Here is a 72089-nt window from a genome sequence, read left to right as displayed (position 1 = left end):
CATCTATGATTGTGGGGAAAAAAACTAAACAACAACAACAAAAAGACAGAAAAAAAAATGCTATTAGAACATAAGTTATTTTTTTCTCTTCAAAATTTAGGGACAGCATTTTATAGACCCCCCCCCAACCTGTTTGGTTCAGTCTATAAAACCAAAGACTTGTGTAAGATTTCTTAAGTATGCCAGCAATTTCGTCTTTCTTCAAAAAGCTTATTTAGAGTTTAATACTGGGCAGCCTTTTTTCAGAATAATCAAATTCAGCAATTCAGCATCATACAAGTTTTTCCTGCTTGATTGGACACGGAGATCACCTCAACTGGACTTGTATCTCATGCACCTCGAGGTCACTCTCCTATGAAATGCTCCTTTTCACCTTATACTAAAAATGCATATATATATATATATATATTTAACCCATTTAATCAGTAATAATTTTTGGCTACAGGCAATTGACCCAAGATCAGTCGTCACACAGTACTTCTTTTACTTTTTAAATCAAATACGAACTTCTATATATGTCTGTCCTTGAAGACGGATACCTCCTCTGTTCAGCTCTTCCTTAGGCATCTGTTCATTTTTGCAGTTTTTTTTTTTTTTTTTTTCCCCCCCACTCTCTGGTTTCTGGGCATGGTGGATTGAAATGCTGTACCAATTTCGCAATTCCCTTGAGGCAATTTTGTTATATAAATTGGCAGGAATAAATTGATGCTGCTTTTATGCAGTGTGTCATTAACATTTTCCTATTGTACTTTTTCTATATTTTTCAAATTTTTGTTTCAAAAGTTCAATAAATAATGAAATAAAATGAGAAGTTGACTGAGTTTCAACAGAATATTTGCTCTATTGACCCAGTGGGTGAACTGTAAATATAATTATTTCATTAATCTCAAAAAGACAGTATGTGGGGTCAATCAAAAGCCATTTTAAGCTCCTTGCAAAATTGAAAAATGGCCATAAATCATCTCAGCTGAATGTAATTTTTTGCCTCCAATGGAGTGGGTCGATGCTTGTAGAAGGCCAAACACCAAAGGATGTGCTTCCCAATGTCTTTTGCCATCTGCTAAATATGGAGGAGCTGAACGGACACAGATTGCTGTGTTCTTGCAGCCATTCGGGCCAGTGATTGCTCTGCCGGGTCACTTAGCAGCGAATCAGAGTGAGGCCATTTTATTGAACCAGATGCACACTATGGTGCCAACACTGTTATTCCATGATGTTTCCGCCAATGGTCCAAGATAATAATATCTTCATACATGTAGCCTTTCAACAATTGTCATAAAATCACCGTGATGATGTCAAAACTCTCATATGTACGAAAATTGATCATATCAGTTCATTTGTGAGAGTTTAGTGAGATTTGGAATATGTAGATTGCAATCTTCTCAACAATCCCCCAATACACAACAGTATCCTTTCTTTTAGAAATGTCCAAATTTTTCCTCAAGGTGATCCCCAAGGACACACAGTTTAGGCCCTGACACATTAAGTGTGTTGTAATTCGAGTACTGAGTAGCATCACTTTCCTTCATTTTTTTTTTTTTTTTTTTGTTTGTTTGTTTGTTTGTTTGTTTTTTTTTCCCTGCAGCTTTTTTTTTTTTCCCTCCAGTTCAGCTGGAAGCAAGATTGAAAAATCCATGTTGGGATAGAACGAAGAATTCATCTTTAGTAAGACATGTTGTGTGGACATGGCACCCTGACCTCCCAAGAACAAAACTGCTGCCAGAAGTCCTGAAATCAGTCATTTTTGGTGGGGGGGCAGTACATGTCTCAATCGATGGAAAATATCATCAGGGACAAACCTATTTCCTCAGCTATATTGCTGAAATATTGTTCAATCCTGTGCTGTCAATCCCCCTCTGTTTTTAAATGGAGACCCCACCACCACACCACCCCCCCCCCCCCCCCAGATCCACATGTGGATACACACAGACAAATAACACCATAGATTTAATCAGGAATGAAACACAAAAATCCAAGGTAGGTGTAGTTGCTGCCGGTGTCAGATATGGATTTGTCAAGTGCTGATGAATTGCATGTTTTGAAACGATAACCTCTATCAATCTTCTCTGCTCTGCTTTTGGCAGAAGTAACAGACTTGACGCATGCTGAAACACACAATCGATAACAAAAGAAAGCTCCTTGCATGCACATATAAGAAAGAGGGTGACAAAAATAATTTATATAAATATATATGGAGATATGTTTTATAATTCCAACCAACCCCCTTTTCACAATCTGTGTTATGACTATGATCAGCAATTGTGCTTTGCGCCCCCTCCCATGCTGTAAAAGACCAGCAGTTTATTAGCAGATAATTTTCAGGGATCTGCAACATACAAACAACTTGACATTTTGCACTGAATGAAAATTGAGACTCAGAATATGGCATATCAGTGACTTATTGAAGTGAGGCATGATCAGTGTTCACCGGTAAACAGAGTGTGGACAGGTAATGAGGGCTGGTAAAGGGAAACAGTGAGAGCACTTTCTGAGAAAACAAAACCATAGTTTTCAGTCATGAATTTCAATGAAGTGAGTTTTTAGTTTCCATCGTCACTTTTCCCGGAGATGAAACAAGTCTGTGTATCTCGACGTGTGCATTTATTTATTTATTTTTAATGCGGGCTGCAGATCCACACGGAGGCGGCCTACTGTGTTCCAATCATGTATGTCGCACAGGTCTTAAGGTTGGGCCAGGACCATTTTGTGTGTGTGCATGTGCGTGTGCCCACACATGTTTCAAGACAAAAGAGGGATATCAGTTGAGTTCAACATGGATTTGTGGGTATATAGCTTGCATGTTCATTGATGTTGTATTCATTTTGTGTGTAAGTTGGGCAGGTGGCCATCACTGGCAGAGTCTCTTTCAGAGGATGTGTCTGAATACAGAGGGCCGCTGTTTTTGGAGGGTCTGGCTCTCTGTTCTCCACATCTGAGGGTCCACACAGACCCTCACAGGCACCCACTCCACAGTGTGTGTTGGCAAGACATACAGTCTCATCATGCTGGGATACTCTTCCTGTCGAACACCAGGGTGTCAGGGCTTTTCACACCACAGAGTCCAAGCCAAGAGGAAGAATAGGAGCGGGTCAGAGGGATGTCCAGACAGAGGAAATGGTATCAGGATAATGGGGGCATGGCTGAACAAAGGATGAGGCTTTCCAGGCAGGAATAAAATAGTGTGTGTGTGTGTGGGTGTGGGTGGGGGTGGTAAATGCCTCAAATTATACCGTAGTGGGCAGATAACGCATAGGTTAAGAAGAGCATTTAGATTTTGAAGAATGATTTGTAGAGTCATGTTCATGTTACCTTTATAAATAAGTCTGATGGCCTGTTTCTCTCTAAACATGCCCGCAAACTCAACGGGTTGGCTAAGATTTGTGCACTCATCTAAACATCTAAAGGTGATTCTTTTATTCAGAAATTTTTTCATTGGAAGTCCTGTTGTCCTAGCTGCTTGATGGCATACAAATAAATACTTCTTGAGCTTTTTTGAGAGAAAAGGCTTTCGTTAGTTTTGTTAAAGAATGCAAAATAGGTCCATTTTTTTTTCCCCATCTCTTTTAAAACATTTTCCTTCATTTCCCCTCCAGGCTTTTGTATGAGATGCCTGTAATAACCACCACATATATATTTTCCTCAACTCAAAGTTCAATAAAAGCAATATCTTTCTCTTTGAGGCACAAAAATCACAAATTCTCCCACAAGCACAGAAAAAGACATTTAAAAAGATGAAAAGAAAGGGGGAAAATATGTGGAAATATTGTTCAAGTGGGGAGGTGAACTGTGGTGAATCAGCACTGATTATCCCTTACAGCTTGTTACCCCCCACTGCTCGGTACTCTGTCTCAGGCCGACTCAATTGTGCGGATTGAGCGGACCTCTCTGAATCACAAAGTTTTACTGGGAAATAAACAGTGAGTCACAGCTCAGCGTGTGATAAAACCTCCAATACATGTTTTCATTTATTCCATGAGACATTTTAAATAAGCTTCTGGCGGTAGACGGTTTTGTGATGCCACTGAAATGTGGTAACTCCTGGTGTCTTTCTGTGTACTCATCTTGTGAGCGTCCATTTAGAGCTCCTCTACTTATCTTTAATTGCTGAAAGCTATGCTTCAATAAACTGACAGGATACCATTTCGGAGTATCTTAGAATTTGTGACATGATATTATTAAACTAGCATCCAAAAACCAAGCAGCTCTTTTAAGAGGTATTAGTTTGATATTCAACGTAGCAAATAATGGTGTCTTGTGGCTACTCTGGCCAGTGAGCATCTACAGAAAAATATTCAAATATTAACAATGGCCACATGGTACCTTTAATTTGTAAGCAATTTAGCTGCAGACCAAGTTGTAGAAAATACTCTAAGGCCAGTTTTTTAATTGGGAAGATAGCCAGAGGGGTTATTGTTTTCACTGTGCGGCTGAAAATAACCTGAAACTTTTCCATGTGTCTTTCATTATAGCAAGCCTTCTGAACCTGTTTGTAAATTGCTCTAAAACATTTTCTCCACCAATTTTTGCTGTAATTTGGAGCATCAGACTGAATTAAACAATCTGCCCATATGATTCGGTGCAGGGCATTTGAGTTGTTCCGTGGGATGATGAAAGCACAGTGTGATCCAGGAAGCTGACATGGGCTCTGAACATGGCTTATTATTAATGAAGATTAGCATTTCTTGAAGTAATGGTGTGCTCCTGGAGTTAGAACTAAGATAATGAAATATAAGCAGATACGGTTATGTTCCAATTATGTAGCTCTATACAGTAAAATGAATAATTTATACTGCAGATACAGTGCATCATTAGTTTTTGTGTACTCTTTTAGAGATGTGAGTTTTTGGCTTTAGCTGGCTAACTTGCTGTTAAGTTGACAAGTGTAGTGTCTCCGTGGTGTCCACAGCAGAAACTGTTGACAGTCTAAGAGGTCGATGTTGTAAGCTGTTGTGTAGTCCCATCTGTGATTTAAAAACTAGTTTTGTTACTCCATGACTCTCCACCATAATTGGATTCTTTATAGAGTGACAGCCACTGCTGACTAGAGCATCTCCTCAGGACAAACACTGTGTGCTACACACAAAATGTGTTTCATAGCCACAAATGATTCAGCAGGTGTTAATAAAGTAACACTTAGTCTGAATTATTGAAAACATGATGGATCCATTAAAATGTTGATTGGTTAAAAATGGATAAGAGACTGGTAACTCCATGTTTGGAGAAACACTGGAGGTGGACATCTGGTATCACTGGTTATAGGATTAAGAAGACGTGAAGATATTTGGTGTACAGGGCACTATGATGTGCACAAGTACAGTAGACTTTTGAAAAATGAAAACATTTCTCATGATTATTTTGTCATTTATGGACAAATACTTTGAACTTGGGCCAACATTCCAAAAACGTTCCTGTTTCCTGACAGCTGTGGAAGAAAATTTAATTTCACCAGGTACACTGTTTCCTTCTATTATAATTTAATCCTCATGCGTAAAGAGAGCTGAAAATTCCCTCCTTAAATTTTCCCACCTCTTTCTGTTGATGCTTTTCTCACTTGGTGTGTGTAATTTTGTGACCCCACCTCACATGTAGCTTTCTCTGACCATTTCTCCTCATTAAATGTTACTCCCATTTCACTGACAGTTTTTTGTGCACTTGCCTGACTAATCAGAATCTCCTGCTGTTTGAGGGAGGTTTAACTGTGTTATGCAACATTGTTTCATAACACTAATCATTAAGCTCAATTGATTGGCGCATTAATCAGAGGAGTTAATTGAACAAGCACATGAATGCTAATAAGTGTCTGATTTGACAGAAGTAGAAATCTGTTATTGGATCATACATCTTCATTACCCACAAATTACTATACCCTCACTGTGAAAGTGTGAATACATGATGTCATGTATTTCTCAGATAGATGAAGTTCCTTCTAATTAAGCATTAATTGGACTTGTATCACTGAGAATTAGGGGTTGAAGTAAGTGGGGCAAAGTTAATCTCAGAGAATATGAAATTGGATGGAGCTGAAGGGTAGAGGAATGTTTTTGTTTTTTTTTTTTTTTTTGGTTGGCATGTGTCAGCACTTTTTACTCACTGGCTTTGTTTAGGCACTTAGCAGCATCATTAGCAAGCGTCTTGGACAGTGTCTGACCTTTACCTCTCGGCAATCACACCCTGCATCATTTCCTGCAGTCCACCAAGTTTGATTTAGTCCCTGTGGTATTCTGTGAGTTCATTCGTAAAGAGACGTGACAGCATGGCAAATTACTTTTCCTAAGACGCTTTAAAAAGTGTCGAGAGAATCCAGTACAAAGTAAGTCTGTATATGCTGATAACTCTTCAGCAAATAAATTATCTAAGAAACAGTGACTGTGATGAACTTTGCATAAAGTCTAAATTATTTTTATCCTGAATTGAATGTTATGTATTATACTAGATAACTCGAGGGAGGGTGGGTTGATTCACCGCTTGAGTTAATTAAGATGTTGATCCTAATAGGGCAGCACAGCGCTTTGTAACGTAGCCTTACAGCAGGTTTCAAACTTGGGGCCTGGGGTCTTTCTGTGTGGAGTTTGCATATTTTCAGTTTCTGTGTGGGCTCCCTGTGGATACTCTGACTTCCTTCCACAGTACAAAGATATGCACTTTCGGGGTTCGTGATTCTAAAATGCCCATAGCTTTGCATGTCAGGCTGTTGTCTCCAATAGCCTTTAATAGGCTGACGATCAGCCTAGACCAGTGTCAGCTGGGATAAGCTCAACTGACCCTATGAGGATAACAGATGGAAGGATAGATCATGGTAACCTGCTTAGCATCAGCATCGTGTCGTCAATGTGGAAGCATTGCTGAATTATTTAACCTAAAGCTTTGTACCTAATTGATCCTGTTAGACTGTTACACTTATGGTTGGCCTTTGTTTCACCGGTTTTCCTGCACATTCAGAATATTCAATGCATCTGTGACATTGGTGGCTCCCTTTATATGCCCTGGGTTGCCATATTAAGTGACGGACTCGTGGTTATTTGGTTGGACTGATTGGCTCTCTTCTCCGAAGGACTGGCGCTCTGCCCAGCGGTAAACTCCATGCCCTGCAGAAATGGCTGAATCAATTGATGGATTGTCAGCATATGCGGCTGCAGCGATCTGAGCTATGCTCTGCAAAATCTAAACATGTGCCACCCTGTTGAATAAGTTTAAGTGATCTATTGGTGTTTGGCTCTTTGTGTGACTGCTCTTGAAAGGCCATGTGCACAAATAATGGAACAAGGGCCCACACAGAATACACAATATAAAGGCTGTGCATTAATTCATAAGAGAGATACTCATTTAAAAAAGGGAAAACTACAAATCAAATGCTGTTAGTTTATAATTTAGAAAAAAATAAAAGAAAAGAAACATTTGAAAAAGAAATGATCAACTTCACAGCAACAGGTCTAATTACAACTGAATTTCTGCAGGGGAAGGTTTTCGGGTAAAAGCACTTGCACTGCATGTCTTACTGAAGAAGAGATGAGTGTGCTGGTAACAACACTGTGGGCCTTGTACAGCACCATTTTATTCATTTTGCTAGATTTATGCAAAGTACCACAACAAGTGCCCATTTCAATTATGACCAACTGTAGTGAGAACACAGCAGCTAAATCTGAAATGATCATTATATAAGCTTCACCTACCAAGTTACATCTGATTTCACGTTATCATACATATTGTCCTAAAAAGCAATGGATTAAAGTAAAGAAAAATGTATATGATTAAATGTATCTCCAGCCTCCGTGGACATTGTATGTGCGAGTGTAAATGTTAGAACAGCTTGTCAGTCTGCGCAGGAGGATCTGAAAAAATGTAGGTCCTTTTTTTTTTTTTTTTTTCTCTCTCCTCTCATTTGGCTTCTCCATCATAATGTTCCCTGGTGATGCATCCACGTCTGTGTGAGGGTATCTGTGTCAGCTGGTTGACTCTCATTGGCGTGTGGCTGACATGATTTGGTTTATTTATGGCAACAACACATCGCACTCATGCCAATGGAAAAGGGCAGATAGTCTGAAAGGTGTAGGAGCTGCATTCTGGGCATCACACCACCAATACCTAGGAGTGTTATCAACGAGACGCCCAGGCAGTCAGGTAGACAGAAAGTAAAAGGTATTTAGGTTAAGGACAGACCTGCTGTTAGCAGACTTGTTGGTTCATTCAGCTGGTGCAGAGATATTAAGAACAGTATGGTCAGAAATGGGGTGCGAGCATAACTGCAGGTGCTTTAATTAGAAACTAAATAATGTAACAGAATGGACGAGTGAGCCTAAAGCAGGAGAAACGGACTGGTGGCCAGAATGAGGGGGGAAGAAATGTTTCTTAATCATAGCTTTGTGCCTTGGAGCATGGTAAGTTTTAATAAATGACTGAAAACCAATCATCAATGCCTTTTTGTGCCTGTATATTAATATTGCAGGATGCCAGGTGACCTTTTCTTTTTGAACTGAGTGAAAAATGGCATTCCAGTAGAAAATTGTGCAGTTTTTTTTTTCCCTTTATACTTGATGTGTGTTTTCCTCTGCTATACAGCTGCCCAATCCCTTAGGAGATTTCAATTAAATTGTCCTACTGAGTTCTTCACTTACTTTCCTTAATCTCTCTTTTGGCTTGTGGCAAAGTGTGATTTTTGTTTTTTGTTTTTTTTCCCCCTCAATGCCATTTCCGATTTAATAGAAGTGCATTTATGTTCACCTGTGTTATGAATTAAAATTGAGGGTTTTATGAGCATAGGTGCGTGTGGCCATGGTTGAGCACCCCTTCATTCAAACTCCCTGTTCCTTGAAGGTGAATAGTGCAGTGCCTATGTGAACTCCATAAATTGAGTTGTAAGAGTTCTCCTTTTGGTGTTGTTGAAGGTAAGACTCCAGTCTTGCCCTTGAGAAGATGCGAGCTCCTGTTGAATTATAGATGTAGTCAGTCAGGATAAGTCAGTTGACCCAGAGGGTTATATTTTCTCAGGAGACATTATTCTGTGATGAGTTTCACCATTAAGAGAGACGGTGTCATGCCCATTTTTATGATTCATAATTAAAAAATCCTAATTCAGTCTCAAACCATTTTATGCAACTGCTTTAGTAATGTTATAAACAAAATAACACAATCTTCCCTCATATTTAATGACTAAAGCATGAGTCATGGCACCTGACAGTTCAGAAATCTTTTTTCTTTTTTTTCTTTTTTCCCCCCAGCAAGGCCTTGTGTTTGTGAGATTCTAATTCAAAGGCATTAAAGACTATAATGAGGACAGCCCAGAGATATGTGGACTGTGCAGCCCATCCGCTTATTCCTGCCCAACATGAGAAGACGAGCAGCGATCCGCCCACAACACATCCCCACATAAACGATGAAGCCTGTAACATGCCTGCAACATTTTTTTTTTTTTTTTTTGGGAACAGCCCAACACTGGGAGACAAGGCAATCCTTCACATCGAACTAAAACACATTTAGTTCATGCTGCCCCCAAAATGATTCCCTGCTGACACACAGCTTGCTAGCCCCTCTACCCCCCAGAAGCCGTCCTGTCCCGTTCCTGGGATATTTGGCACGAGGACATTTACAGGCGGTTACATAAAAGCTGATAGTGTAAGTGTCTAGGACTGGACTGACAGAGCCCATGGGTGATCTCAGCTGACTGTCTTTGTCCGTGCAGATGTGTAAATGTGCATGTGCATCATTATTGTCCCAAATTAGTTAATGCATCTGTCAGTCTTGAGGCCTGTGCTGATGGCTTGCCATTCATGGTTGGTTAAACTAACTTGGTCAGTCAGGCCGTGCCCTCTAGTTGCATTCAACCTTGCTTGTCAATCACACCAGCTGATGGCTAACTAGTTGTCACCTACTGCAGTTTACAGGCAGTGCCATGTTACTGCATCAGTCATACCGTACCATCAGCCATGATGTTACAGTTTGCTGACATGCTAATTAAGCCTTTGCTAAACTCTGCCTCTCTTGTTAATTTGCTTCGCAAGCATTTTGTGCTTTTTGGCAGTCCCCCCTGAAGTTGCATTGATTTGTCACAAGACATATTAGCCTTTTGGGACCCAAGTATATATTATATGGAAAGATTAACATTACTGCCTAACACCAAGTGCACCTGCAATTTAGCAAAGGAAGCATCAAGAAAATCTGCAAAAGTCTTGAGTTGAATATATATATATATATATATATATATATATATATATATATTCATCCATGGATACTTTTACTGACTTTTTCAAGCATCCTCATATTTAATTTCCCCTCTATATGTTTTCTCTCTTCCACTGCTATGACTACTACCTCTAAAGATTGGGTACTTGTGGAATAAATTACAATTTTTATCTGGCATTTTAGAGGAAAGAGGGAGCCAGTGCTGATCTTGCACATCCATAAAATAAGGAAAAAGTATATCCAGCTTGCCTCAATAGTTGAGATCTGACAAATATACATGACAAACAACAAACCATGGATGATTTTAAGATGTACAAATGGGCCTCATGGAATGAGTGACTTTTTTTTTTTTGTTTTTTTTGTAATGTCCTGCAATACAGACATATCTGAGGTAAAGGGAGAAAGAAACAAGTGATGCATGAAGAAATAAGCAGGAAATGGGATGTGGAGCAAAGGTGGGGTGCCAAGGATCATGATGTTGCACCAAACTGCAGGAGTTCAGTGTAGAGACAGCAGGAGTCCAGCTGAGAGAGAATCATGTCAGGGGGTATCAGGCTGTCACAAATCGCATCGCCAACTCCCTACTGTGATTGATCCGCCAACCTTCTGTTACCCAGCCTTTACTCGCCTTTAGTTTTTCACTTCGTTGTGATGCAGCTAAGACATTTCTCTGCAAGGAAGCGCTGTGTTGTCATGAGCAGGTGACTGTGGTACCGCTGTGGGATCATGAGGTCATGGCTGTGACTGGAGGTAGTAGAAGAGGATTAGTGGCCCAGCAGAGGGAGAAGGGGGCCTCCTCCCTGCAGCGGAGAACCAGCTGGTCAGCAGGCCGGCCAACTCGGCTCCATCTGTCAGTCACCTGCTCAACCCTCAGGGAAGTCTGGTAAAACTCTCCTGCTCCTGTAGCTTCCACAGATTATGTCATTCTGTTTTGTTTGCGCCATACTTCATCCATGATCGAGGTCTCACAGACAATATCATTATAATAGTTGCACTCTGAAATATGCGTTTACCTCACAAGACAACTTTATCCTGTTTAAAAGCCTTAGCACATGTGCAATATGTTTGTGTTTGCAAAAGTGTCCTTTCCTGTGCAGTTCTGTAAAGGGTGAGGGGGCGAAGATTTGAATTAAGAAGAGAACAATCAGCAGTGAATATAATTAGAACTGTTGCAGAGAATGATTTGTTTCTCCGTCTGGTTCTGTTACATTTTTGAGTAATGGCCAGAAATGCCTTGTCAGAACATAGTCACATCAACCTTTAACCATAGTGTCTTCACTTCATTATTTTATCCTTCCTTCATCATTTTATTCCATTTGCTGTATTATGTGTGCCTGCTTCTCCGTGAACGTGCTACAACCAAAATCAAAGTTGCTGTTGTAAATTTGCATTAAAAATGATAGACTTTGTTCAAATCTTTTTATGCATTTTCCCCTCATCTCCTGTTCAAACCAGCTGTTTGTGGAATCTTTCAGGACTTCTCAGGAAATGTTATTTTCCCAAGCCTTCAATCACCCCAGTTCTGTCACAGCTCCTGTTTCGTATCTCATCTATACCCCAGTCAGGTACCAAAAACAAAAGATGTTCTTTTTCTCTCCCTCCCTATTCAAAACGGTGCTGCATTTTGTTTTTGCTGCTGAATCCCTCTGACAGCTGTTGTGGGTTCCTGTCAAAAAGTGTTGTTCTTTTCTTTCTTTCTTTTTTCTTCATATCCCATCCTCAGTCACACTAACAATGGGCAAATAAAGAGAAGGTAGAGTAGAAAGAGCAATGACACCAGACATGCTTCCACCCAAGAGAGTCGACAGCATTCAGAAGTTTGGAAAGGTTAAACTTCATGACACAATCTTTCCTTCATCTGATATAAATGCAGAATTATCAACAGAAAATTATACAGCATGCTGATAGTTATGGTAGCAGTTCTCAACAATGGCTCAGTTTTCTTCGTTTTGCCACTTTTGTGCTCAACATTGAAAGCTGCCGTCACTAACAATAACAGATGTCAAAGTCATGTTCCCCTAAAAGTTTGTAACTGCTCTGTGCTTATTCTTGCCATCTTAGTAGAAAGCCAATTGTATTTGATTGGCTGTGACTGTGATTGGCAGAAACTTGGCTGCAATATTTGGCCACTCATGTTATCATATTTGAGAAGCCCAGCTAGCCTACGGCAGTAAAAGCAAGAGGGGGATATTGGCTCCTCAGTAGCTGGCAACCAGCCTCTTTCAGGCAAGCAATTCCAGGGGAGCAATTGTCTGGTTTAATTGCTCCAAAAAAGAAAAATGGAGAGGCGGTGAAACTAACAAACTGTCAACAGAATCAGTAATTTATAGGCTGTGTTTCTATTTTTCTATTTCTTTTTTTCTTGGTGCTCTGGGCAGTTGCGATTAGCACAGTAGGACGGACACGATCTATTTTTACTAACGGCAAGACTGATTTTTATGGGCTGACACCGTCTATCACCTCATCACCTGGTCCACTCCTAAACTAGACAGCACTCAGAAGGAGCGTACACAGTCTTCTAAATTTGGTATTTTAAGAAAGATTTGAATGTATACCTGAATAGACATAAGGAGAGACAATTGCTAAACAAGTTCCCGATGTTATTTCTGCAGATATTCAAAAGGGATTAGTGAAAATGTCCAAAAATGATGTTAAGAAAAAACATTACAAGATGGAGCTGCACAAAAAACTAATTTGCTGCTTGGCTCATTTCCTTGTTTCCATTCCAATTCATTAAAATCTGTAAACTACTTTTAGAGATATTTAACTAAATAACAAACAGACTGGGCCAAAAACACAACTTCCCATGAGAAACACCGGGTTTGTTTCTTCACTCATTTCATCATCTTCTTCAGCTTCATATGTGAAGCCCTTTTTATTTCTGTCTCAGTGGGTTGTGTTTTTTTTTTTTTTTTTTACCCCCCTCATATATCCAACATTTTACTCCTGCAGTCAACCAAAGACAGACACTGCCAACTGTGACTGTCTGGCATTTCAGGGTAATTTTCTCATAAGAGTTAACTGCATTTCAGCAGCACATAACCTAAGCTAGTGTTTGATCCTTCCACATATATTCCCTTCTCATCTGTTGTTGTGACACAATAGCTTCACTTTTACAGAAAATGTATTATTTTTTGCAGGATTAATGATCTATGAAATCAGTTTTTAAATCTTAGTGGTGAACACAAACAAATATCAAAAAGAAAACAAAAAGGGGGGATTCCACAGAGCAATCATACAAATAAAGCTAAGGAAAGAGAAATGGACAGAAAGACGTGCAGTACATTCACAAAAGCAAAGTACAGTGTGTGTTTCTCGTTTGTCCATGCTTGTGTGAGGTTGTCGTCCATGGCCTATTCCTCTCCCCATTGCAGCAGCCTCCATCCATATTCATAACCTCCTAGAGCGATAGTGGTGGGAAGCAGGGAGGGGAAGGAAGGAGTGGGAGAAATGGGGATTTCAGTGTGTGGAGGTTAAATTGAAACGAATAAGAAACACTAGGTGTGTGTATGTGTGTGTGCGTATTTGTCATAAAGATATCTTTTCCTGTGATCCCGAAAAGCTTTGTGAACATGAATCGAAATGTTAATTAGAAGCTATAAACAAAACACCTAATGACTACGCTGTTGTTATCAATCATTCAAACACACCATTTGTGGCTCACATGAGTTCGACTTTGTGGACTCAGCAACAATATGCAGGGTAATTTAACAGGGATACAGGGGCACCATTTCTGGATCATAACCATTAGTGGTGCAATTACACCCAAATAGATGGAAAAGCTCAAACAAATATGCAGTGAATGTATGAAGAAAGGGTCCAATAAATCATCAGTGGGGGAGCCTTGATATTCTGGACCCGCAGTTCTCTTGCGGAGATCACTGATCAATAAAGTTGATGAGTTGTGTTTCTTTTTTTCACTTTCTTTTTTTTTTCTTTCTTGCAATATCATGCAATTTTTTTTAAAGTAAGATTGCTGAAGTTAATCAGAATTACAATTTTTGTCGGCAGTGCTTTTGTCTGTCTGCCTCCAGTTATTGTCAAGATTATAGTTAATTTTAGGGTAAGGAACTAGTTTGTACAATGTGATGGCTGAACACATCTGAAATCAAAAGTGTTTATAGCTGTTCAAAATGGGAAGACTTGTGCGTGGCTGCTAAGGATTGTCTAAATATGGTGGAAAAACTGTATGTTCATTAAGTCTGTTGTGGAATGCGTTCATAACTTTGTGCCTGATTGTTCACAGAAATATTGGAGAATCACAGCAGCCACAATGCCTGTCAACCTGCTGACATTGCAACCTGTGAACATATTGTATTAATTATTATTATTATTGTTGTTGTTGTTGTTGTTGTTATGAGTAAACCAGCATAGTCAAACCTTGCATATAATATCTCTATGGAGGATGAACCTAGGCCGTAGCCGCCAACAAATGGCCGACGCTTCTATGAGCATTTATGATTACCTGCTGGTGTCTCTGTGTGGTTCCTCCATATTTGGCAGGAGGTTCCTATCCCACTGTTGTATACTTCAGACAATGGCAGCTGAAAGCACCTTGTTGCAGTTGGAGTTAATTAATGTTGAATCATTATTGAAGTTACAGCATTACTGCTGTGTATGAACATTAAGCTGGCAGAAGTAGGGCGTGTTTGTCTGTCCCAGGAGAGACATGGGTAAGGCATGCAGCTACTGAGTTTTTGTGCTCTGTATCACTGCAACCTGCATTTACGAGGTATACACCTGTAGGGTATGCAGCTGTAGTGTACTGATACTGTGCCTGTGATGTCAATTCAGTCCTAAAGTGTAAACCAGACGCAGGGTATCAGTTTGCCCCCTCCCCCGTTAGACTTGGCATAAAAAGTATCAGTGTTGGTGTGGTGTGTGAAACTGGAAAGCGAAAAATTTCTCACCTGCTTGCCCCCCATTTATCAAAAGCTTTTCACACGTACCTCACATATCTGCCATACACGCACACACAGCTATCTGTCATTCTATCAAAATCTCTCTCTCGTCATTTCATACTCTTTCCTCCATCTACTTTATCTCATTCATATCTAATCTCGCTCATCTCCTCTTACCATTATTTAACTTTGTATTTCTTCAAAAGAACCAAGCCTGTGAAACTGTTGGTTTGATATGTTGAAATCCCGACCTTTCAGTGGAAATGGTGAAACGAGCTTGAAGTTGGTTTGGCACTGATTGGTTTAATACTATCACTATGTGGTAATGGACCTTGTCATTTTATGCAGATTTTAACATCTCTTTCAAGTTTGATCTGAATAGTTGAAGGAATGATAGAATTCATAGCTGTATAGCTGGCAATTAGCACGCACAGTCTGAAACACACTCTCACTGTGCAATCCCAGAGGAGCACTTGATGGGATGTATTATGTGTTTTCATGTTCAAAGCGTTCTACAGTAGGCTTTCTTAAGAGTTTTAAAGTCGTCCCGACTGTTTGATCATCCGGTTGACATTGTGGAGCTTTAATTCTGAGAGCCCACACATCCACTAGCCACACTGTACCGTAACCTCGCAGTCAGGACATTTGGGGATGGAGGTTAATACACATGTTTTTCACATAAAATGACAAAGAAACAAATAAAATATTACTTCAGAGAAAAAAAAAAAACAGTCTAGGGTGGTGAAGAGCTTTAAACTGTATTTACGCCAACTTGATGACTTAAACTTAATGACTGTTCTAGCACTGCTTACAATTACCTTTTAAAAAGCATTCAATAGAAATCCAAACAATTTATAACATGGTAACCTGCAAACACTTTATTTTAAGCACGCCATTTAACATTTATAAGCAGTATATAAACAAATGATGAAAAGCTTTATGAGCCGCTGCAAAACATTATAATATATTTGTAAGCGGATATAATGGCATTTTAAGTATTAACAGGTTGAACATTTATGGTCAGTTTCTTACACCTGTGCATGATTTATAGTCGTCTGTAAACATTTATTAAAGTTATAAAATAGAAGTCAATATGTCAGTTCGTCCCCTCCACTCCCCTTCCTTAAAATATGGGGTCTTGACTGTTTTTTAAATGTTTTTTTTTTTTTTTGCACAATCTATCAGAGCTATCAATCTTAGTCATTAACTGCACTAGCATTGCTGTGTTATGCTTCAGTATGAGCCAGCTAGTGAAGGCAATATTTATCTTAACACATTCATAATTTAGGTTGCAGCAAGTGAGCTAGCATTATACTACTTTATTTTTCTATTCCGTTATTAAATCAAAATCAGTGGTCAATAAAAAATGTCAAACATTGGTGGGATTCAGCTTCTCAAATGTAAGGCGTTGCTCCTTTTCTTTTCCTTATTCATATCAGTTTTAATAAGGTAGTTTAGAATTTTGGACGGAGCAAGCTGAAGATAATATCTCAGGTTCTGAGACACTGCTATATATAAATAAAAAAAACTGTTGGCTGCAGCACTAATTGCTTTCTTATCATAGATTTCTTAGTTATATTTATGCCTCTTCAGTTACAGCCGTGCATGAGTGACCAGGACCACATCATTATTACTTAACTGTCTAACGAACATGAGGGACAAAGTAAAGCTGACACGGTTGCTGTCTAATTAGCGTGCTTATGTAGCTTACACTTCAAGTCAAATGTCTTCAATCACTTTTGGATGGAGAATCCAATTCATGTACAGTATGTTCTCTGCCCACACCAGCTATTAGCTACTTCCGCTTGCCTAATTACTGTCATTCATCCCTTATCAATGGGAAGTGGTGGGAAGCAGCTGCTACTGGGTGGCTGCCTTCTTATGTGCATGCAAATGTACATGTGCACACACGAAGACACACAAGCTCATGTGCACACAGAGACAGAAAAACATACACTTCAAGAACACTTCATACAAAATGTCTCTTCTTTAGAAAAACATGACGGAGATTTATTTATTTTATTTGATGTAATGGATTTATATATACATTTTTCATAGTAAAATCATGAGACATCAATTTAAATTTGCAATGTTTATCACTTAGTGCAGAGCATTTCAAGGCATCACAGGTCAGGGTGGCTTTCTTTGGTGCGTGCTTTCTTGTGATCAAATGTGTGAACTTAAATGTTCATGCGAACAGAATCTGATATTTGTCTTGTCTCAGTTTGTACATAGGATGTGTTGGTTGAATTTATATGTATTCTCTTTGAGATAAGCAGCTTGTGGAAACAGTTTCCAGGTCTGTTCCCTTGATTTCATAAGGCTGCTGAAATGTGTAATAATTTACAACATACTGTCATGTATGTTCATATATTTGGCCAAAAGAAAGCACCAATATATTTTGTTATAGATTTAAGGAAAATTTATGTTAAAAGTATGCACATTTTTATCAGAGGGATGAAATATCAGAATGTTTGTCCATCACTTGAACCCCTACCACCCATCTGTCCATGCATATGGGAAAAATATTTAGATATTTTATCTTTCCAAGTGATCTTCAGCTGATACCATTTGTCTGTGATATTGCCAGACATTCTCCTACATTACATGGTGAAGTGCATGTCTGTGTGTCTTGTGTGGGAAGGGGTTATGTGCAGGAATCTATTTGAGGCTGTCGCTTTGACACCGAGGTGATGACACATTTTACTAGCTCCTGCTCAGGGACCGGTGAGAATCTCACCCAAGAGCTCAACTGTGACATTGTGGATCCTGAACTTCTTTGTTCCTTCTCATTCATTCTCAAACGTCTCTCTATCCCGTTTCAGCTCTTTCAAATCAAGCTTCCATCTCCTACCCAACGCTTCCACCACCTTTCACCTTAATCCCTCTGTCAGTCTTGCTTCCCTTCTCTGCTCCCTCAATCATCCAATCCCTCTAGCTTGGCCTCGTTGTTCCATCTTCAACAACAGGTGCCTGTTATCTATAAAATAATCCGGCCGTGCTGTGCCTTCTCCTACTTACCAGCCTTCTCTCATGACAACTGGCTAATTAGGTGTCAGTACAGAAAATGAAAAGGTAAACGGAGAGTAGATAAAACCATAGAGCTGTCAACTGTCTCACTTTTGGCAAGCGAGAAGGGGGGAAAAGAAGAAAGGAGATGAGATAGATTAGCTATAGAGGTCAGTAAGAGTGAAGAGTGCTAGAAGGATGATGAGACGATGGAGGAAAGCTGGATAAATGTGCAAGGAAAAGAGGATGAGAGAGGAATAGATATACGCTATGAGACGAGGGATGAAAACAGGTGAGAAAGTGATACGAAAAGCAAAGGCCACAGCTGCCATTCCCTGTGGTTGCTATTAAATTGCTCCAGTCAGACCACTTGTATGTACACACTTGTATGAGAAAACACACACACACACGCGCACAAAGGCCAGTTATACTTCCTGATCGATTGAGCCATGCCCTGCTCTGACGTCTCAAGATGAATGAGCAGACCTACGACAGAAAAAAGGGGAAAACAAACCTTTGGCTTTTAAATCCCAAAGGTTTGCGTCACCTTGGTTACAGGATGGGATGGTACAGTGACAGTTTTTCAGCACTTACTGGCTGATTTTTCTCATGTATGCATCAGAGGACGTTGATGGCTGAACATACTTTCTCCATTGTTACTCACACACTTTACTGGCACAATTATCCGTGTCCTCTCGCTTGCTATGCCATTACAATGCCATGGTTCTCTTGCTTCTTCTAGCTAGAGAAGCCATTAAACCAAGGGCATTATATTTACGTTTTTGACTATTGTACCCTATCCTAAAAATTGTGAGGCAAAGCCTTTTTATAGTTACAAAATTTCTCAGGGTATCTTTAAAAAAAAAAAAAAACACACACACACACAAAAAGAAAAAAAGAAAACAAAACAGACGTAACAGAAGTATTTCTTTGAGCAATTTAGGTCAGATTCAGACAATAATCTGGATCTCACAGATGTGTATGATTGCTTGGCCTTGGCTGAGGTATTGGCTCTATTGAGCACTGCTGAAGCTCACATTTTCTAACTTTTGGTAAACAAGATGAATTGAGTATGCTTCTTTTTTTTCCCCTCTCTGACTTTTCTTGTCAATGCAGACATATTTCTTCAACAAAACTAATTTTGGACGAATGTTTTCGATATCTTTGGATCTAAGAGTGCAACACCACTTCCACCCTTTTGACTTGACAGTTTCTGTTTATAGGGAAGAATGTCCAGTTTTACTTGGTTTACAAAACCGAGTGAAACCATGTGGAAACACCTCAGATAAGAAAATCAGTAAGAGATGGGATTGTGATGCTGTTTACAGAATTAACGATCTGAATTAACAATTTCTGGGTGCTACTTAATGAATTTGCTTTGTATGATGGATGCTTGCACGTGTTCTGTTTGTGCGTGTCAGCAGCTGCATATATCTGTGTCTCAAACTGATGCCATAGCCAGAGACAGATTTGCGCTGCTTCTGTTCAAACCAGTGCTTGGGAACCATCCATCACTTCTCACCTGATGGCCCACAAATGGCTGGCCCCTCACTGCCACTCAGACAAGGCAACACTCACACAGCAGCCAAGAGAATGACTTGTGTTCACTGAAAAGGGCACATCGACTAATAATTGGAACTGTTCTCATGCTGAGCTTGGGGCTAATTAGCTGTGTACCACCAAATGTGTGAGCTCCATATTAATGCAGGATATTTTGTTTGCAGCAGTTCAGTCTACAGCGGGTAGCTGACAACAGACAACTCCCCTTCCATTCACATTTCCTTAAGAACATCATAAATGTTAACATAATCAGGCATTCTTTGAAATATTCATTGTTATTAATTCTTCATTAAGGCAATAAGGAGGAATCGAATCCAATCAATCAATCCCATTACTTTCTTTGTCAAGTATTCAGTTTTCCGTTGCTGCAAGGCATATAGTATTTATTGCTATGATGCCCATTTACCAGCAGTGCTTATTTAAGTTATTGTAGCGCTATGGAAATGCCTGCTCACGGATGACTTCCTATTAGATTTTATATAGAACATATAAATGAGAATATTAGTTGGGAGTTGTTTCATGAGAATAACTGTAATTTTCTATGCATAGTAATAATGCAATTCCTTGCTTAAGAGAACAGCAGGTATTGTGGCTGACAGTAATTCTCTTGCTGTAACTATCTCAATCCATCTCATATACACACACATGCACACAAGCCCTTAAACCATCTTTGAAGCAGACCTGGGTCCAGAAAATAATTGAGTTGTTTCTGACATTAGGGGGTTCACTTGGTCATAACTGCAGCACAGACTGCACAGAAAGGGAAATGGCTGTGACGATGGCATACAGCATACAAATGATCTAAGCTTTATGGTAAATCACAATTCATGTAAGACGCTACTAAGCATTTTAATATTCCATTTCAGACTTGAAGGCAAATAAAAAAAGCTGCAGTAATTTGGCTGGCATGATTCTTCTGGAAACTAAAATTCAAAGTAGCTTTTATACATAAAAAAAATAAAAATAAAAATGTAACTGGCAGACGGGCTTCTACATTTTTGTCTTAAATGGCTAGAAAAATAATATAATTGCCAAAGTATGATAAAAAGCTTTGGAACCATTATTTTCTGTTATTGAATCACAAGCTACTTAAGGTCAGGTTGCTACCTGCAGTGGATGAGCAGTCTGGGTTGTAATAGCACGCTTACATGGGTTCTTTGGGTTCAAACGTAAGTGAAAAGTGGGAGGGTGGTTCAGCTGGTACTAGACAGTCCTGTTTTAGACAGATGCTCTCCACCACCATCTGAATTATCGACATTATCCAACATTATGGAGGACAAGGCGGTGTCTTTTAGCTACATCGTTTACCTTCTGGTAATTTTTCAATGACCACAATTTGCTTTCTAAACCTGTTCTACACATCCTGTGATAGTTCTGACTAACAATTGCCAAAATGGACTGCAAACGGCCCAATACCTGTAAAAATGTGAGCCAGTTAGCACAGATGGGGTTGAGACTTTTGAAACACGTTAATCTGAGGGCGCCTCCAACTTTATCTGTTTAGTGATAAGTATCCTTGAAGGGCTCCAGCAGAAGTGATCCTCCATTGACGCTGCCATATTCTGACGCACATGGATGCCAAAAAGACTAAATGTATCTGCACATGACTTGTAAACTTGCATCCTCCCTCGATATAGAGAGTTTCATGTAAAGTTAGCTCAAGGGGAAATCACTCAAACCCCTGAAGAGCAACAGGAGGTGATTACCCTGGTCTAGCTGTACTCTCCTCGTACTCCAGTAATGGAGCAGGCCACAGTGATGCCTGTTGAGCTGACGTTTTAAGAGCTTTAATGGACTGGTAAACCACAGATGACAGCTGCGTGTCGGCTGCTCTAGATGCACTCATACACACATACTCTGTGATATGATGTGAGCAAACGAAGTAAATCTCTGAAAAGATAAGTACTGTAGTAACACATAGAAATGGGAGGTTTAGCCCTGTAAAGGAGGGTTTCAGCAGAGATATACAGGGATGGCTAGTAAAGCTTAAAGACTAGCCTCATGCCAGTCGACAAACATGCATTGACAGTGTTTAAAAGGCACCATTATTATGCTGTCCAAAAGCTACAAACACAAAATTGCCGGAGTTGGAGACAATTTAAATGTGCTTTTACAATGTTCTAAAAGAGAGATGTTTGGTGATTTAGTCTGTCTTAAGTCTATCACTATAGATAATTCTGTGTAGCTCTCCCAAGGGGCCACATTAGAGGCTCAGATTCCTTTAACTTTAGAATCCACCTCCTCAATATATTTAACTTCTGAAAAGTCTATTCTTTCTTTTCTCCCTCTTGTCTTTCTTCCTTTCTCCTTCCCCATTTGCTTCAGTGCCAGAGTTATGTGTGGTCTAATGTAGCAGATTCAGTATCGATGAGGCAGGTCGATTGGGAGAGCACCACCCTCCCTGTTTTCTTACTGTAGGTCTTGAATAATCTATTTCTCATCCGATATTCTGATATAAGCGATAACTTGCTGCAGTCCTTCCACTTTAATGCTGTTGTATCCAGAGCCCAAAAAAAAAAAAAAAAAGAAAGGGGGAAAAAAAAAAGGCAGACTTTGAATTTATTTATTTAATTACTATTCATTAGCATTACAGGACATGCAGTAGATGGCGGGTAACAATATACCTCAATTACAGAATTAGACGCATGGAAATGTTTCATCTCTGACTAACAGAATAGATGTCACTATTGTAGGTAAATATCAATATGTGTATATACTGCTTGAGGGAAATGTTTTGAGTGAGGTATGATGTCAAGCGTGGGTGTTGGGGGTGTGAAGGGGAGGGGGTGGAAAGTGAATCACAGCAGCCTTTACTGTTGTTTTGACTCCTATGACACTATGACATTCGCCTTTTGTTTCTCGTGTCCATTGGTATCATTTTGTGACAACCCTATACTGTTATGAGTTTAATCCCATCTTGTGGCCTTTAGAGACTTCAATACAGAAGTGATCCTTGACTGCAGCAATTCGAGTATCGGTCATCGTCACAAAGGATTTTGTGACTTTTAATCTAATGCAGCGCAATATCCATATATTGCTCTACATCTGCTTTGCTAGGAATTTAACTAGAGCAAAAGTACACTGAAGATTGTCTTTTCCCTCAGGGACTCCAAATTGAGTTGCATTTTAATATTCCATTGAATCTAAGGATTGTGATTTATAGTTGCTAAATGAAATTAAGTAGTCTGCCCTAGCAAAACTGATACAGTGAAACAAATCTGGCAGGGGAGTAATTGTAGGAAATTAATGTTGTGCCTTGTGTACTGCATTGTTCATGTTATTCCGATTCTTTTGTACAAACTGTCCGTCACCTGTAGGGTAGTGTCAGTTTGTCCAACGCTAATCAAACCAGGTGTGACAACTACCCACGGTTCTCTCATAACTGCTCCAGGAAGTATTTTATCTGAATTCACCTGGTGCATTGTTTTGTTTTTTTTTGGGGGGTTTTTTTTTACACAGACGAGCAATTATCAAATTGATCGTAATGCCATAATGGTAGCCTGGTTGTTTTTTTCATACTTAATCTAGCCACTAACAGTTTGTTTGTCCTCCACTAATCCTGTTACAACAACTCAGTGATGATGATAATCAGTCTAAATTGTGTATTTGAGGTGATATTATTTTATCTATTTATTTAATTTTTTGAGCTTTTTCGGAATAAGCTCAGAAGAACCCAAAGCTATGGCCATATCCATTACTCCATTACTAAGACGACAAGGACATGAGCTCAAATAAATGCCTCCTTCTTCTCTCTATAAAACTGCAGCGAGCCATGGAAAACATGCAGAGGACAGAAGTGCAAAAAGACCACATACTCCTTGCCAAATGAACACACATGCATATACACATGCACACACTTGGACTTTTTGCTGCAGCCTGGATAGAGGTCTCGGAGACAGGAGGAGTGTGATGATGGATGTGTTATATCTGCTTCCTCCAGACAGCTGGTCTGCAGGGTGGACAGAGGGACAAGGAAGGCCATCGGTCAACACACACTTTAGCCCCTATTTCAGCGTGTGTGTGTGTATGTGTGTCCGTCCGTCCTGGCTGCTGTCCTGTCCCTGTCTCTTAGCATGGTTCCTCTGGTGGAGGACTCTGGGCATCATTCTCCCTTCCCATCTGCCCCAGCATTGCCTTTCTGTCCCCCGACTTACAGTACTGACAGGCGGAGTTGCCACAGTGATGGATGACTGTGCGCTCGGTTTCAGTGTCAGAGTCCTGCACCTCTGCTACCTGCCGTGTGGGTCCCTGTCAAAGACTTCCTGTCAAGACAGGTGTACCCCCTCCCCTCACCCCTTTTTATCCCGCTCTTCATCTTCATCCTGCAGCTCCCCCACTCCACCTTTATTTAGCTCACTACTGGGACCTATTTTCAAAAGTTGGAATTGAGGAGAAAATTTCCCAGAAATAGGCTGTCAACCTGATAACTTCTGAAGAGCATAAGAACGCAGAGCCTGATTATACACCATGTATGCACTCTCATATTACACAGGGCAACGCTCTCGTTTAAAACAAATTTCCTACAATTACTTAGATTGCGTGAGTCTATCAAGGCTGTGTTTACATACAAATCATGCTAGTAAAGAATTTTCCTTAATCAGCTCCATGCTGTGAAGTCTCTTCTTCCTTTCTTGCCAGTGAGTTGTGCACAACGATGTGCGTATTGTGCACTTTCCTTAAACAGCAAGTTTCCTACCAAGTGACCCCAGTTTTACGCCATGCATTTTAAACACTAGCCTTTTTGAATTGAGGTCCATAAGCAAAGCACTCATGAGCTTTGTCTGCGAATGTAATAAGCCAATTGGTCTGTTCTTTATTAGAGATCAGCAGCAGCCATGCGTCTCTGCTACCAGGGACTAGTTAGCGTATTCTAATGAGCCTTTAGCTTCCAACCAGAAACCCTGTCAAGCATTATTAATAAAAAGGCTATTTGTGCTGGCCTTCCAGTTTAAACACTGTTAATACTGGAAAGCCTTGCTCGTTAAGATTTATCAGCAAGATTCATGAAAAGGGCTGTTCTGTAAAACCAGATTTAAAAGTGCTCCATACATGAATTTCAAAACATTTATGTATTCATCACTGTTTTTATTGCCACTATGTGAATGCATTTTAGCATAACTTAAAAAAAATTAGACCCTCTCAAACTCAGTTATCTTATCTCGGCTCATCATTAACTGCCAGTGATATGATATGTAAATCTCATGTAGAAAAACATTAGTTACCCAATAGCCTCACCTAACCAAACCTCTCTTCATACTTCGCTTAACAACTTTACAGCACGGGAAAGTCGAAAATACTGTAGTAGTATAGTACAGTCAGTGGGCCATCAATAAGTGCAGTGTCTTTACCATCCCTGTAATCCCTTTACCAGGTTTCTCTGTGTGTGTGCCACATGCATGTCCCAGTAGTATCACCAGTGGATTACCTCCGTGCACCCATTGTTATATAGAGTGGATGGTAGGTAAGCTGCCCAACATTTGCCCAGAAGCTTTCTCTCATAATTTAAGATCACAACTTAGAAAGCTCCAATCACTCACCTATTTAAAATATAAATGTGGGTCATGTTAACCCTCAGGCAGACATCTTAAACTCTGACCAATGAGCATTGGGGATATGATGGCTTTGACAGACGACCTAATAAAAGCAGACCATTACGATGATCAAATTTGTCCAGTTTGAAAAGTGATGGAAACAGCTGATACATTTTAAAGTTACATTTTATATCTTGTATACAAAAATGAATAATACATACACTTTGTATACTTAATGACCATTGGTTTTCTTAATGTCAGCTAGAGCTCAAAAAGAATGAATTTCTTTCATTTCCAGGCCAACTATATAAAAAAAATAATAAGCAAAAACATGTTTTCCTGTGACAGTGGATACAAATGTCTGTAGGCTAGAGAAATACTTACATATCATACCTTATTTCCCCAAATCACTGTATTAAATTATTAAACTGTCATTTGGAACAAGGAAGAGCAAATAAAGGTTGAATTACATATTCTATATGTTGGAGGAAAAAAAGCACCTTATTCATTCATCTATCTTCCACCACTTAACCGTTTCTCGTGTTGTGGGGGATGCTGGAGCCATTCTCCGGTTCACGCTGGGTGAGGGCACCTTGGACAGGTTGTCAGTCCATCACAGGGCCAACACAGAGACAGAGACCAACAACCACTCACACTCGGACCTACAGACTATTTAGAGTCACCAGTTAACCCAAACGTCTTTTGACGGTGGGAGGAATCCCACGCAGACATGGGGAGAACATACCAACTCTGGTAACCGAACCCATGACCTTGGGGCCGCCCTGCTGCCCCATTTGTCAATTACAAAAACCAAAAATAGCTTTTATCTATATGTTTCTGCATAAATGTGTCTGACAGTTCACACAGTTAAACTAACAAATCAAGGACTTCTTCCAACATCATTCAGCTCTCAACAGAAGCGGTGTTTGAGTGACAGACAGGGCTTCATGCAGCCCGCGTTGTTTGTCATTCTCGCTGTTTCTTTACCAGATCAGGTTTTTTTTTCCCGGTCAGCTCGCTCTTCTCACCTTGGTGTCATACAAATTAAGATGTAAACAAATATATATTGAGGCTTACAATAAATGTAACAACTTCTGCTCAACCCTCATCAATTTCAGGCTTAAAAATACAACTTTTGTATAAACCACGCCCACTTTCAGTTTAACTCCTGACCATTCTGCGTACAAATATGGATATAGATAATATAGATGATTGAACAGACAGAACGCTCATCCCTACGTGATATACTAATAATTTGTGACAGGTTGGTTTCAGAGTCTGAGTAATCGGTGTAGGATTTTTTGCGATTGGGAGTAAGATTTTTGAATTGATCACTGGTGCTACCACATCTTTAAATTGTATACGATTCTAATATTTGTGTTTCCAGCTACTATACTCTACAAGATAAACAATGGATTAGTACACCAGCTGGAATACACCATGCATAACGACTGGTTATAGTTAAGTACCAATAATGATGTCACTTGGTGTCATTTAAAATTTATGCAGATGCTAAAATGAAAGGTTTCACTGAACATAGAATTTTGTTTAAAAAAGGTTAATTTTTTATTTTAAACTATCTAAAACAATTTCCTCATAACAATTTGATTTACAAATTCCAAAAGTAACAGCTGCGTCTAAGGGGTACATACAGAAAGACTGAATGCTAATATAGACTGTGGCCTATGTTTCCCCATCAGTATCAGTGCTGAGTGGAGATTTCATGTGCTATCAAATAAGTCTTTTGCTAATTTACGCATACCTGAGGTACGCTCTCTGTTGTTTCCGTTAAGCTGTTTACCTGTTAGTCCAATAAGTCCCGACTTAATGCCTGAAATTGGTGTTTCACTTGGATACCCATCCATTGGTCACTCTGCATCAGCCAAATGGCCAAATCTTTACTCATAAAAAGAGAAGAAAAAAACAAATATTCATTATATATCATCCTACATTTTTTGTATTTCTGCTCAAGGTTGGGGGACATTAGAGTACATTTACTGTGATGAGGAATAGATCAGAGGTTTTACAATGACATCGATATTGTGTTTCCCGCTGTATCTCTCTAACATAAGTGGCTGCATTGCATCGTTGAGGGCAGTGGTGCAAGTCAATGATCAGTACTGCTTTATGGCAATGCTGGATATTTACAAATCCTGGATCAATATTAAAAAAGGTTTTCGATTTTTCCAGGTTTTTCATTTGCTGTGTCTTATCTAAATACATTTTTCAAAAGACATTTCCAATATTATGACCTTGTAGTGATATTATAAAATAACATGAATTGACAGGCCATTTTTTCCCCCATTTCACCTGAACCTCTACCTGCTTTATTTTTTTTAAACTTCCCAATTAAATATTCCAAAAAAGGGGTAAGTGAGGTGGTCATATGATGAGGCTTCAATATGGTCAATCCTTGGACACTACTTCTACTGGATGAAAACCCCTATCACAGTACAAGTATTCCAACTGTATGGAAAGCCTGCATAACAGCAGTCAAGACCCCAGCTTATCTCTGACGCACAATTGTGTAAACCACCTGGGACTCTTTACAGTTGGATATGTGACTGCTGCCTCTCATTTTCTCCCCCCCCCCCCCCCCCCCACAGCCTCTCTCCACAACACAGGGATGAGTGATGTTGTCTGTGCCTTGTCTTTGACTGGCAGCATAAACGCCAGTTACCACAACAGCAATGCTGGGAGACAAACTACAAGCAACAACAGAGGTAGAAAGACACACCACAACTGTGACAGTATACAGCAGGAGAGATAAAGCTGTGACACTGTTTGCAGAGATAGGTGTGTGAGCCCAGTGATGATAACAGAGTTAGGAGGCAGATACACAAGCACGATACCGTGAGAGAACATTCACATTAATATGAAAGTAGAGGAGCAGGTCTTTGCGGGGAAGGTTCGAAAGAGCTGTGAAAGGTTGACTTGAAATATAATCCTAACTAGAGTTTGTGTTTTAGCATACTACTGTTCTCAGCCTATTGTTTGTGGGAAAGGATGGAACAAAGAAAGAGATCGATGGAGGTGAATGCAAACAACATTCAGATTGTGTTTAGAGTGCACACAGATATACTGTTAGTGGGCCCCACCACTCAGGAAAACAAAACTGGCATTAAAGAAGTCTTAAGTCCCACCTTGTACTTCCCTGTCTGTAATTAACACAAGAAAGTGAGATTGATACAAAAAGGTAGAGGCGGAAACTGAAGTGTGAGGGGGCGGGGGGGGGGGGGGGGGGGGTGGACAGGACTGAAAAGCAAACAGGAGGGAAAGATGCAGATGAAACACTGGAGTCAAAGCAAGGCGCGAGCAGAAGGAAATTTGCACATGAACAGTAAAGCGTGCCAGGCAACAGAGCAAAGATGGAAGGACTAAAAGAAACAGACTAAAAAATGTCAGGGTAGAAAGGGAAGCAGTGAGAAGCAGCATAAACAGAGAGATAAAGATTGACAGGCCAAAAGGGAGACTGCAGAAATGTATATAGCATCAGGCTGATATTGTCATTCTGTGCAGCAGCCCAGCACCAATGTGCTGATTATGAGAGCATCATTTGAGACTGACAACCTTGTTGCGATAGTACAGCATGCCAAACACATTCCCAGCCCCCATCTTTCTCTCTCCGCGTTCTCCTCCTGAGCTCACACAATAGCCGTCTGATGAAGACTGAATGATTGGAGAAGGAAGGAAGTGAAACGTGAAAGAATAACAGAAAAACACACACACACACACACTAGAAGAGGCTGGATATTGGGACGGGGCAAAAAAAAAAAAAAAGAAAAGAACAACAGACAGAGAAAAGAGTGGAGAGTAGGTGTGGAGAACATGGGCTCAATGCAGCTGCAATTAAGGGAGCAATTTTGTGCCAGGGAATATGCTAATTCCTCCTTTGTGTGAGCAGTTGATTGGCCATTGCAGTGCGCACCAGGCGGTGAGGGAAGGGGAAGCAGTGGGCTTGGACGCCTCTGCCTGGCACAGCGTCTATCACAGCCCTCATTTAGCTACGGCATAACAGTTGGCAGCATCGAAGTAAAAAAAAAAAAAAAAAAAAGAGACACTTGTGTCGGATGTCTCTCCCTGCATACGTACAACCAAGGGATGTAGAGAAAGAAGCGCTAGCTCAATTAGCAAGCTCCAGAGATGGAGACCAGAACAAAAGTACTCATTAATAGTCACGTATGACCTTTAGATACGAGCTGGGCCTCAATCCACAGAAGACCGGTTGTAATTTTGGACCTGGGGGATGCTGGGAGTATTGAAGGAGTTCAGGCTAGGAGTTCACAGGAGGAAACTGAAGCTACTGTATCATTTCCACTGTGTGTAATATTGGTAAGAACAAGTCTAAAATTTTACAACCAGAATACTTCAGAAGAAACTAAACTAATAGTGAATGAATTTTGGTTATTCCTGAAACAATACATTTTAGAAAAAACCTTTTCTGCTCTAATAGAGCAGCCGATAGGCTCATTTCATTTTACAAAAGCCAAAGGTATTCATGGTTGATCCCAAAATATGTGTCAGTAGAATTATTTTGCTGAGATATGTATTCCCACTGACTACCAGAAATGTTTTTTTTTTTTTTTTTCCTGGTAAAACCAGAGGCACAGTGTCACAAGGCAGTGACTGCCTGCCAGCTGAGTGTGATTAGCAGTCATATCCCCATAATATTGCACAGCGTGCACTTGTACATAGAAAACAAATGTGGGTTTCCGTCAATTTATACCAATCAACTGCAGGAAACCCTCTTTCTCGGTCCACATTATTTCTGCAGATTTGTCTGTTGCACATTCATGTCACCAATCTCCCAGATAGATGGCTTGATGGGATAATGAAGATAATGAACAATTTGAAAAATGAAAGTTTAACATGAATGCAGTAAAGAACAATGTAGACGGTATATACAGGTTATATGGAGGTAGACGGTCAGCAGCAATACTTTGGCTGTAGTGTTCAAGAGCCAATAGTTACCAGACCATGATACCCCCACCAGACTGGACTGTTCATATAAGACAGGTGGGGGCCACAAATTCATGCTGCTGATGCCAAACTCTGACCGTCACCACAGAACAGAAGCCGATCACAGTTAAAGTGAGTGCATACTTACATCTGTTTCACCTCAGCTGCAGTTACTATGAGGTATTGTAATTATTCACTTGCTTTGTCTGATCCTTCAGTTAAAAAGTATATGAATTGATTACCTTTATGAAATACCTTTTAGATTCTTTCTCTCATGAATGGAAAAGTTAAAAAATTGAAGCTTAGTTAAGGAGCTACAGTAGTGTCTGTCAATCAACTCAAGTCTTGAAGAATGTGTTGGTTGGTCAGAATCCATTTAAATCACACTATTAGCTCATACAGTTGAAATTCTCTCTTTCTGCCGGGTGGAGCTACTGGCTCCATCACCATCTGGTCCCCAGAAGAAGAAGGCGCAGCAGTGCTCTCACAATGTACACCCACTCACCAGCCCACAACGCACACACATCTTTACTCCAAGGCAAAAGCCAAGATCCTGCAGTAGCACCTACGTAAACACATACACACGCCAACACACATGCTGGTACCAAAAGCAGCATTCACAAGCACACACATCGGGACATGCTGACTTTACCACCCACGCTTTCTACAAGGTGCGGCCCATCTGTTCACTTCTCTCTCCGTGGGTTTGAATCCTAGAGTCCAATATGTGATACAATTTGCCAGCTTGCTTTATATTGCAGTACCACAGTAGGTACAGGTGTCTGAGGTGCCCAGAAAACCTATTAGATCCTGGCCGAACCCATAGCCAGTGCAATGTTATTGTTTACGTTAAAAAATGTATGTTGGTCAACATCTTGTGGAAGTTTTTGTTTTTAAACTTTATTTTATATTGATGATATAGCACACCAGACCACACACCAGTGATTTTGTAAATCATCACAAAAGGACACACATTCTAATATGCACACTAGAAAGGGTAAATACAGGTATTCACTGGATAGAGGCAGGCAGTTCATGAAAACTCCCTTAGGCACGTTAGAAAACACACACTAAACAACATACAAACATCCATGAATAAAATATACCACTCCACTTAGACCAAGACCCGGGGCAAAGGTGGTAACATTGACAATAGTGTAAAACATTACTGAGACATGTATACCACTACAGAAAAGTTGGATGAAGGATTGAACACACAATGGCATGTGTGTGCAAGCAAGAAAGATGATTTCCCAGAGCAATTTAATTGCAACACTCAAACCAAAGTGAAGCTGAATGCCAACTGAAAGCAGACCACAGCGGAGACCAGCATGCGGTTCAGAGTCCTGAGCGCTCAGGTTGCTTGCTGCAGCTTAAAACATCACTGATGGCTGTTTCACCCTCTGACTCACTAAATTAACTCCAAATCCATTTACCAGCATTGCAGCTTAAGCCCTCCAGTTTGGTCTTGGTCTTCAGCGGTTTCTTCTAATTGAGTTTCTAGTAATTACCACAAGGCTAATGCATTGTAAGTGCCTTCTAAATCAGGGGTAAAGATTTTGTTTCAAACTACAAGTGCACATAGTGATTGTATGCATCAGGATGTAAGGAAACCTTTTGGAATGTATGTGGAAAAAACAACACAGATCAATCAGAGTCTCTTTTGACAAGCAGTTCAAACCCCAAAAGAGAAAGAATGCTAGTTTGTCACATGTCCTTGAACCCCCTAGCACCTCCCTTTACCCTCAATCCATGACTTTGATTCGGCGTGCCAAGCAGAGGTAACCAGGCTGACATGCTGCACAGGGCTCTTTGATCTATGCTGGCAAATGTGACAACAATGAGCAAGCTGATGCTGGTTGGTTAAATACACTTGAAACAGAACAAATTATCCATCTGCCCTGTGTTGCCCATTTCTTCATGTCACAAAAACTAAATGTGAAGCCTTCTCTGGGGTTAAAAAAAAAAAAAAAAGAAGTAATGATCACGTTGCATACTTTAAACTTTGTTGTGTTGAGATGCATGCAGAAGACCCTTTCCCATCATGAAGTTTCCTGGGACCTTCCCTCCCGCTGAAGATTCTTTTAATCAGGCTTTAATTGCCTAATTAGCGCTGGCTATCAATGAGGGCGTAAGGCAGAGAGACAAAATAGTCAGGCAAAGACCTCAAGAGGAGAAAGCTTAACAAGACAAAAAAAGTACCCTGTATCCTTTACAGCAATGTATCCACCCACACATACACGAATGTAAAACACACATGCATCGAAAAAGGGCACACACTCACATATATGTTCAGGAAGCAGGCAGATGCAGGGGAAAGTGAGGCCATCTCCAGAGGAAAAAGCTGTCAGGTGATATAAAACACAAATGATAAGACAGTGTGCAGATACATGACTTCTCCTTCAAGGACGAGATCTGTGGTGCGCCCAGGCAATTGACCCATGACCCTGACCCCAGTGCTGCAGAGAGATGGACGAGGCAGGGAGAGGAGGGGGAACAAGCAATGATGAATGAGAGGGATATGTAAGAGAAGGAGGTGACCAGGTGGGACAGTGAGACGCAGAAGCAGGGCAAAGAATCAGAAAGCCGCAGTAAATGTTCTCCAGGGGGCACGAAATTCACAACGCTGGGTCTCTCAAGTGTCCTTCAATACTGGAGCTGAAGTCACTCAAATAAAATCAAATTAAAGTGGTATATGATATACATAATTACTGACATTATACGGCTACATTTATAGCTTGTTCATTAACGATACTTGATGTGACTGCGAGGAAACAATTTGGTAAAAAAGTATAGAAGCATGTTCAGAAGGCGCAATTTGTGTTACTTCAGTCTTACATACATGCAGCTCATACCTGCCTTTTAAAATTCATAGCCTGGACCTAGGTTACTAGCTAATGTCGTTTTCAATTTGTGTTTTGTTGACAGTGATCTTGCAAACATCATAGCTGCCATTTGTTATTTTCATTAGCCTGTGGCGAGTAATATTGTTTTCTACTTTCATTCCTCTGAGACGGAGAGCGAAAACATTTTAAAGATGTGAAACTTGGTGGAGTCGAAGCTGTGCATGCTACACAACAGAAATAAAACTAACATCTGTTACACAGGCCCACCAAGAATAATGACCGACTTTTTTTTTTTTTATCAATGCTGTAGGCTCTGCCAATCCATCTGTTGCTATATCAAACTCTACCTAGTGAAGTAATACCATAAAAGGATGGCAGTGGGAGTGAAGCTTTCACAAAGGAGCATCTGCAGAGGCAATACAGAAAGTTACCTTTCCACTGTAATATCTCCTCTTCATCTGCCACCCACTGCACACACTCACAGATGCACACAGGACACACTTAATGGCTGCAGCGTGCGTAAGAGAGCTGTTGTTTGCAATAGTTTTGATTTGAGCGTGTCTTCACTAAGGAGTCTCCCATGTGCATGGAAATGTAATTGCACACCTTTGCACTTTTAAGTGTGCATCAGTGAGTGTGCTTGTACCTGCTTGTATTGGTGTACGTGACTGTGAGTGTGCGGGTGAATCAATCCATCAGGGAAACGGAGGAGTGTTTCTTCCTCTCCTGCACGTTGTTCCCCAGCCTCATTAGAACCCATTCAGTCAATCAAGCATGAATCCCTAACACAATAACATGCAAAGTGCTTTGTCTGGGTGTAATTGGCCTTGCCAGAGCTGTTTTTCCTCATACGGTTAGCTTCACTTGCCTCTCTCAGGCCGCGGCCAGGAGCCCCATCCAAGAGTTACAGATGGCTAACGTAGGATGGAAAGACAAAATGGGGGGGAAAAAGATAAGGAAAGAAAGATGAAATAGATCGTTAGACGTTGAGAATGGACTATTGGCCTTCCACGTGGGTTCATTTCTTTGAAATATAAAATATTTATTAAGTAATTTAAGCCATTCATACAATTAGTTTCTTGTTCATATATTCGCTCTCAGTGGAGTTTGTATACGTTAGCTGTTTGTGTGGGAGAGTACACTTGTGTGTGCCTGCACCAGTACTGTGTGTGGTCATCGGGAACTCCTGTCTGTCACAATCACACATGTTCCTCATTACCAAGACAAACCAGTTGACATCCCATTACAACCCCTGCCCCAAGGAGCTGCACACAGACAAAATGGAATGATGGGAGATGGATAACGCAGAGGCGCGGAAACATGGCCCTGAGTGTATTCCCGTAGGAGGGACTGTTTGTTCGCCGTGATGGGTGACATGGCTGGCTGCCACTTTTCTCCATACCAACCCAGCAGCCAATCTGCTGAAATTGAGCAGTGACATTGTTGATTAAGCAGACATTCAGTGCGTGGCATGTGTATTGTTACAGTGTAATGAATTCTCTGTTTCAGGGACACACGGTCCGTATTGAGTGTGTCTGGACATATACGTGCTCGTGATTTATACGTGTTACGTGTCGATTTCAAGGACACGCAATCGAAAGCAACACATTTGACTTTAAACCAGAGCTTTGCATGACTTATGCTCGACCACAGCGTCTCACGCCCCCAAGATAATCATCAGTCAAATGCTGCCATCTAGTGACACATAAAAAGACCTTCCAAGAAGGAATCCGCTCAAAAGTCATCAGCTGGAGTTAAATTTCCTGGGGAGCTGAACTTTAGATTTGAATTCAGTTAAAAGCTGAACTTATATTAAACTTGCTGAGGCGGTTTTAAATTGATACAGCAGGATCACTTGTTCATTTTGACAAAATCCACAACCATGAATTTATTCTCCTTCCATGTTTTCTGTGTCTCCTTGCTCCTCCTTGAATCCCTCAGCCTCCCTCAGATCAATAGCTTTGTTTGTTACAGCAACACCTCCCAGTGTTTTCACTTGTCCCTCTCTGCAGGAAGTGAATTGGACGATCTATTCTGTGCTGTGGTTATGCTGTGAATCAAAAAAGCCAAATTAAATTGGCTAATTGGTTTCCTTGGGAAGGGCAAAACAGATTTAAATTGATTACCGGTAATGGCCTTTTGTGGAACCACATTGGTTTGTACTGTTTGAGGAGGATTTAGCAAAACCAATTAATTTGCCTCACCTCCATTGCACCCACCTTCTGTCTCCCTTTGTTTCTGTCTTGGAGCTTTTTTTATCACTTTTTTTTTTTTTTTTTTTTACTTTCTGAAGACCTCCATCATGCTCTTGAAAATAAAAAGGGTAATGATTTAAGCCTCAGTGGATAACAATCATTCAGAACTAATTGGCTCAGCACTGTCACACCGTGTTCCTGATAAAAATGTGGTCATTCCTGTTTGCATCCACACAGCAGCTCTGTCAACTGCTGCTGCTGCTGCTGCTGCCAAGGGCGGAAAAAAGTGAGATGTCAAGGTCACATTTTGTCACACAAGTTGATTAAATCCTTAATATCCACCCACCCCCGGCTTAGTGTTTCTCCACCTCCCATCAAATATTATCACAACCAGACCTAATGTGACATTTAGAATGGGCAAATTACAAGCTCTTAATGTGATTTCATTAATTACATTGGGGATAACTATTGTGTATGATTAAAACAGATGCCATCCACCTCATGGGGCAAAGAGAACAATTATTTTTCACCAATGACTTTTATTAACGAAGCCAAAGTTGTGTTTTTTTTTTTTCCAGCACATTATAAAATGGTTAAAGCCAGATCATGGATGCAGCATCATCTGTTACCGTGTGCTGCGACTAAATTAGATTGGTCCATTGTGTTGAACTTTTTTGCCTCCTCCCTGCGTGGAGTAAAAGGCAGTGCAGCTGAATAGCCCATAACAAATGAACAGAGTCATTTTTAGCATTGTAAATGTATTTGTAGCAGATGTCATGGAGTACAGATGAGTGAAGCAACCTTCCTTTCGTCTCAAGGTTCAATAGAGATGTAAGAGTAATGACTTAAATACTGCTGTTTAGCTGGATTACACGCAAAAACCCTTAAGCATTACAAATTACAGTTGAAAGAGGGCTGGATTCCATTATGGGATTACTTTACACACATTTGGTGTGGGTATTGCAAATCAGTATTAACCACAGTTGATACATTTTGCTCTGGAAACAATACAGGCTCCTCAAAAAGAGTTACGAAAATATTATACACCTAAACAGGTATACTGTACCTGGAGAGTGTGAGTTAAGGGCAGCACAGTGGAGAAAAACAAAAGCAGTTGAGCTTAGGTGTCAGAGAAACAATACAAAAGCATTTTTCACAAAATACACGTCAGTGCTACGAAGGGAGACAATGATGCAGATTTAAAAGGTGTATTTTTATTTTTATTTTCAATTGTCTTAAAAGAAAAAGCGAGAAATGCCAAATCAAGACTCTAAACTAAAGTGGAGGTCAACAAACCAGAACTGACTGCAAAATGCAGCAAACTGGGCTGCAACATAACTAAACTGACCTTGAAGACACAAAAAGGGTGAACGAAACACATTAACTAAAATAAATACAAACTGGAGAAAAGTGATAGAAAAGGTCAAATTAAAGGGAAATGAAAAGGATGTGACTGTCGTTGGAGGCCTCTTAACACAACACAGTTTCATTAAGTGCGCATTTTGTGCTCTGGTCATTGCTAGTCACTTCTGACACTCTAGCATCATAATTTCTGCATTGTCATAAATAACGTTTACATAGAACTGGGCCAGATCATGTGTCAGGATGGATGGGATGAGAGGATGGTTTTGAAAACAAAAGACAACAGTAACTATTTTTATTTTATTTTATTTTTTTACACATCAGACCAGAGTTTCAACCACAAATTTAAGATGCTTTCCAGCTCTGTCATACATTCATGTTTTCCATTAGTTTGTGTCTACATGTGGAGAATGAGACAAAGATAACCTTTTACAAACCACAGAATGCTAATGAAAGTAAAACTGTATTTTACCAAAAGGATTCCTCTACATCTTGCGCTTCCTGTAAGAGCTCATTTTAGGGTAACTTTTGTTTGTTTTCAAGTGTCATCATGGGCATTGCATCAAGTTAATCCTAATTACAAATTTAATTAAAGTTGAAAAGAAACAAAACAAACAGTTTTCATGATTATATAATTCAAACACGGTAGGCATAAAAAGCCTCAGCTATACATAGAAAACTCTATAACTGTATATAAATACTGTAAATATAAACAGGTCTCATTCTATTTTTTATTGGACATGAACTTGAAGAAATGAAACTTCATTTTTGGTGAACAAAGGTAGACTCACATTTTTTTGGCCCCACTGTGAAAAGAGTCGTTTTGATTGTTCTAGAGGATCATTTTTAAGTTCTCACCTTGGTCTCCAAAGCAGCACAGCAAGTCTTTTTAAAATGCACAATACTAGATTACAATGTAATCCTCAAACCACATGGTACAGAAAAACAACAGACCAGTTATTAATATAACAATAGAAGCTTTCAACTTGAAACTTGAAAAATGGAATTTCCCGAGACTCATGTAGACTGCCATTACACCAGAAATGCTGTTATGAATGAGAAAAGCAGAGGCAGTCAGCAGGTTGTTTGCACATTACATGTTCTCTGACAGTTTTAGATGATCAAATGAAATCAATCAAATAAACTATATTGTCCCCTGAGGAAAATTAAGCACCACAACAGGTGCATACAATTCACACATTCACACAGTTCCACGTGCACGATAGGGGAGTGACAATCATTAACCATAATAATAAAAAGTTAAAAGAAATAAATAAAATAGGATAAAACAACGTGTCTACACGGTTGTCCCAGCAGCAGATGGTAGAGAACTGCACAGTCCCACAAGACAGACAAGCATTCAAGAACATGTTGTAAACGTATCTAACCAGCCTCATACAAATACTATAAGATAACACCTCTGACTCATACAAATAGATAAGAACCGCTCAGGTCAGATTAAAAGCAGAAAAGATTATCTATGTGATGGTGAGTAAACAAACTGATTTGTTTTCTCTCTCTCTCAGTGCCAGGAGCCTGGCTTTGTGATGACATCAACGGCTGCTGGCCCGACCCTGGGAATCGAACCCGGAGCCTGTGATACGCGAAGTGGCCGACTTGGAGTCAGCGACTCTTGGTCAGTTCGGTTTGGCTTTGTTCCTACAAGGGCCATTATACACTCTCACTCATGCTCATGCTCTCACTCAGACTGTGGACATCACCGTCATCACTGAGCCACCTGGATTCAATACCTCAGCAAAGAAAAAGGTAAAGCCCCCCCACACAGGGACATTTCTGATGGATAACACAGAGGATTGAAAACTCAGAAGCACTGGAATAATCTGTGTGGCGACAAAAGACTGCTTTTCAAAAAATCTTGGCAAACTCTTTATAGGTAATAGTGGCAAATGTATTACTCTGAACTCAGTGATGAGACCTCTGTGTCACCTCTGTCAAAAAGCAGTGCTATGTATGAGCCATAGAATATCAGCGCAGCCACAGTAATATAGAAGTGAGCAATTAAAACAGCAACAATTTCAAAAACAGATGAATGTTTGTTTTTTTTTTATTATTATTTCAAGGTGAAACAATAGATTTTTTTTTTTACATTTATTTACAATCTTCATAAAAAATTATTGTATGAAAGTGCACTAGTGGATCAGATGATCACTTCCACATAACAACATTCCAGCATTTTTCTTCAAGTACTCCATTTCTAAATTAAATTCAAGTGAATTATGAGTCACTGGTCTTTCCTCAGTGTGAAGAGCCCTTGACCTGGAAGTAAAAAGAACAACAACTAGTTAATGGACAGTAAATAGACAAACACATACGCTCTAGGAGTTTACTCTCACCTGCTCACACAAGAGGGTAGCTGGCTGCTGTGGCAATACCGCACTGGTTGTGTTTGTTCCTGGTCATCAGGATGTATCCTTTATCTCCCCACTCTAGACCCCAGCTAAAGAAACAAATATATTACCAACTATATTCCGCTGCTGCTATTAAACAAAGCTCCCCTCTCCACAGAAGCTTTGGCACCATTTCTATAAAAATATATTTTCTGTATTTTAACAGAAGCGATGTAAGCTAATAAAGACATGAAATTTAAGGAGATGACATCCTGGCTGTGTTTAAGTTATTTTTGGCTGCTATAAATGAGAGGCCTTATCATAGCGCACTGTCTCTCCTCACTTACTGACTGATGACAGGATGGATTTTTTTTTTACTGATTTAGCTATTTACCTGTTCTTGACCAGCCAGTAGTCATGGTTATTCTTGTTTCCATATCCTACAGCCAGCACACCGTGGTCCAATTCTGTGCTGCTGCAGTTTGGCTCATCGTACACTCCTGCAAACAAACACATGCACAGATGACACAGACGCATGGATAAATTTAGTTTTTGTTTTTCTAACTTCTTTTCAAGATGACAGAAACAGCGCAGTGTGTGAGGCTGTTTACCTGAGGAATAGAGCTGGAAAGAAATTTGAGAAGCATCAATGGCTACAGACACAGGTCCGATGGTGGCCACAGCCTCCTTCAGGGCATCTTCATCACCTGATTTTACATCAACATATCCTGTGCATTGGGCACCGATAGTAGCAGGATTGTAACGGCACTGTCCATCCTAATTCAAAAGAATATATTCAGTGTTATATTACTATGCTGACACGTCACAAAAGTAAATAAGTAAATCAGAATGTGGGCTATATTTTCGAAAAGATTTAACTTGCATGTGTATTGAAGGAAAATGGCAGCATTTAGTTGTAGGATAAAAATGTGTCCACAAGATGGCAGTATTTACACACCGCACTTTCCCTGCTCCAACTTTTTAGCATTAAATAACAAATAAGGAGCCACATTTAAAGAGTATGGCTTTCTAGCAGTCAGATTTTCATGTAATTTTTTTTCTGTTTACCTCAGCCTCATAAGGGTAGGACTCCTCTGTATCAATGCCTCCATTGGCTTGGATGTACTTGAAGGCATTGTCCATCAAGCCTCCCCCACAGCCCATGTTACCATAATCACCAGAACAGTCAACCAGCTGCTGCTCACTCAGGGACACCAGCTTTCCTGTCTTCCTGAAGTTTTGACCCTCCAGTGAGCCAGTCTGGACGAGAGGTAAGTGATTTATTTATTTATTTTTTTTTACAACGCATCAGAAAATGTGTTTAGTTACCAACATTAAAGAAGAGGTCAGGTTTTACATACTGTACTGAAGGCCCAGCAGGAACCGCACTCCTTCTGATCCTTGACACCAGTGACAAAGCCCTTGTCCCTCCAGTCAATGGTGTTTGGCAGTTCAGAGCCTTCAGGCAGCCGCAGGAAGGCAGAGCCCTTGTGAGGCAGAGATGTGTTGAAGGCACCCAGGCAGCCTTGAGAGATCAAGCGTTTATACTCCTCGTTTTCCTAGTGAGGACAGTCAAAATTCAGCATGTCATTTAAGTGTGGCACAAACTCAAACTGACATTAACCAAATATCATGGCATTCAATCCATATTTTCAGCAAGTGGTGAAACTTCAAAACAAAATGATACCAGGTCAGCAAAATACGTCATGCCAAGACGGTAGGACTTGATGTCCTGATCTGCCATGATATTGTGCACAAGAACTAATCTGCGGTTGCTGAGCCAGATATCCTTGCGATGGGCCTCTTCTGATGGAGAGTGGTAGGATTTTCCTGTCAATCAGAGAAGGAGGTCATCAAGAGAACTGACAATATTGACAATATTGTACAATATAAAGATAAGAAAATGCCACAATAAAGAAAAGAGTCAGATCAGAATGTCTATTGGCTCACCAAACTTGAGTTTCCAGGCGTGGAACTCCAGATCTTCCAGGGAGATACTGGCACAATTGGCCACAGCCAGAAAAGCAGCAACAACCAACAGCAGCTTCATCCTTACTGACACACAAACAGAAAAAGCAAAGAGATCCCTTGTGAGTTGCAGGAAACCATACAGGTTGTGATGATTCACTTTCATTTCATCTTTGTTTCCATAACGTTTGCTGTCCTGACGTTACTTGTGACATGCAAACTACAGCAGCATCAGCTTCGTTTCCATGGTTCTTTGAATCTCTGCTTCATCCTTCCCTGCAAATCTTTCTCCCCTTTTCTTCTTTTCATAAGTACACCTGCGCAAGTGGAAGTGTGTGCACTCTGTTTTTTTTTGTGTGGGTATGTGCATCTATCCGTGCTGCGGCTGCTCACCTACCTCTATGTTGACGTGTGAAGTCTGAGGTACAGGACAACTACCTGTCGGTGAAGTAGGGCTGTGTCAGAGAGCCATTCTTATACAGCCTTCTGCAGTTACAACCAGCTGTATGTCCAGTCAGGTGGTTGTCAGCAGCTCATAAAGCCACAAAGAAAGAGTATGACAGTCAATCATTGCAATAGGAATTGGTTTATACATTATGAGAAGATCTCATGATGCCATTTTTTCGGGAAACATGTTTCCAGTCTCAGTAAAAAAAAAAAAAAGGGAACCTTTGAATCATTAACTGTCCGTAATTTCTTTCAGGTTATGACCAGTTACTCAGCAGTTTGTTGCTGTGACAGTCACAGCACAGAGAAAAGCACACATCATGACTTTTTGTTAGCAAGATTCCTTCATGTGAAAAACCCCTGTTGGGATTTTGTGTTCCTTCCAGTGTGATTCCTGTCACACAGTGATGGTAATTACAACAACAAGCATGAACTAGTTTGTGCTTTCGCCAACACTATTTAAAATGTGGCACAGTGGAAAATATGTAAGAAGAGTTTTTGAGAAATATCAGTGGCACTCTTGTTAACACCCACTCATTGAACGTTTAAGTGACTCACCTGAAAGATCAAGTCTCATTTCAAACTTTCCGCGATGGAGTGAAACAATATTCCCCTCTATTGTGTTGATGTTTGACAAATGTTTTCTTCAATCCTAAAGATATATGCAGAAGAGTATTTTAGATGATGGAGCAAAGAGGAAAGTGAGTTATTATTACTGCAACCATGTTGTCATTTCTGATAAATCAAATCTTTCCCCACATTTCATATAATTTCTTTCATGATTCATGACTATCACTACTGCCACTTGAGACTTCCTTTTGGTTTCTGTGCACACTTCCTGTTTCCAACTTGCCTGTAAAAGTTTGATCTGTTCTGCAAATGTAACCTGTCCATGATTGCAAGGCGAATGTTATTTAACAAGTGAGAGAAGTGACAATGAACTACAAAAGCAAAACCCGATCTCATTCATTTCATTCATAGATGAGTGAAAAATTTACGAAGGTTTCTATTTAGTTTCAAAAATAGTTTAATTAGTTTCACATTATAAAAATCATCATTCAAGCTCTTTTTTACAAAAGCAATGTGTAAGCACAATATTTCACAAATTCTTCTGATGTGATTCACAACATTTATGCCGTAACTGCTGCCTGAGTGTCTGTCCCACATTTTCGCCAGCCTGTTTGATAGTCACAAGGCTTTAGTTTCATGATACAACTTCAGATCATAAAGACAGTGGGCTGTGTGTAAAATCTGAGTGCTAAGGCAAAGGTTTGTGGATGTTGACTCCTTTCTAGGTCGTCACATGTATGTCCCTGTTTGTCTCCTGTACTTATACAGTTGGTCATCTGTACATATATATTCAGGTTCCTCTCCATTAGAAAAGTGTCAATAGTTCGCTTGATGTTGAAAGTAATAGAAAGAGAACTGAGAAGTTGACAAGTGACGAACAAAGTACGGTCATTCTTTAAGCAGAAATAGAAGATATTTATCTAAAACAAGAAAAAGCTTTGCACTCAAAATCATTCCAAGAATCAGAAATAAAAAAACATTACATATGAAATTGTTAATACTGAGATAGATGTGGTGTATGTGGGATTTTACTGTTGCTAGACAAGTGGAGTCATTTTATTTACATCATACACAGACATTAGTTCCAAAAGAGTCAGCCCCACTTCAAAAGGTCACCACATAAATCTGCGGGGTAATGAGATGATTAACGATGAAAATGTTTCTTTGTACTCTTCCATATAAATTTGTGTCAGGTTTCATTTGCATTTCTTTGCTAATCTTTGCTCTTGTTTTATGAGAGTTTGGATTCTTCAGCCTCTTTGTGATTAATCAGTTCAACGAAGCCCCTCTTAACCATTATTACAACGTAAGATCATTTGTATGTATGCTGGTTAGCTTCTTTTAAATTCATACGGAAATAAGGCAATTCTGTCTTTGTAAGCCACATGAGCACAGTGCATTAACTCTGTAACTGAACATAGTTGTCTGAGCTGTAACTAGAATTTGTGAAGGCAGATAGTGATGGAAAAAAAAGGCCGGCATAGAGAATGACAAGGCCAGCTTATTTTCTATTCCACTTCCCCATGAAAAGTCAAGTGCAGCTTTGTGCGCACATAAACTTTGTGAGGGATCTTTTTCAATAAACCATTTACAACAACAGTCAAATGACAAGATCAAGGCATGAGTCAGTAAAATGCAACTACAATATGAAAACTTGCAGAGTTCATAGATCAAGGTTTGCATGTACTGCTGCTTGCACCAAACGGCCTTGAGAAAGAATGCGAAACAAACCACGGGAACATGTTTTTATGTCTGGAGCACAAGTGAATTTGTGTAGGTGTTGGCAAGTTATTCGATTAAGCAAAAACAAAAGAGAAGCTTGTATATTTGTGTCTTTAAATTTCCTAGTGGAAGTTAACTTACAGCTTTAGAGATGACTAATTATTTGAAAGGGTGGAAAACACAGTTATGCAATGCAGCTCCACTTGAAAACTATTAACTGTTTCTGTTTTATATGGACAGATTTTTTTGTCAGGTTGTAAAAACACAAAATATGTTTTTTAATGTCTCATAAACAGCAGTATTCCAAAAACCCCAGGAGAGGGCAGCATTTCCTTGGTTGTGTAGTGCACTTTAATTTCACAGCAAAACACACCTCCCATGAATTTAATTAGATTTCAATAAGTAAACAATCATTTGCTAGATTTGTTCAAATGCTTCATCTGCTAATCATTTCAGAAAACAGACTCACTTTTGTCACACCATTGTCCACAATTTCAACATTTGTGGAAGAGTAGGCTTTTTCCACAAAAACTGTTGCAGTTTTCTGGTTGACATGATATGAATTTCAATGTATGGTTTCTTGACAACAACCACAATATGACAATAGCTCTGGGTGCATCCTAACTATGGCGTATATATACTGAAGGGTGTAGTGTGGAAAGGAAACCCTTAGGCTCAGTGACAATACTAGTGTGAAAATGCAGTAAGATGCTTGGCATGAGAAACTGAGAGGAACGCTATCCCTGGTAAACTCTTCTAATTTCATTACTCTACATGTTTCGTCAGCTTAGAGCCAATAACATAGTTGGCTGCTCCCTAGTGGGGGGTCACACATAACAGCCATTGAATTGTAACAGTGGCCCAGACTTGCATACCTTAGCACATAATCTGATTATCAGATCAATAACGCAACAACATTTGGTGCATAGCTTGGATGGCTCGCTTCTCCTTCTCTGATTACACATTGCTGGCATTCACCACTCGTTCCCACTTTATAGGTGACAAGGTGTGAATGCAAGCAGGAATTCAAATGGAAAGCATTTTAAATAAGAGCAGTCACACAGCATATTCTGGATCGCACCTGGCTGTGCTACTGTGTCTTAATTCACATAGCTGCTAAAATATCAGCACACCTTTTGTATCAGTGTGTAAAATCAGAAACTGATCTATCAGGCATGCCCTATTAGGCCCAGGTCTTAATGTTAATGTCAGTATTTATCCCCTCTCTGTCCGGCTATGCCTTCAGTGTTCTTTATATTAGCAGTAGCTCAGGTTCCATTACTCATAATGCCACGGGGAGGTAAACATTTAGGAGATGTGACAATGTATCATAAAAATATTTATTGACATCACAATCTTCACAGACACAAAAATGAAAAATTACACACACAAAAAAAAAAAACCATCCCCAAAATATTTAGAAATTCCACATTCAAAACATCTAAGAATGGCAGAGAAATGAAGTAAAATGGAACAACATCATCAAATTGAATGAGCACAATCTGTGAGTCTGTTCAGTGCAAACAACTTCTCGTTTAACTGAACCAATTTATGATATGTTTTTGAGAAATGAGCTTTATTCTCTGCAAAAGATTCTTTCACAGATGGATGAGAAACTCCATCAGCAACATGTGGCGTGGTCATCTCCACCACCTCTGTCTTTATAAAACGCAAACTGAACCACAATAATATCAGAACACTGGCCTAATCAAACATTTTAGAAATGCACATAAACACCAATAAATAGAAACACTTCGTTTAAGAGAGCAAAATGATACAATAACAACCCAAAAAGGCATTGTGATGACAGTTACAAAGTATACACTGCCGTAAATGCTGCTCTTGTTTATCATTGTATGTTGCATTTGTGAAATGCAGATTAGTGGATGATGACAACCACTGTACTAACAAAGACCATGAGACAGAGATAACCAGGGACTTTGGAGGGAAATCTCTGCTTTCTGCCATTTATCCCTTTGTCCCTCCATTTATCCCTCTTTCCTCTCTGTCCTCTGCAAAAGTCTGCTGTGAGCCTGTCTGTCTCAGTCCAAACAGGTCACACTGTGGCTCACACCTTGCCAAGGTCTCTGCAGCAGCAAAAGAGGGAATGGAGGGGAGATGTGAAAGAGAGAATAACAGCATTGATCATGAGCGGTGACACTCGCTCTGTCTTGCTCCCTCTTTCTCTCTCTCCCTCTCTGTGCTTTATCTCCATGGTGCACACATGCCGACCTGGAGCAAGACTGTATACTGGCAGGAGAGGCCAGGAGCAGAGAGAAGGGGGTGGATAGAGTGTGTGTGTGTGTGTGTGTGTGTTGGGTAGGGGTTGGGGGGTGGGATAAAGCGACATGCTGCTTCAATAACAGAGCAGGTCCAGGGACTAATTGGATCTGGTAATGGCTGGTCAATGTGACTGAAGGGCTCATTAGAACCAGTACAGCTCTTTGCCTTTCTTGTGCTGCTGGATCCCTGGAAAAAAAGGACAAAGAAACAATAAGGAGGACTGAGGTGAACAACAGAACACAGGTTGTCATGGAGCCTACTTTCGCCAAACATCCTGTTTAAGAGTGTCTGTGTGTGAAAGGTTGTTTAAGTTATGTTAGCTTCTATATCTAATTAATTCATTTTAATACTCACAATTCAGATTGCCACAGTTAGTTAAGACAAAAAGCTTAATCCATGAACTGCAGGATTTCAAGCCTGCTCGTTACATTCAACAAGTACAGTGTATGAAAAAAAAAAAAATTGTGCTTTCGTAGCCATAAATAATGACATTTGCATTTGTCTTTGCATTTTCTGATTTGATTACACAATGCTTAAAGTATTTTTTGAGTACTTGTACCACGGAGACAATATTTGAAAAAGCTTGCAGTGGTTTAGTTTGTACCTGCATCCATGTTGAGTGCCAGTGTCTGGCTCACGTCTCCTGGAGGAAGCAGGCTGGGCCAGGAGGCAGTGGGTTCCAGCTTGCTCACTTCATAGTGGCTTGGCAATGCAGGGAGATGAGGTGGTCTGACTGTGGGCATCAGCAGGGGTCCATAGTGAGGCTCCAAAGCTGACGGTGAATACAGTTCGTGTAGAGGCCTAGGGGGTCCGTAGGCCTGGGCCTGGGGGTAACCCCAGCTCTCCGGAGGGTGAGCATGGGAGTGAGGATGAGCGTGTGGATGAGGATGAGCGTGTGGATGAGGCAGGCCTGGGTGTAGCCCCGATGCATATGGGTCCATGGAATAGGAAGGAGCTCCTGTCTCACAGTGGGAGCGTGTTTGAGGCGAGGAGTAGTTACTGTCCCAGAAGGATGGGGGGAAACTCCGCCGGCTGCTGGGTGATGGGCTTTCTAATAGGGACAGGAGGGTAAGCAATCAATTTTAGGTTAAGTCATGAACTGTTGCACAACTGTGGAGTGAATCATTTGATTTATATAGACAAAGTGAAAGGCTGGAGCCCTGCAAGACATGCAACCTGTGCTAAAATGTAGATGTCACTCACATGACTGCTACACCCTCTGGTCCAGATATCTTCCCCATTGGGTCATGCTGTCACACAGCCCCAGCCCCAACAAGACACAGAAATAAACACAACAACGTTCTAGCAGCGGGAGAGGGAGTGTGACCGACAGAAAGGTAGAAAGAGGCGTCCCCATATACCTAGAATTCTATATAAGGTAGACGCTCTGACCTGGACACAATCCAAGGCTCACAGAGACTTAAATCACTTACTGTGATGACATCTCTCACTCACATGTCAGCCCAGTACTGCTGAAAGTCTCACAACATTGTCATGCACACACACTGAGACATACAACTCTGGTCGTATGATGGCCTCGTTCCCTCTCTTCTGTCTCCTGCACCCCCACCTGTTGTTTTCACTGCCCCCTCCCCCTTCCTCGCCCTTGACAGAATGTCAGGGAGCTATTATATGATTTTGGAAGCATACTTTTATATTTAGCTATTCCTCTGAAAAGAGACACCATGCGACACCCTCAGAGCTAGTGTTTCCCCATACCCCTATCACACAGACTGCAGCATATATAAATCTGACCAACAGGCAGGCAACTGACTGAGCAACCATTGTGGGGCAAGCGCGAGTGTCAGAATGGCAGCCGCAGAGACGTTTGAAGGGGATACGCCGGCAAGGCTGTGCGATTACGACCATGTATAAACATAGCATCTGTTGTGAGGCAGAAAGTGCGTGTTAGTGCTGAAATGAAGACGTCTGACTGAACTAGGAGAGACACTAACAGCGACAGCTCAGACAGCGAGAGAGCAGAAGTTGTAGGCCCTACATGGATATCCAAAGGACATCCACAGGCTGCTGGTAGAAGGGAACTTCTGAGTATTTGCACATGACCAGATTTTTTATTTGGATTTTGTTGCAATGAAAATGAGCATTAGAAGAGAACTAAGGAGCTATTCAAGTTTTGCCTTTGCCTTTTGATTGCCTGTAGCTCCTGACCTTCATGATCTCTGACCCCTTTGGCCTGACCTTTCCAGGGACAACAGCTACAACAAGCAGACCTTCTGTCATGTGACCTGATCACATCACCTGTCTGACACTCTGCTGTGCTCTGCAGAAGTGTCAGCTCATCCCATGTGGTCTCAAACGCAAGCGCAAGATGCCACAGAGACAACTGGGGTGTCTTCCCATAAATAAGTTGCAGTTGAAACTGCAGTGATGTAAAGGAGGAGAAAACCAATTTCAACTCAATTTCCTTAACCTTTTCAGTCTCTGGGACTAGATTTGATGTAAACATTGAAGTAAATAAACTTGACTGGCATCAGTAATTAGTTCAAATTCATAATTCAGATGCAAAATATAAAAACAGTTGTGCAACATTGATCAAACAATATTTTTCACATTTGTTTATCATTACATCATTCCACAGAGTGTAGCTCAGCCAGCCCTGTTGTTAAATGGACACTGCGTTGTCTTGAAATTATGGGCATAAACAGCTTTCAATGTGCAGAATCACCTTGGCTGAATCACTCACACATGGACAGGCTTTACTAATGGATAGAGTTGGATACCTGTGCCCTGCTGGTCGGGTGGCCTCCGTTTGCCCTCTCCATCCATGTAGGAGCTGAGGGCCCGGGAGAAGTGTTCATCCACCACACTGCTGATGTCTCCCTGGTAGTAGGTGAAGAGGACACAGCGAGATGTCAGGTATTCTGCCTCAGGGGCCTCCTGCTTGTCCTTGGGGCCCTCTTCTGGCCTCGAAGCTGCCGTAGTGTAGGAGGAAGATGAGGAGCTAGATGAAGATGAGGAGGCAGTTGATCCTCCATTGCCTGGGGCCCCAGACATCCCCTCGGGACCCCTGGGAGTGTCCATAAAATCTCGGCAGTGAGGTGAAGTGCTGCTCAGACCTATAGGAGTCTGTCATGGGTTTTGTGGGGGGGGGGGGGCAGGAGGAGAGAAGAGCAGGGAGAGGGTTAGGACAGGTGCTGCAGAGGACACTTCTGGGGCTGTCTGCGAGACGTTCTGACATAATGTTTTTCTTTGTATGCGGCATCACTGGCATGTGCGCGTGTGCGTGTGCGTGCGTGCGTGCGCCTGCGCCTCCATGCGTTAAGATGGGAGTTTTGAACTACTTTTGTGTTCAGAAAGCCACTCAAACAGCATCACTGCATCTAAACACATCGGTAAATTATCAACGAATATAGTCGCTGCTGGCATTGAAACAGCTTTCGCAGCCGGTTCTTCGGCTTTTACGCATAAACTACGCATAGCAGTTGCACCCCCTCAGCCCCCAGCGACTCCCATCTCCCACAACGGACGTAAGAAGGGTTTATCATCTCCATATTAAACACTTCCTACCTGTAAGCTACTGATAAAAGCAGGAGCAGTCGGTGCGTACGGTGCGTAATGTCCATAGGCTGGGTACATAACATCCAAACAGCTCATGGTAAATGAGCGGCGTCTTCACTGTTCTGTGGAAACCGACCTTGCTGAGGGAGAAAGCGGCAACATTCCGTTTCTTCGTCTTTGTTTTTTTTCCCCTCGTGATGATCGATTAGTGTGAAGAAGGCCGTGCCAGACTCGACATAGTCACCACCTGAAAGAGCGCACCTCTTCGCTCCGTGTGTGCGCCACAGCGACTGCGGGAGCGAAATGTGTTGAGGTTTATGGAGCAAGCTTAAGGGTGCCCCGTCCTGTACATCTCTGTGTCAACCCCTCCCACCATTACCAGCTGCCCCCCCACCCACCCCCATTCACCATCACCACCACCACCACCACCACCACCATCAGTCCTCTACCACACAACACCACAAGAGTTACATTTTGAGATTAACTACGGATTACGCACAAGATAACTGATGATTTTCAAATACTTGTGTATATGACAAAAGTAGCTTTAAGTGTAGACCATGTCAGCTTCAGGGACTGCCACCATTTCATTCAAATATTAAACAGGCAAGTGTGTTCTATTAAAACTGGGGACAACCTGGGACTAATTTGGGTTAAATAAATAAATAAGTACATAAATAAACAAGGGCTCTTGCACAAATAGCTCTGAATGAAGTCATTAAGTTGTATAACTGTCCACACGACAATGACACATGTCATACGATGCCTTTTTATTTCTTTCCATGTCCTGTGGATACTTAAAAACTTTGAGCTCAGCCCAAGCTGAAAGAGTAGCCACAGTCTTAAAACAGCCATTGGTTGCCAAGCAAACCTTCAAGTCATCTGAAGTATTTAGTGTGTTCCCATAATGACACATAGGTGTCAACTATAGGTTGCATACACCGGTCATGCCAACATAGAGGAGAAAGGGACTCCGCACAAATCTATGACAAATTATCACCTATCAGCAGAGCTAAAATATTTTCACACACACACACAAACATACCCAATGATAACATCCAACAGCAGAAGAGCACACAATTTATTGTGCATCCATGTACGAAAACACACTAAAAAACATTCTCAAAGCACTGAAAACAAGCCACAGTCACCATAAAATGCAGTCTGCTTCTCCTCTTTTAAGGATTTGCAGGTGCCTGGTGTTTGGGCATGCCAGTCTTTTTGACAGGCACTTCAGAATGCCTGGGAGAAAAGTGTGGAAAATTTGCAGAATTCCATGGACTAGTGTCAGATGAGGTGGAATGTCTCTGATGTATGCTAGTTGACAAGCTCTTCAGGAAGTTACATCGTCTCTGTGCTGCGTTCTCTAGATGGAGAACATGACCAGCCAACGTCTCACTATGCATACATGACACATTGTATGAATAACTAGTGTCATGTTATTGGCACACTAATGAATTGAACACACTCTTAAAGGAGTGAATAAAACCGTCATACACCACGTTTATCTTCTTTGGTCTCATATCACTGATATCATACATATCATTACATTGCAATGTAAACCTGTGTTTTGTACGAAATTATATATCAAAACAGGATCACATCAAGAATGTGAGTTTGTGATATTGTGAATATTTTTTGAAATTTGTAAATTTGTAACTTTGAAACTACATCACAAACAAATCTGTCTTAATATCAGTAAGGCACTAATGCCGCTGCACTTTACTGCCACCTCCTCATTTAGTGCAATACGGACTGCTCCAGCCACATACATGCATGGTATTGGAGGATAGCACAGGAGACAGGGTGAAAGAGAGTGATGCAATTCTGGAAAGCTCACTGTTACACCAGCGTGATCAACAGCTGCAGCTGACGGAAGGGTAGAGAGGCCACTATTAGTATTAATGGCCATGACTAAATTCTCTCCCTCTCTCCCTCCCACTTGTCTTCCCTAGTGATACACACACCTTTTCTCAATTTAATCGCCCTGTGTTTCCTTCAACAGCCAACTCCTATTGTCATTTGCATGTGTGTGTAGAAGTACGTGTGTGCACACATAACATGCTACAACACTTGTCATTAAGTGACCAAACTAGGTGGAGGGCAGAGAGGCAACCAGCTTGCAGAAATATGTCAGTGATCCCAAAGTCAAAAACACAGCCAGTTGTTGGATTTGTGGTTGTCAGTGATACTGAAATGTGCAAGATAAAAATCTCTGCATGTAAAGAACAGTATGTGCAGAAGTATATTGTTGCTCTTGTGTATGTGTTAGTGTGCAAATGTAGGTATCTGTGAGATTACATTGACGTGTATACGCTGAAAATAAACACAGATTACATCACTCCCTGTGACCTATCAGCACATCGAGGCCCTGCCCCTTTTTAAAAGAGGACTGACCGGGTAAAGTCCCTCATTGGCTGACATGTTGCAGGGCCAGTTGAGGTAGTAATGGGAACCTAGTTTTATTTAGACCACTATTCACATTGCAACACCACCATTAAAAGTTTATACTCTATGATCGGAATACCTGACTATGTTAAAGAAATTACTGCACACATATATATTTATCAATCCATTCGGTGATCATTACAAAAGACTTCAGCATATTGTTTGCAGTCAAAGAATCTAATAAACGCAAATCAAAGCAGTCTAATCACTTACGGTGGTGCTCTGTAAAGTGAGATATGAACCTGAAACCATATAGGCAACCTCCTGAAACAACAAGGCTTTTATTAAGGTCTCAGTCTGGTTTGGTCCCATGGGGGCTGGACCTCAGAATTCCACTGTTGTTTATATGCATGTGTGTGTGAGAGAGAGAGTGCGTATGTGTGTGTGAGAGAGCATGCATATGTGCAAGACAGAGATGTACAGCTGCCCCATTGTCCAGTTCCACACAAACTCATCTCAGCTGTTCAAAATCATCAAGTGTCTTTGGAAACAGACACACACACGCTTGCACACAGAGAGGGCCACATATGGATAGGTCTAGCTCATTCATCTTTCTACACAAATGTTGGTGATAAATCCTCTGTGATAGAATGTGCAACTGTGCAGCTATTTTCTTCCTAAAACAACTCCCTTATTGTCCACACAGACCACCAGGACCCTCAGAATCTACAGATGCAAGTTGAAAAGTCAGTTAAAAATAAAGACTTCATACACACAGTTTATTCATTAGAAACCTTTCTTTTGCACTTTATGATTGCCAACAATTTTCCTCAATATTTCTAATCTCATTAATGTATTTTGACTATGTTACAGGAAGTCGTCAGTTATAGCTAATGCTAGAATAGTCAGAAAACCAACTTGCAGTGGCATGAAACCTTACTGAGATCACAAAAAAATTCTTTAATAGTTTTAAGATCTTTATCAGCTTTTTGCCAAAACACTGTGTGTACACTTAAGCAATAGTGAAAGTATTCTGCCACCTTAGTGTTCTTCCTGTTCTGTAGCGTTACAACCTGGAATTAAAACATTTTATTTGGATTTTATGTAATGGACTTGACAAAAGACTGTTGATGTAATATGCAAAAAAATCCGACAGAGTAAAAGTGTGTGTTCACCCCCTTTTTGCTATGAAAACTCATTGCACAGCCAATGAGTTTTCAAAGCAGCATGCAGTAGATTCAGATGTAAGAGGGGTCTCTGGTCAGATGAGGATAAAATTTCGCGGTCATCATGGGACACACTATGTGAATTGAAAATCCAACACTTCCCATCACCCTGAGAAAACGGTTCCTTCAGAATAACACAGTAGTGGCAGCATCAGGTTCTCCTTTTGCAGTAACTGGAAAACTGGTTGGGATTGGAAGGATCAATGGACAATACTGAATACAAGGCAATGCTTTGACATTTGAGACTCAGAGCAAGTTCACTGTCCAGCAGGACCAAAATGTACTGCATAAACTACACATTGCATTTTTTGCTTTTAATAAAGGGGCATCTCTTAAATTATATTCTACAATTGAACTTTCATCAAATTTTGAAAAAATATATCGAGAAAATACATTAAAATCTCCTGTGTGTCAAATTTAAACTCTGGAGGTTCGTCAGTATTTTAACAATATCAATACTATGTCCTAATTGATTGTTTTGATGTTGATTAAGTACGGTAAAACCAGTGGTTTGAATCTGCGATGCCTGCACCTCGTTGGTTATGATTCTTGTGCGGCAGGTTAAGGGGATTAAATCTGTCTGGCCATATGTGGAACAAAATCGAGCTGCTGAACCTCATTTCAAATCATAAACACAAACACAGAGAGAGCTTAGACATCGGTAAATACACTCTGTTTATTAAAGGCCAACCCTCTTAAAGGGACAGGATGTAAATTAACAGCATCTTTTGAGAGGCTGACAAGTGCTACATTCCTAACATCCTATTACCGAGCGTAGCCTGCACCACACCGCTGCTGGGTCACTTGAGTTATGCGCACACAATCACAAATTCACACACTTGTATGCTCATAACACACTGATAAGAAGCCAAAGGTACAAATACAAACACACAAAAGATGCACAGAGCAACACCTATCTGGGTATATGTGGGATTGTCACCGTCCTGCCTGGCATTCCTGTTCCAGTGTGCCAGAGGGGGCTACAGTTAGAAAGGCACTATGGGTGGCAGCAGATGGAGGGAAGGTGAAGCGGAGGGTGGACGGAGGGCAGAATTACGAATTTGGCGTGTCACATGGTCAAACAGGGAAGATTTACAACTGATCAGGTTCCACATCGGCAGCATGGTGTTGTGACTTCAGAATGCCAGGTATGGGGGTGAGATCAGACTCCGGTTTTAGGTTGTGCACCCTTTCTGGCAACTGCAGTCAGATTCACTGGCTGAAGATGACAGTGTTATTGGTGGTTGGTGTAGGGAACACGATCAGTCACTGTCTGGCTTTTTACATCTTCTCTATTGTATAGATTTACTAAACCTCCTAAAATTCAGGTGTTACAAAATGGGTGGGAATGTGAACCTGATACACGTGGAATTAAAGCTGGACGGTAAAATGCAATGTGAAATTGGTTTAACCAATAAAAGAGGACGGCAGATAGGCAAGGAGAATCATGAGCCTGTTTATATGGATTCTGTTTTATTTCTCTCATTTTATTTCCAGTCAGGAGCTATGATTTACTCACCGGTGACATCATGGAGACCACAGCTATTTTTATTGGATGGTAAATGGCCAGCTATTCTCCATGCTATGCCACCTGTCCAATCCTCACCAGTCAACAAGCCCCTGGGAAAAAAAAAAGTCAAGCACCCAAAAATGATTGAGAGTTGAAAGGCAGAATATGATCCAGGCATGTTTCACAAGTCAAATGTCTTGTCACTGCTACTGGTTTGCTTTGCTTTATTCATTACAGCCAACTGTCTGTACACGGTCGTCCTCGTGGTAGGCTACATAGACGCTTTCCATAGCTCTTTTGCCATCACTCTACAACTTTTTTTTTTTTTTTTTTTTTTTTAGTTTTGCATGTGTATTGAAAATAAAACACCTTTGTGTTGAGGAAGCCTAGCGATCTACAGAACAATCTGCTCCCTTGGCCACCTCCACTCCCCCTTGAAGGGTTTTGATGTGTGTGTGTGACTCCAAGGGTGGGGTTTTTCCTGGACCTGTGTCGTATGCCCTAAGGTGCAATTCAGTCACATGCTGTCAGACCTGCCCTTAGCCCAGAGAAATGCTAAGTACAGTAGCCTGGGGATAGTGGGGTCCATCATACAATACCCTGTATGATAAATTTGTACTTCGGATAAAGGACTGCAGAATGTGAATATATAAAAATAGGGAGGGATGATGAATACCCAAAGTTCCTAAATAAAATAAAAGTTATCAAAAGAGTCTTTTAAATTATCGGCTCACAAAACCACTCTCACATCTCTACAGCAAAGGGAATGAAAGTCAGAGAGCAAATATATACTATTTTGGTGTTTGTAAGGGTTTTTCTAATCAATGTCAGAATCACTAGAGCTATCAAACATGAACAAGAGTCCTTCACAAAGGAAACAAGTCTGAACCAAAAAGTAATACCATTGAAAAGATTTACAGAAAAGATGTGTATGAGTGACCAGAATATGTTTTGATTCACTGAAAAAGAAAAAGATGGCTAGTCTTGAATGCGGATCGATCATATTTGCACACTGTTCAGAAGCATCAGCACTCTTGACATCAGTGCCCTACTTACATTTTGAATTCATGACAGAGACTAGGGCTCCACTGTGTGGCAGGGGCAAGGAACTCCAAGTAATGCTCTAATTTCAGTGCATTCCTCAAGGTCGGGCTGTGTCATTCTGTGAAACAACACTAGTGGGTGTTAAAGGCTAGAAGAGGAGATGCGCAAAAAAATCTAAATTCTGTCACAAGAAAAAAATATTGTGTTCAATGCAAAATATGCTGTCAACATTTTTATATTATTATTACAGATTTGTACACTATATATTTTGTATACAGAAATAGTGAATATTTCCCACAGGAATTTTCACCCTCTTCCAATTTGTGAGACCTCAAGAGCAATAAATATATTGGCTCTACATATGTGTATAATAAAGAAATATACATTGAGACCCTTAAATTACATTTACTCATGCTGTACGTGAGTACGGTTTTGAGGTATTTGTACTTGTTTCTATTTTCTACTACTTCATGCTTATACTCTTCAAATGTTAATGAGTATTTATTTGATAGCTTTAGTTATTAGTTACTTTACAGACAGTTTACCAATACTATAATATGAAATGAAGTGTGAGGCCTCCACAGTCTCTGATGATTTGGGGTGTCTGCTGATAAGCATTTTGGCGCTACCGATTTCTTATTCCAGCAATACTAGACCGCTAAAACTACCACTAACTGGTTTGCAAACCACTGCGCTTGATTGGCCAGCCAACTTGCCAGACTTGAACCCACCAGAGAATCTATGTGATATGGCATAATAACATTCTGTAACCACCTTGTTAATTTAATTATAACTTAGATCTCATGCTTATCCACTCATTAACTTCAACACTTTTACTTGATTTAAAGATCAAAGTATTCTTCCACCGCTAGTAGCCAGTCCTTGGTTGTGGTCACCTCCCAGTGCTGGTCTTTTAAATATGCATTCAGGAAAAAGATACAATTTTGTGTTACTCATATTGCAGCCTGCAGACCAATCAGATTTTTTTTTTTTAATGTAAATTGACTTTTGTCAAATCTTCTGAATTGTGTGATTTAAACTGCCATTTATTTCTACAATAAAAATCAGCCATAGTTAGACATCCTTTGAAAAATAATGCCATTAACGCAACCATACTCAACGTGTACGTTTCTTTTTAAGGTTTGGTGGTGTCACATATTACCTTCCTGGGTGAGGGTACCTGGCTCCTCCGCGCCTCTAGGGGGCGCCTGCCTGCTGTAAATAAAGGCAATCGTGGGTTGACGAGGCCGCCCAGCCATGTTGAGGAGTCTGTCAAGCAAACTGCAGCCCGCCATTGTGTAGAAACAGGCTCTGTAGAGCGATAGGGGCGCCTGGCTGAAACTCTCCAATAGATAGACTAATTCTACACCCTGCCGCTTTTATTTAGGAGTAAATACAGTTACACAGGCGCCGGGGGGGGAAAAGACATGTCAGCCAGCAGCCTTCTTGAACAGGTAAAGACAGGTATTTTCTGAACATTTACGAGGGCCAAATTTCTCAGCATCGCGACGGCTAGCGAGGATAGCTTAGCTCAGAGGCAGCGGCTGTGGCTCAGTAGTGCAGTAGGCCTGACCACCTGCTAAAGGAACTGACTGCTGAAAATATATCTCTTCATCTATTTTTTCCCCTTCCTCTCTTCTCATAAATCAAACCTTCATGAATCACCTGGACCCAATCCAGAGACCGAAAGGCCAAGCTAATAAAGGTAAGACTAGATCTTGTCTCCCATTATTGACTCGGGCTCAGTGAATGCGGATCTTTTTATGTGGTGCGCTTTGAAAATCTTGCGTGCGCTGATGCGATAACACATCTCTCCCAGCGTCTTGGCAAATGGGCCTGTCTCTGTTTGATTGTAAAGATTGTTGCACTTAACCTGGCACCAAATTAAAACACGCTAAACCACACTGGGTTTCTGGACTGCTCCGGGGCCCTTGACTCATCATTCGCGAGCTTCCTTCACTTCCCAGATATTGTGAGGTTCCCACAGTTAGCACTAGCTAACTAGCTCACAGTGTTAAATGGCAACATGACACACAGCATCTCCCCCCCCCCCACCTCTGCCTGTACCAACAACGGGTTTTAAATTCACTGACAGGTGGGGGAAACGCGCTCTCACGGCGGAGACTTTCGCCACATCGACCTAGTGGGTAAACGTTTTCTGCAGCGTTAAGCCACAGGTGCCATCCCAGCACGCTGGCCGCTCGGCTAACGTTAGCCAGGTCCGTCATGTTGAAAGGGCTGTTGGCGCTTGTTAACATGGAGACGCTGCGCATTGCACGCAGCTAGCCTCGCGGCTAACGTTGCTAGCCTTAGCCAGTTGCTAAGTGAACCCTAAATGACACGTCTTCCGACATGCTTTTCCTGTGTCCAAACGGGCCTCACTCATTCCCGTCATCGTGCCGTTCATAGCACGCTGTTGGATAAAACCAATCCGCAAACCTGGATGTATTTTGATTTCACGGGTTCAGCTACGGAAACGCTCTCCCGTGTCCAACACAGCACTCTTCAGTTAAAGCAGATCACACTCCTTAACTTATGAAAACAAACCACAGGCCACTGGTTCCTTTGTGTTTAAGATACCATGGATCCCTTCTGGGAGTTTCATTCAGACTGTAACCTATACTGATTTTTATTTTGTCAGCTGAGGAAATCTGGATGTCTGTACTTGATCAGTGTGTCGCTGCTGCAAGGTGCAAGTGCTTGTTCTTCTGTGTTTCTTGGTCAAAGTGTATTCCTGTAATCTGAAGACTATTAGGTAGCTATAATATGTGATATTAGTTTAGAGACACAGAAATCATAGCTGGATGAGGTTTTGTTATGTAACACGTGGCTATGATGAGAAATTTCTGCACAATGTAATATCTCGCATTTCTTGAATCACAGACTTTGGTTTCTTTAACACCACCTTTGCTTAATTTTTTTTCAGTGCAAAACGGAGCTGTGACCCAAAAGGATACTTTGAATGACGATGAGTTTGAGCCTTACCTGAATTCTCAGGCAAGACAGGTAAGCTTTTAACATGTTTGACCAGAGGTGCAGCTTTTCCAAGTTATATCCCTTATCATGAAGAATGAAAGGACTCTTAAATTAAGTTTTGGCTTTATCTCAATGTTAATTTGTTTGCACAACAATTTTTAATGGAGTTGATGAATAAAATGATTAGGCTTAATCCAGATTACAGGAGTTGCCCATGTGAAGAATAGTGATTGTAGGCTTTTGTCGTCATTGTAAGCAAATTGATGATCAAACCTGATGTTTTTGTACTTTGCATCAATAAGGACATAATTAATGCATTTTTATATAATATTTGAGACAATGGGGGTATCCAGGCTTCACTTAAGATGAATATGCTATCCACGTAATACTACTTTAGAATCCTTGATTTAAAATGCAGAAACAGATTCTATTAAATCAGCATAGATTTGTTGACCTCTTTGATTTAATTTCTAATTGTGTTAATTTTATTCAAACAACTTCTTTTACTGGCCTTGAGACCATGTTGTGTGTGTGCACATTGTTTTGTATTGAAACAAATAAGGGAAGAATCTTATAAATCCATAGACATTTTCAGGTACTTGTTCTTAGTGGACTTGGATTTTAATTTTGTGGTTGCCGGAGTTCCCCTTCTGCAGGAACAGAGACATTAAGTGGCATGTAGAGGAAAAGAATGGCGCCTGTATTATCCTCCACTTAAAAGATTGCATCTTTTTGTCCAAGACAGACTATAAATAAACAGTAAATCACATCAAAGCTGTGCATCTGCAGATGAGAGAGGAGAGATAATTGCTGTTGTAATACATGCTTAATTATTTCTTGGGAATAATAAATAACTTTGCTCATCTTTTATCTTGGTCTGACATTTTGGATCTGCAAGAACAAGGTATACACATATCAAACAGAAGCTTATGTTTACAATTAATGTCATTGGGAGTATTTGTTCTTCTAAGGAAATGTTTGTTCTAACATGACATGTTCCTCATCACTAAAACTAAGTTTCTTTCTATTTAGAGCAATGCCTATACGGCTATGTCGGACTCGTACATGCCCAGCTACTACAGCCCCTCCATAGGATTTTCCTACTCTCTAAATGAGGCAGCATGGTCCACAGGTGGGGACCCACCTATGCCTTACCTGGCCTCCTATGGACAGCTGAGCAATGGGGAGCCCCACTACCTCCCGGACGCTATGTTTGGCCAACCTGGTCCCCTGGGGAGCAACCCTTTCCTGGGCCAGCACGGCTTCAACTTCTTCCCCAGTGGTATCGACTTCTCGGCTTGGGGCAATAGCAGCTCTCAGGGACAGTCAGGGACACCACAGAGCTCTGGCTACAGCAGCAGCTATGCCTATGCTCCCAGTTCCCTTGGGGGTGCGATGATTGATGGACAGTCCCCCTTTGCACCTGCTGCCAATGAGCCACTGAACAAGGCACCTGGTATGAACAGTCTTGACCAAGGCATGGCTGGACTTAAGATCAGCGGTGCTGCTCCTGGTGGTAATGGGGATATGGCTCCTAAGGTGGTTGGCTCTGGCTTGCCTGGTGGGGGTGCCCTTGGTCCTGTATCATCTGTAGGACCTCCCAGCATGCCTCCTGTCTCAATTGCCCCTGCCAAACCTGCCTCCTGGGCCGATATTGCCAGCAAGCCAGCCAAGCCTCAGCCCAAGCTGAAAACCAAGGGTGGCATGGCTGGTGCCAATTTGCCTCCTCCGCCCATTAAACACAATATGGACATCGGCACTTGGGAAAACAAGGGTACCATGCCTAAAGCTGCTACCCCTCAGCAGGTGCCCTCTATTCCCAGCAATGGGCAGCCACCCAATCAAGCTTCTCCACAGCCTGGAGCTACTGCTACAGGGAACCCACAAATGCCCATCAGCAACGGACAGCTGGTAGCACCTGTTTCCCAGATGGGGCAGCATCAGCTTCCACCCAGTGGGCAACCTGGTATGGCTCCAATGCCCCAGCCTCAGCAGGGTCCACCTCCTCCTCAAAGCCAACAACAGCAACCTTCTCAACCTACTCGTTGGGTCCCTCCAAGGAACCGGGCCAATGGATTTGGGGATGCCAGTGGGAGTGGTACAGGTCAATCGCCTCCTACTTCCTCTGGTGTGGGTGTCATTCCTGGGGTCCCCTCTGAGCCTCACCCAGTCTTAGAAAAGTTGCGTATGGTCAACAATTATAATCCCAAGGACTTTGACTGGAATCCGAAGCAGGGCCGGGTGTTTATCATCAAAAGTTATTCTGAGGATGACATCCACCGCTCCATCAAGTACAACATCTGGTGCAGCACGGAGCATGGCAACAAGAGGCTTGACACTGCATACCGTTCATTGGGTGGTAAAGGGCCACTTTATCTTCTGTTCAGTGTCAATGGCAGTGGTCACTTCTGTGGTGTAGCAGAGATGCGCTCACCCGTGGACTACAACACGTCTGCAGGCGTGTGGTCGCAGGACAAGTGGAAGGGTCGTTTCGATGTGCGTTGGATCTTTGTTAAGGACGTTCCAAACAGTCAGCTGAGGCACATTCGACTGGAGAACAATGAAAACAAGCCAGTGACCAACTCTCGGGACACACAGGAGGTGCCGCTGGACAAGGCCAGGCAGGTGCTAAAGATCATCGCTGGATATAAGCACACCACTTCAATCTTTGATGACTTTTCTCACTACGAGAAGCGTCAGGAAGAGGAAGAGTGTGTGAAAAAGGTAACTTATTAGAACTGAATAAAATAAGATGAATGAAAACTGTGTTTAGCTTAGGCTGTAAAATATGCAGTATATGAAGCCAGTATAGATCTGTATGTGCATATACAACACTGCTATTTGCAATACAAAGGAATAGAGGAATGTATAGAGGAATAGGGGATGTTTTCTGTCTGTTCTCACTGACGTGCAATACACAACTTTGAAGCATAACCACTGGAGAATGAACACCAAAATTATTTTACCTGGTGAAACTCAACTTACTCTATTTAAAAATGGCATCTTTTGGTATTGTTAGTCATGTCAGCGCTATCGCTCTCTGTCTAAACTAGTCAGAGGCCAATCCTTCTGATTCTATGTGCAATGTTTTTGTTTTTTTTTTCCTTCAACCCCTAATATCCAATTTAGTAAAGGGAGAAGTCTGTTAAAGTTATTTTGTGTAGCTTAAGAAACAAATGAGGAACAGAAATGGAAGAAAAAAATGTTAACATCTATTAATTTTTGAAAAAGCAATTGTTTAAGACTGAAACTTTGATGTTTTGCATAACTGTATTAAACATTTTGTAACTTTTTTTTTTTACTACCTTTTAACAAAGGGACAAGGTGGCAACATTTGCATTTGTTATTAGATATTTAAAAAGTTGTTTAACTCTGCAGATAAACTATATATATATATATATATTTTTTTTTTTAAGAATTTTAGTTGGTTCATGATAGGAACTGTTTTGGGAGGTGGGGGTGTTTTGGTTTTCTTCGCTGAATTTTCATATTTATCCCACTCTGTATTAATTTATACCTCAGGTGTAGGGACAGCTTTTTAATCCATCAATGTGTTGTGTAAAGGTTACTGTTTAGTACTCAAAAGCAAACGAGCTGTAGAACCAGAAAGCTGGTCTGTATACAACTTTAAATGGCTGGTTTGGTACGGATTTGTTTGACACACTGGCTTTATCTGCTGCCTGCTTCCTCACGCTGTACAGCGAACAAGTAAGATATTAATCCAAAACAAATGTACAAAATTGAACAACACCAGTCATTAACATTCAGTGTATAGCATGTATTCTTATTTATTAGATGCTGTGCTTTATAGGAAGTGACCATGTCATTGACAGTAGGAAAAACAGAATATTTGGTGCATAGGGATGGATACAGTGGATGGGTTCTTGTCAGTATGAAATCCCAACTACTAGTTCATTGGAAATGTTATTCTGCCTGTAGTTTGTCACCTTTGTTGGCAGACTTATCCATATTTTAGCTATTAATCGTGCCATGATGTGGTTATTGTGACATTGTCAAAATGTTGGTGTTGCAAAATCTGATTTAGCCATAGTGAATTTTGAATTTGAAATAGTTTCATTTGTCATACTCAGTTGTCACTCCTCTGTGTGACAGGTGGAAGTCCAAGGCAGTGAGCCATATCCCAGCAATCCAAGCAACAGGACTCATTACAGGCTTCAGGTAACTTGCTTCATCTATTGCTATATAGAAAATCACTGTATATTATTGCTCTCATTTTAATACTTAAAAGAAACGACTTGAAAAAATGTTTAATAGTTCCAGGGATACAAATTTGAAGATTGATTGTTTGATATCTCAAGTCATTGAATGACCAAAATTCTGTCTATGATCTTTTAGAGGGGAATACTGCTATATTGCCTTTAAGAATACCCCTTGTTATGGTGGCTATGCTTGTTTTAACCAAAATGATCTAGCATATTATCACCCCAGTCAGTAAATTTTGATTGCATACTATAATACTGAAATCAAATGTGAAGTTTCATACATCTAGAGTAGATGGCAATCTACATTCCTGCACCCTGAGTCTAATCAAAATGGAGCCATGTGTGCAAAAAACGTCAGTTTTATCTGCCCAACTTCTGGTCTTAAAGACCTCAAACTCATGTGCTGCACTCATGCAAAGTTGTGGTCATACAGACAACAAAATTGCAACTTTTCCCACCACAGTCTTGCAGACACCTTAAAGAAAAAATTATGTTGCATTCAATTGATGCATACTCCTAGATGTGCAAAGTGACTGTGTCAGTTTCACTCTGCCTGCTAAAAGTGCCTGTGTGTAATTTGCTCTTTTTGATTGTTCTAGGAGCGCCAAGGACGAGTCAAGTAACACTCAGTGCTTTGGTCAAAAGACTGCAATGGCCCTCCCTAAAGCTCTGTCCACCCCATTACATCATTAAATCCAGATCGTTTAAGAAATTCTACTAGGGGTGAAGAATTAACCAAGGACAAAAAAAAAACTAAATGAAGACTTTCTTGATTTCTTTTGACTTTAAAGACTTACTTCGAACTTGTAGTAAAAAGAAAAGGAAACAATTATTCATAGGACTACAACTTAATACATAGCATCCTTAGGTGAAATCTTTTTTGCCCCTGCCCCATTCCACTACATATGCTTTTCCCCCTGTATGCTGCATTTCCCTTTTTCCTTTTTTAAATGAAAGGATCCTCGGTTTTTATGGTTCAAGAGCAAGTCTTTAATTATCTCACAAACACACAAATCCAATAGAAATTTGTAGTGTTGGCTTATAATAGTGTCCCAAAGTCAAGGATGGGCAGTTTGTCTCATTTTCTTTGTTTAAAAAAAAAAAAAAAACCTTAAAAAAAAAAAAAAACCTTAAAAAAAACCCCCAAACCCCTCATTCCCTGTCTAAGGATATTCAACTCTTCAACCAAGACCCGGGTGGAGTTTCCTCCTCAGTGGATTTTCATTGTAGATGGATGTCAGCTATGCTAACTCCAGAATCTTTCATACATGCCTGCCATGTTTTTGGTTAAAGAGGACTGTAGATGTTCAGGATGGGCCTCTTTTTCTTTTTTTTTTCTTTTTTTTTTTTTGCATGTGTGGGACGGAGTGTGAGTGTGGGGGGAGGGAGTTAGTGCTATCTGGAGGATCTGGAGAGGAAGAAGGGAAGGGGGTCAAGAGTTTGAAAGCAGAAGAAATGTTAAGTTGAACCTTGCTTGGTGTATAATTTTATGGTCTAAAAAATGGGGCCCTCCATTAGCAGTTTTTGTTGGATTTGTTCTACATTCTTTTTCTTGATCTTGAAGAAGTTATTTCATCTTTGCAATGGGCTTTTCTCTTTTTTCCCTCCTCCCCCAGTTTTCTAAAGACAGTGATGCGAGTGGCCTTGCCCCCACTCTTTCTATTAATCAGTTCAAAAGTAATAAATGTGGTATATTCAGCAGAACTGGTGTGCATTCCCCTTGTTTGACTCTGTAAAGCAGTTTTGTCATTCTTTCATCTGTTTTTCTTTCTTGATGGGTTTTCTAAATGAATGTTTTCTGCTAACCTTCATACTCAACCCGTCCACCCGTTATGCTGACTTCCAGTTTTCACAACTGTACCCCGCTATTCTCTCCCTTCTTTCCAAACCCACAACGGCCTCCACACGCTCACCTTCCTGTTTCTGATCGCTCAGCCAACCATACACACTATATCACAAACGGCTTCCACCATTTTCAGAATGTCATTGTTGGTGAGTTAAAAAAAAAAGAGAAAAAAAAAAACAAAAAAAATGCAAGATCCTCTTTCAAACTACTGGCTTTTATTTGTGGCATAATAAAGATGCTCCACAAAGGCTTGTGTGGGTTTTCCTCATCATTAGCTGTGTATTTTCGTTTCCTGTTGTCACGTGGGAGGTCTGTATCTATTTATGTTGAGATGATTTCCTAATCGCAGCAGAACAAAACTGGGATGCACTAAATGATTTCAGCTTTTTGGATCATGCTGTATTTTCCTCATTTCCTTTGTCTTCTGTGGGTGTGTTTGTCTGAGGGGTACATGGTGTCTTATTGTGAAGCCGAAATTGTAAAGGGACATAGAAAGGTCACGTGGTTGAAGTTAGTGATAGCCGTCACCTCTGTGTGTTCAGATGACGGAAGTGATGAGCTATCCGCCATTTTCTCTCCTCTCTGCGGGCTGACCGAAGCGCCCACAAGGGGGCGACATTTCCTTATTTTCGTCATCTGTGATCGCGGGTCTCTTCCACTCAGACCGAGTGTGGACATTTATTTTTCTTTCTTTCACTGTGCTGCTTCTGTGTTGTTTTTTGAAACCTTCCATTCAGACAGAGATCAGGAGCAGTTGGAGCAAAATGTTTAAGTGTAAGACCTTAAGTTATATAACGTACTATATATTTGATAGCTGCTTTTTAAGTTTCATATTTTACTCGGTCCTAAAACTAAAACTACATCAGTTAATCTTTTCACAAAATGAACACCCGTCATCCTATATCAGGTCAGTCTTTTTTATTAACAGGAATTTAGTCTGTTAGGATCGATATTAATACACGCATAGATAACTATAAGACACTATCCTATATAAACTGTTAATCTAAAAAAAATGTAATGAAAAACTGTTGCAATTTGTGCGAATTTAGATCTGTATCCTGTGCAATGCCTTTTTTTTGTTTGTTTTTAATTCTCCTAAATGTTGACGAGGCTGTTGAGATGAAGTGCTGCCCCAAGAGGTGACTGAAGTTCAGATCAGTGGAAAAGTCCGAACAGGTAAACGGCCTCAGTAATAATGATGATGATGCACAGGGTGTTGGTGAAACTTCATCTGGTGATGGAGGGGGGCTGGTCGTGTCCAAGCCGGGAGATGGATGCTGAATAGCAGGTTCTTCGGCAGAGAGGCGGACTGTGTGTGCTTTTGAGTGTCGGCTGTCTTTTTTTTTTGGGGGGGGTTGACGGCACGTGTCGTGTCTGCCGTGGGTGCGTGGCAAACACGCTGCCTGGAGGGGATCTCCTGTGACCCTTATCCGCGCCTCTCCGGGGACGCCTCTTTGAGCCTCCTGGGATGCAAATGAACGGCCATAAAAGAAGAGAGGCAGAGAGAGCCACAGAGATGATGGAGGAGGAGGAGGAGGAGGGGAGGAGGTCAGCACAAGAAGCCGAAGAGATGGAGAAACAAAATTAAGTTTTCTTGCAGAAATTCCACAGTTACCCCATGACTGTTTCATTTGTGTGTGTGTGTGTTGCCTGGACCTGCTTTTTTTTCTCCTGTACAAAATATCTAATATATAACTAAGTGCACAAAAGACTGAATTCATCCCCATGCATTTCCCCCTGACTTCACTTGGCTGTAAAAGAACATTTTCATAAATTGTCCAGTAACAAATAATTGGGTCTCATGTTTTTACATGGACTCAATTAGAGAATTATTAAGGCCCTTCTGTAGCCTATAGGAAAATAATTCAGAATTGGCTGTTGCGTTTTGTCTGACAGAAAGTGTTGTCTAATCAGAGGACCCCGCAGTAAGCGTGTTGTGTCTGTGGGTTCATATTGCACTGCAAGGTCATGGTTCTGCTTTATTTTCCCTCATTACCATGAGGCATCCATCTCTTTCTTCCATTAGTGACGCTTCACCATGTCGCCAACCCGACCTCTATTTACATGACTAAATTAGATTTCTTCTCTCTTCTCGTGCGTTTTGTTTCGAAACGAAAGGCCCGTTTATAATATTCAAGAAAAAAAAAAAAGAGCAACTGGAGCTTAGAGAAGCTAATATAAAAGAAAGAAGAGAATAGATGTGGAGTGCCTTTCAATTCATGTACCAAAAAAAAAAAAAAATGTGTACCTATAGTAGCCCATTCGATTTGATCACATTTGATATGAATTATTTCTATTGTATGATATGCTAAAGTGAGTTTGTTTCGGTTTCGTTTTTTTATGCACATGAACCATAAAATCTTACATCTGTCATATTGGTTTATTTTGCATAATAACTGAAAAAGTATATTCATGGTATTTAGAAATAAGAGCCTCATGGTGATGAATGTTTGTATCGTTGGGGGGGGGGGTCTATATGTGGTCACCTGCTCTCCATCACCAGGGGTCCTGGACTGTTGACATATTGAGTATTGCCCCCTCATTTCTTCTAGTGTCCCAATTCTATTGAGACTTTGGAAAATGCATAATGTGTAGACAGGCGCAGGGGCCTGAAAACAGTTGATGACCTCTCTCAACATATGTGGCACACTTGCCCTCTGCACACTCTTAATTGTGTGGAGATGACAGGCAATAATTAAATGTCATCCACTGGTATATAAAAATATCAGGAAGTGTTCCCATCTAATATAGATGTGGGGTGTATGATAGGTAAACTGACTCATTTGCATTTTTTGTGTTGTCATAATCTAGAATCCTATCCTGTAATGCAGGATTGTTTTTGTGCTGATTTGTCTGTTCTGACAGGAAGAATAGTAAATATATATTTTTGGACAAAAGTAAAGCGTGAAGGAAAAGAAGTAAGTAGAGAGTAAAGAATCTGGATAAAAATTTCTGTGTACTTTTATTTTTCTCCTTTTGCATATTTCGCTTCTGTCATCTGAGATGTAGGTCAACTCACATCACTATTGCCTATAGCAATTTTCAGCTGGAATCATTTGATGCAGCTCTGTGATTATAGGAATAAAATAAAGCTCATTATTTAAATGATTTGATATGCTGAGGGCCTTTTACTTTGAAAAGAAATAACCTCCTAGATGGCACAAATAGAGATGCAATGCGTGAAATGACTTCTTTATTGAGATTTTTTTGCAGAACAAAAACAAAAGAAGACATTTTTTGCATAGTGCAGCACATCATGCTCTTATAGCATTCTCACCCTGTTTTTCCATCCCTCCTTCACACAGGGCATGTGTACGCTCATGCGTAAACACACAGACCTTTGAAGTGGCCCTCTGTCACCGCATGGCAAATCCCCCTGGTGTGATCCCTCTGTCCATTTGGCCACAGGACTGACACTGGTAAGCTACCTATGGCTCTGTTCTGACAGTATGGAAACCAGTGTACTAGACTGGTGCCCAGTGATTATGTTCCTTAGTCTACATATTAATAATAATAATACATACCTCAGATTCACTGGCCTGTACACTAGTCTCAGGTGAACACTTCCTTGCCTATTGCCTGTTATCCTGCGTCTTTCTGGCTATTAATGTAATTGTCGCTTAATCTCAGCAATGTAGCGAAGATCCCGTCTGTGTAGTTGTCAGTGCCACTCTCCTGTCCTTTCTGTTGGTCTCTCAGGTGAGCGGAGACTGTGGCTTCTCTCTTGGCATTCACCGCGTGCCTTAATTGTATTGAAATTAAATCAAGGTCCACTGTGAACACAAAGAGCTCAAACCCAAACTTCCAAAAACGTTCGAGTGCCCCTGTCGTGTCCTGTTCTCCTCTGTCACTTACCCTCCTTTAAGACATACTTTCCCTTCTTTGTATTCATGCTCTATAGCAATTTTAACCATGTAATCTATTTTCTGGTCGCATAAAAATGCACCCTAAATTTTTGTTTGGTTTCTTTTTGTTTTTTCTTCTTCTTCTTCTTCTTTTTTTTTCCCATCAGTCCATCCCTGTTTGACTTTCCCATTCCTCTTTCCTCACCTGTGATCTGTCCTCCCTGAAGGCTCTATGCGGTCATTTCACATGTCAAAGTATATCCCGGACAATCCCACACAGAACGTGCTTTCTCAATTTTCTATCAAAATAGGTTTTCTGTACAGACAAAACAGAAAAAAAAAAACTATATGATACAAACCAATGATATTGTGAGTCCTCTGATTGAACAGCCCAGAGTGCGTTAACGCATGCATGCGTTTGTGGATATGCAAGAAAGGGTTTCCAGCAACAAAATATGAACAAAGGAAAAAAAAAATGCATGTAGTGATCATCAGAGCAGCATTCACACCATTAAGGCATTCTCTGTATACACATACTTCAGCACATCATTAAAAAGCACCACAGAGAGAGGAGAGCACAGAGATACAGGGGGTGAGATAGAATGAGCGAGCACAGCTACCTTTGTTGCACCATAAAGAGAGCAGCAGCCCAGCTACCTGATTGCTGCCATTCCTGCAGACCATCTTCCCCTCAGAGCAAAACAAAGGATGACGACTAGGTATTTATGAGTACACACAGCGATGCGCCGCTACGCCTTATCTTCACCATAGCACTGCCTCCGCTGTTTCTGGTTAAGAGCTTGGTGCGGTTTAACCAGACCAAGCAGTTCTTCATTACAGTTGGTAAAGCTGTGTCGTTGCCCCCCCCCCCCACCCCCCACCCCCATTACCCTCCCTCCCTCCCTCCTACTCTCCATCTCTTCTCTGCTGCTCTCTCTCTCTCTCTCTATCACACACACACACACACACACACACACACTCTGTGCACTCTGCGCATGTAACTATAGCCATGTACAGACTGGAAAACAGAATGTAAATAACAAGGCTCCATCATCTGATTCATGACTACATACACAAAAAATATTGAACAAAGATTAAATAGTGATGTATAAGAAAAAGCAAAACCTAAGAAGACTTTTGCTTCCATTCCATTATGCAAGACTCTCAGGTCCAGAAAAACTGCAACTAGTATATTAATGATCCTTTTTTTCTTTTTTTCTTTTTTTACTGTTGAGTAATGCGCTAATTTCTTTTCAACATTTGCCTATATATAATACTAAGTAGCACAAGCAGAATAAGGTTTGCTTAGATCAAATATATCCTTCCTCTCTAAAGATGAGGCAAAAAATAGCAGAGGAACTGCAGAGTATTTCCTCCTTCGGGTCCTTGGTCCTGGTTTTGTTATTGTTGTTGCTGTAGTTGTAGCTGTGACTGCGCAGCTCCATCCTGTGAAGGTCCTTGTGGGTTGGGAAGATCAAGGGGAGCAGGCACACTGGGGATGGTGGGATGGCGGACAAGGGGGCTGAAGGGACGGGAGGCAGGCAGGTGTCACGCATGCAGTCAGGGGAAGGAGGAGAGAGGGTAGCAGGAACAAAAAAAAAAAAAAACTCAGCTAAATTCTACCCAGTCACCAACATTAGAAAAATCCATTTGGATCTGCTCAAGACAAAACCAAAAAAATGAAGACAAAAAAGCCCAAGATGTAAAATATACATATATAAACCAGGAAGGCATATATGTATAAGGATCCGAGGGAGAAGGAGGAGAAGGAGAGAGATAAGGGATGGACGGACGAGGAGGAACAGGCTACTGGCTCACACACAGACACACTGCGCTGAGGCGAAGGAACGGGCTTCAATTTATGCTTTCTGGTCGACACCACCCCCCACCTCACACACACACACACACACACACACACACTCACAGACGCACAGAGTGGCCCGCCCCTATCTGCCCCTGTCCCTGTCCTGTCCCGTACTGGATGCGTGGCCCAGCTGATCAGGGCAGAGGGATTAGCCATCGGGGCCAGCTGGCAGGGATTACACAGGCAAAGTGGGGGAGGTGTGTGTGGGGTGGGGGGTGGGAGTAGGAGTTTCGGGGGGGAGGGGGGCTGCAATGAGGAGGGTAGGCCTAATACTGACATGGGGTGGGGGGAGGCCTGTCTTGTCCTACACACACACTAATACACAGATGTGTATGTGGACACACACACACACACACACACACACACACACACATTTGTTCACATATTTAAGACATTCACATATACATTTCATGCAGATGCACATTATGTACCATGCATCAGCAGCCGATCACAATAAAAAATGCTCTCACAAGTATGACTTTGCAGTGAATACACAGCCTGCAGCGGCACACACTGCAGCGGGAGCCAGCCGGTAATGCATGCAGCACATCCCCTCACTCAGCGAGTCACGGCGACACACAGTGTTGATAAATGTATGTAAATGTGCATGAGGCATCGGGGATGGATGGATGGAGCGATGGTGCGGGGTGGGGTAAAGGGAGAGAATGGGAGGGAACTCCACAGTAGAGCAGGGCTAGGCCTGACAATGCAAGGGTTTGACCCTTGACCCTTCTCCACTCCATCATCCGCAGCCATCAGCTGATCCTGGGGAAATGGACAGCCGCAGTACAAAAAAAATAAAAAATAAAAACCCTCCTCCCCTTCTCTTTCCCCATCAAACACACATGCACACACGCGCACACAAACACACGCTCCACTAACAGCACTGAATCTGTCAAGGCCCACCTCAATTCTTTCTTTTTTTCTTCAGTCCTTTTCCATCTCTGGCTCCTTCCAGCCCTCCATTGCTCTTTCCTGTCTCATGCCTCACTTCAGCACTTAGCTCATCCTGATATCCCTACTCCTAACCTCTCTCATTATTTTGAAATGTGTCGACATCTACAATTGTCATATCTATGCAGGAAGAGATCCATTTTCAATGGGTATATTTTTTTTATGTGTTCATATTTTGACTGATCCCGTTGCATTTAAAATTTTATGCTTATACTGGCTGCCACTCCTAGTATTACCATTTTAGACCTGTGCCACGATGCTGTCATATTTTATCTGGAGTGCCACATAAAGAAGTTAAAGCATTTTCAAATCCACCCAATTCAATATGTCAAATACATTTACACAACTGAAGTTAGTAAACTGCTGTCATTGTTTATGACTGTGCATCTGGGACACGAGCAGCGCTGTTTTCTACGTTTAGTGCAGCTTGATTATAATCATTTTCTTATGTTTATTCCATCTGTCGTAGTGCAGTTACACCGAACAGTAGGGCTGGCAGTGTGATATTTGTGAGGCATTATCAAAACCGTGCAGGCTAAATGGCTGCACGTCTGCCCGGTAGCAATTTGACACGCATTTACTTCACATGCTTTGATCTACAATTTTGCAAAACCATAAAATATCTATTTCAATATCATGCAGGATTACTTACCTTGAAATGTCCCAGAATTTGATATATAATTTTTCATGGAAAAGATGATCTGTCGCTAAATCTGCATAAACTGCCATGCAGACATGGATTATTTCAGAGACATGTTCAGTTAGTATTAGTTGCATCAAATGTTATTTTGTGAAAAGCTAAATGTCAAAAGTTTTT

The 72089-nt window shown here is 40.9% G+C and overlaps 3 protein-coding genes across 6 annotated transcripts; 1 reads left to right on the top strand and 2 right to left on the bottom strand.

Annotated features, from left to right (window-relative positions):
- Positions 1 to 38635: 38635 nt before the first annotated feature.
- On the bottom strand, positions 38636 to 41271 carry ctsl.1 (cathepsin L.1). Its single transcript, XM_029493108.1, has 9 exons — positions 41253 to 41271; positions 40838 to 40942; positions 40575 to 40717; positions 40249 to 40446; positions 39956 to 40147; positions 39499 to 39664; positions 39282 to 39387; positions 38894 to 38997; positions 38636 to 38816 (listed from the first exon to the last, which is right to left on the bottom strand). Exons 2-8 carry the CDS (start codon positions 40935 to 40937, stop codon positions 38898 to 38900), a joined length of 1005 nt encoding a protein of 334 aa, XP_029348968.1. The 5' UTR covers positions 40938 to 40942; positions 41253 to 41271; the 3' UTR covers positions 38636 to 38816; positions 38894 to 38897.
- A 3754-nt stretch (positions 41272 to 45025) lies between these two features.
- vgll2b (vestigial-like family member 2b) lies at positions 45026 to 49681 on the bottom strand. 3 transcript variants are annotated; one of them, XM_029494180.1, is made up of 4 exons: positions 49406 to 49681; positions 48619 to 48964; positions 46482 to 46928; positions 45026 to 46063 (listed from the first exon to the last, which is right to left on the bottom strand). In XM_029494180.1, the coding sequence occupies exons 1-4, from the start codon at positions 49490 to 49492 to the stop codon at positions 46020 to 46022; spliced, it is 924 nt and encodes a 307-aa protein (XP_029350040.1). In that variant the 5' UTR covers positions 49493 to 49681; the 3' UTR covers positions 45026 to 46019. The 3 variants fall into 3 exon arrangements, with proteins under 3 accessions (XP_029350040.1, XP_029350041.1, XP_029350042.1); XM_029494181.1 differs by having other exon boundaries at positions 49446 to 49681; XM_029494182.1 differs by having other exon boundaries at positions 49533 to 49681.
- A 7153-nt stretch (positions 49682 to 56834) lies between these two features.
- ythdf2 (YTH N6-methyladenosine RNA binding protein F2) lies at positions 56835 to 64467 on the top strand. Of its 2 annotated transcripts, none has more exons than XM_029494430.1 (6): positions 56835 to 57018; positions 57245 to 57269; positions 58491 to 58570; positions 59573 to 60460; positions 60533 to 61264; positions 63363 to 64467. In XM_029494430.1, the coding sequence occupies exons 1-6, from the start codon at positions 56992 to 56994 to the stop codon at positions 63384 to 63386; spliced, it is 1776 nt and encodes a 591-aa protein (XP_029350290.1). In that variant the 5' UTR covers positions 56835 to 56991; the 3' UTR covers positions 63387 to 64467. The 2 variants fall into 2 exon arrangements, with proteins under 2 accessions (XP_029350290.1, XP_029350289.1); XM_029494429.1 differs by adding an exon at positions 62654 to 62719 and having other exon boundaries at positions 59573 to 61264.
- The last annotated feature ends 7622 nt before the right edge of the window (positions 64468 to 72089 follow it).

This window comes from Echeneis naucrates, chromosome 22, assembly GCF_900963305.1.
Source record: "Echeneis naucrates chromosome 22, fEcheNa1.1, whole genome shotgun sequence".
Classification (NCBI taxonomy): Eukaryota; Metazoa; Chordata; class Actinopteri; order Carangiformes; family Echeneidae; genus Echeneis; species Echeneis naucrates.
This window is presented reverse-complemented; position numbering and strand designations above follow the sequence as displayed.

Coding starts and splice junctions, on each gene's coding strand:
- ctsl.1 (XM_029493108.1), bottom strand. CDS start 40,937: ATGAAGCTGCTGTTGGTTGTTGCTGCTTTTCTGGCTGTGGCCAATTGT. Junction 40,148..40,248: donor CCTGCTGGGCCTTCAGTACA/GTATGTAAAACC, acceptor CCTCTCGTCCAG/ACTGGCTCACTGGAGGGTCA. Junction 39,388..39,498: donor TTTCCAGCTCTATTCCTCAG/GTAAACAGCCTC, acceptor GTTTGTTTGCAG/GAGTGTACGATGAGCCAAAC.
- ythdf2 (XM_029494429.1), top strand. CDS start 56,992: ATGTCAGCCAGCAGCCTTCTTGAACAG. Junction 57,019..57,244: donor CCAGCAGCCTTCTTGAACAG/GTAAAGACAGGT, acceptor GACCCAATCCAG/AGACCGAAAGGCCAAGCTAA. Junction 58,571..59,572: donor TGAATTCTCAGGCAAGACAG/GTAAGCTTTTAA, acceptor CTTTCTATTTAG/AGCAATGCCTATACGGCTAT.
- vgll2b (XM_029494180.1), bottom strand. CDS start 49,492: ATGAGCTGTTTGGATGTTATGTACCCAGCCTATGGACATTACGCACCG. Junction 48,965..49,405: donor CTTTTATCAGTAGCTTACAG/GTAGGAAGTGTT, acceptor AACCCATGACAG/ACTCCTATAGGTCTGAGCAG. Junction 46,064..46,481: donor GGCACTCAACATGGATGCAG/GTACAAACTAAA, acceptor CTTTTTTTCCAG/GGATCCAGCAGCACAAGAAA.